The sequence below is a fragment of the Cryptomeria japonica genome, chromosome 11 (assembly GCF_030272615.1).
Source record: "Cryptomeria japonica chromosome 11, Sugi_1.0, whole genome shotgun sequence".
Lineage (NCBI taxonomy): Eukaryota > Viridiplantae > Streptophyta > Pinopsida > Cupressales > Cupressaceae > Cryptomeria > Cryptomeria japonica.
Window position 1 is genome coordinate 396,463,908 of NC_081415.1, and position 72,089 is coordinate 396,535,996.

At 37.1% G+C, this 72,089-nt stretch overlaps 1 protein-coding gene across 1 annotated transcript; it reads right to left on the reverse strand.

The window, feature by feature from the left end:
* Window positions 1–20,565: 20,565 nt before the first annotated feature.
* Window positions 20,566–49,893, reverse strand: LOC131071593 (zinc finger CCCH domain-containing protein 11). The gene is made up of 8 exons (XM_058007497.2): window positions 49,362–49,893; window positions 49,155–49,239; window positions 47,731–47,871; window positions 46,865–46,953; window positions 36,832–37,020; window positions 36,580–36,710; window positions 36,392–36,491; window positions 20,566–21,162 (listed from the first exon to the last, which is right to left on the reverse strand). The coding sequence occupies exons 1-8, from the start codon at window positions 49,524–49,526 to the stop codon at window positions 20,980–20,982; spliced, it is 1,083 nt and encodes a 360-aa protein (XP_057863480.1). The 5' UTR covers window positions 49,527–49,893; the 3' UTR covers window positions 20,566–20,979.
* Window positions 49,894–72,089: the final 22,196 nt, after the last annotated feature.

Consider the following 72,089-nt stretch of genomic DNA (forward strand, 5'->3'; position numbering starts at 1 on the left):
TTGAAGATGAGATTCTCATGAAATGTCATGACATTATAGCTAAAAAAGAAACATTCTGGAAACAGAGGTCGAGAAATATTTGGTTGAAGGAAGGGGATAGAAACACCAAATAATTTCATATGTCCACTTTGAAACACAAGGCCATCAATAGGATATCTCAGCTTAAAGTCAATGGTATAACTATTGAAGATGAAGATTCTATGAGGAAGACTGCCCTGGAGTTCTTCTCCAACCTCTTGACTAAGGATCAGAACCTAGACCTTTAGGCTCAAAAGGACCTTACGGACTGTATCCCCTCTATCTTGGATGCTGATCAGAATTCCTATCTTACTGCTATACCATCTAACGATGAGATTCTGAAAGTTGTCAACTCTTTTGAAGGTAACAAGGCCCCGGGCCCGGATGGTTTCCCTGTGTTCTTTTTTCAAATGTATTGGCATATTGTTGGAAGTGATGTATCTAGTGCTATGAAAGAATTGTTTGGTGCGAGGAGAATTTTGAAAGAACTAAATGGTACTTTCATTTCTCTTATTCCCAAAAAGATGGGTGCTAATACTATGGATCTTTGTAGACCTATCGGCCTATGCAATTCTTTGTACAAGATCATCTCAAAGGTTTTGACCTCTAGAATCTTGACTCTACTCCCCTCTATCATTTCTCCCTAACAAAGTGGCTTTGTCCCTGGGAGGAAAATTTTGGATTCGATAATCATGATCCATGAAAACATTCACTCTCTTTCTAGTGCTAAAAAAGAAGGCTTCCTTTTGAAGCTTGATTTATCTAAAGCCTATGATAGAGTTGACTGGGGCTTTATGATGAATGTTCTCTTTGCTTTTGGTTTCTTCTCTATAAGTATCTGTCTTATTATGCAATTGGTTTCCTCTGCTTCTTTTTTGTTTTGATCAATGGGTCTCCTTCCCCCTTTTTCAAATCCTCAAGGGGTCTTAGAAAGGGGGATCCTCTATCCCCTGTTCTTTTCATTATCATGCCAAAATGTTTGGGAAGATTTATTGGTAAACTTGTTGAGAAGGGAGAGTTTTGTGGGTTGAAACCTTCATCGGCGGACCAAGTTTTCTCCCATCAGCAATTTGTGGATGACTCTATTATTATGGGGAACTCTTCAGTGAAAGATACTAGGAGCTTAAAGAAAGCTTTAGACAGATATGGGATAGCTACTGGTCAATTGATAAATTGGTCTAAAAGTTTTATCTATTTCATAATCACTCCAAACAGAAGATAGATAAAGATTAGTAACATTTTGGGATGCCAATTGGGGAATCTTCCTGCTTCCTATCTTGGGCTCCCTTTATGTCAAGTTCCTCCTGATACTTTCTGGGGTGCTCTTGTGGATAAATTTCAAAAGAAGTTAGCTGGATGGAAAGGCTCTCTACTTAGCCAAGCTGGTAAGGTCCATCTTTTGAAATCTACTCTTTAGAGTATTCCTCTTTATGTCATCAATCTTTTTAGAATCCCTGCCAAGTTTGTGGAGGCTATTGAAAAAATTCAAAGAACTTTTTTGTGGACAGGGGTTGAGGAGAAGAAGAGAATGAATCTGATTGAGTGGGATAAGGTTTGTAAACCTATAAGAAAGGGAGGTCTAGGCCTTAGAAGAATCAGAGACATGAATGAGTTTCTCGTGGCTAAGCAGATATGGAGAGGTTATAACACTTAGGGAGAATGGAAATTGATATGGAACAATAAGTCTAAAAGACAGTTCCCTACCCTTCAAAGTTTCCTCAATGCTGAAGATATCCCGATTGCTTCTAACATCTGGAAAAATGTAACAAGAACTAGAGATCTAATTGCTAAAGGTGTGAAATGGAAGGTGGGGAAGGGTAATCTAATTAAATTCGGGGAAGACACTTGGTTGTTTGACTCCCCATTAAGTGATAGTCCTGATTGGGGCAAGTTTTAGGATCAGTGTAAGGAAAAATATGGTACTATGGTGGGTGACTACTAGAATGTTGGACAGTGGAAGGAATTATCCTCAGTTGATCCTTCCCTTGATAATTTGACCAAAATTATGAATTCTATGGTGGTGGTGGATGATGATGACCAGCTAATCTGGAAACTTACCGCAGATGGTAAATTTTTTGTTTCCTCTCTCTATAATCAGCAGCTCTCTAATCTGGAGAGCCCTTGTTGGGCTAAGGCTTGGGTGAAAGGCCTTATTCCCAAAATTAATATTTTTTCTTTGACTATTGATAATCTCAAAACTAGAGGATTTTGTATGCCTAGTGTTTGTCATCTTTGTATGCAGAATGAGGAAACCATTAATCACTTGTTTTTCCATTGTCCCTTCTCTGCTAATATCTGGGCTAGATGTCTAGATAACTTCAATATCAGTTGGGTCTTTCCAGAATCTGTTCAAGATGTTTTTAATTCCTGGCATCACCCTTCAAGGAATAAGTCTATAATTTTGTTATGGAGATTGGCTTTACCTCATATTTGTTGGGGAATATGGAAAGAGAGAAATGAAAGAGTGTTTAGAGATAAGGATTCAAAAGCTCAAATAATTTTTAGAAAGTCAAACGACATATGGTGGAGAATATCTACATCATGGGTGGAATAGCCAACCCCAGAGATCAGGATGATCACATCATTTTCAAGAATTGGAGATTAAAGGGAAGTGACATCTTTCAGGCTAACCCTAGAGAAGATGTGAAATGGGAAAGTCCTCCTCATGGATGGATGAAAATTAACTTCGATGGCGCTTCCAAGGGTAACCCTAGCAATGCGGGGTGTGGTGTGGTTTTAAGGGATGAATGGGGAAAATGCAAAACCATTAAATGTATTCCTATTCGCAGTCAAACTAATCATGTTGTTGAAGCCATTGTTGCTTATCATGGATTGGTTCTAGCTAAGGAAGTCAATTGTACAAGAGTTTGGTGTGAAGGTGACTCTTTGAACATTATAAATTGTTTGAATAATGTTTTCCCACCCTCTTGGTCTATACACAATGCCATCAAAGTTGCGAAGGAAATTAGTGAAACCTTTGATATGTGTGTTTATACACATGTTTACAGGGAAGCCAACACATGTGCTGACTGGGCTGCCAATCTGGCTTGCTGTTTTGAGAAAATCATTACCATTTATGGTGAGAGTAATCTTGCATGTGAGGCGAAATCCTTGTTTGAACTAGACTGTATCTAGATGAAGCAATGTGGCATCATTAATCATAATTCTTAATGCCTTTTCCCCTTTTTTTGATGATTGATCACAGCAGCGGTATTGATTATTTATTTAATAGTCATATCATATTAACAGGGCACGGATTCTAGGTTGTTTTTCAGAACAATAACAGATACCAGAGAGGAAATATCAGAGCCGAGATTAGGAATTCCAGTGATTTTGAGGGAAATATGGGAGGGAACAAAAAGAGGTCTTAACCAACTTCTTGCTCGGACTGGAAGAAAAACAATGAGGTATGGGAGATTCTTCAAGAGGGAGGCTTAAGTGTTTTCATGGAGAGGCTTTGCTGCAAAGACCCTACAGTTACCAAGCATTTCATAAAGAATTGGAAGAATGGCAAGGTTCTAGTTGGCACCTAGATGATGATGGTGGATGAAGATATCATTGCTGAAGCTACGGGGATGGTTAAAGATGGTATTAAGTTTTATAGAGATCGAAGTGTTTCTGATAAGGCGGCGGATATATTTCCTATCACGGATGGTGAAAAAGGGAAATTGGTGAAGGTGGATAACTCCTACCACTCCACTAAGCGTATTTGTAGGCCATGGAGGTTTGTGTTGTTTGCTACCATCAGCTACATTACTCTGGATGGAATATTCACGAGGGCTTATGGGCACCATTTCATGTTGCTTAACCACTTCTGCCATGGTGAAAAGGTAAGCCTGCCTTATTATTTAGCTTGTTTTGTGGATCATACCATTAAAGAAATGCAGAAAGACCCTCAAGGTGACCATGCTCTTCATCAGGGTCTTATGGTTTTAGTTTACAAATTGTTGAAAGAGAAATCCATTGAGAAACCCATTAGAGGTAAAAATACCATGGATGATGACATGGAAAGTGAGTATAGTGGTTTCAACCTCGACTCTGAAACTGAAGGTGAGTCTGAGGATCTCAGCAAAAAGGGGAAGACTAAGGGGAAAAGAAAGAGGATTGTTGTTGATTCTGACCTCTCGGACTCCGAGGATGAGTCATTTGATGAGAAATTCATCAAAAGAAAGAAAGGAAAGGGAATGGGAAAACAAACCCAGATGAACAAGAATACCTGTAGGGGGACTAACAAGGTAAAAAGGCAGATATTGATTGCTTCTGATGAGGATGTAGAGGAGGATAAAAATGACAATACAAAGGGTAAGGAGGAGGATCAGATTCTGGATGTGGATCATGGTGAGGACATGAGTACTCAAGGATTGCAGAATGAGGGCCAAGAGAATAAAATGGGAAATCCTAGCGACTGTCATGGGGCTAATGATAGCATTAAGGGATTTTGTGAAACTATCAACAAAATTGCGAAAGATATCAGCAACCTGAAGAATGATATTAATGTTATCAAAAATGCTACGATAGGCAAGAAGCCTCTTTCTGAAAATGTTAAAGAATTAGTGGTTGCAATCAACAATGTTGAAACTATTGAGGCCATGGTCGGTAAAATTTTTGAAACAGAAAAGAAGGTTAAGGAAATGGAAGGGAATAGAGAGGCGAACGAGCTGGAAACTACCATGAACAACCTGGTCAATATAGTCGACAAGATGGAATTAACAGTGAAGAGGATTGTTGAACAAAATTTCCAGATTCTTAAGGCCTCTATGGATAATATGAATATTTTGAACAACGGAGCTAGGTTGGTTTGCAAAGGTTATACACAAGAGGAAGGAGAAGACTATGGTGAGACTTTTGCACCAGTGGCAAGACTGGAAGGTGTTAGAACTTTACTAGCATTTGCAACACATAAGAAATTCAAGGTATACCAGATGGATGTTAAGTCTGCAATTTTGAATGGGATACTAGAAGAAGAAGTATACATTGAGCAGCCAGATGGTTATGCTCTGACTGATAAGAAAGACATGGTATGTAGATTGCATAAAGCTCTATATGGATTAAAGCAGGCACCGAGAGCATGGTATGAAAGGCTTCATATGCATCTGATGAAGATAGGCTTTCTGAGAACCAGTGATGATAGTAACATTTATCTCAAATTTGAAGGAGATAAAATACTAGTCAGCGAAATATTTGTTGATGATATCATATTTGGAGGTAATGATGACTTGAGCAATAGTTTTGCAGATGAAATGAAAAATGAGTTTGAAATGTCTTTAGTGGGAGAAATAAAAAATTTCATAGGCTTGCAAATACAGCAAATGAAGAATGGTATTTTCATCACACAGTCTAAGTATGTGAAAGAGGTCTTGAAGACATTTGGCATCAATGACTATAAACTAGTTGGGACACCTATGGTTACAGGTTGTAAGTTTTCTAAGGAAGATAAGTCCAAATCTGTTGATGAGAAGGAATACAGGTCAATGATTGGGAAATTGTGCTATGTTGTTCACAGTAGACCAGACATAGCTCGTGCAGTTGGCATAGTTGCTAGATTCCATAAGAATCCTAAAGAAACACATTTGATAGCAACCAAAAGAATAATTAGATATCTGAAAGGTACTGTTGATTATGGGTTATGGTATCCATATGGAGGAAATTTTGACTTGAAGGTGTACACAGATGTAGATTGGGCAGGAAATGTTGATGATCGAAAAAGCACAACCGGTGGAACATTTTTTCTTGGAGGAAGACTTGTTTCATGGAGTAGTAAGAAGTAGAGTTGTACTTCACAATCTACTGTTGAAGTTGAGTATGTTGCAGCTTACATGAATTGTACACAAGCTATATGGATGAGGCACATTTTGGAAGGTTTTAAGATGAAGATTTCTGAACCTATAAAGATTTTATGTGATAATACAAGTGCCATAAATATTTCCAAGAACCCTGTTTTGCATGCATGAACCAAGCATATTGAATTGAAGTATCATTTCTTGAGGGAAAAAGTACAGAGTAAAGATGTGATCTTGGAGCATGTTTCTACCAAGGAGCAACTTGCAGATATTTTTACTAAACCTCTGTCTAAGACTACTTTTGAGTATATTAGAAGTCAGTTAAGGGTTGTCCCTCTTCATGAAATCAGTTAAGTATGATGTAGATTACATCAGTCCCAGAGCTACTTGCAGAATTTTACAGAAGGATTGGTGTAGAAGTGGATTTATTCCACAGGGAGAGCATCAAGTTGCAAATTGTTGATGATGCACAGTGATATTTGACATTACATGTTTTACTTTCAATTTGGCATTGTTGTTAAAGGGGGAGAAGAATTATGTGATTATGGGAAGGAGAAACAGTAACAAGCTGAAGACATGGAGAGCATGATGAATACTTGGTAATGTAAACTAGGATTCTTATTCACAATCAGACAGCAATCAATGGTATTGATATTTGTATTGCCATCAATGCCAAAGGGGGAGATTGTTGGCATTTGTGTGAAGGTTGCATTAATGATATGTTATATATGTTGTCATTGATGTCAATTAACCGGTAATGATATTGTTGATATTGTTGTAATATTGTTATTGTAACCGGTAGGAAGAATTTTTGGAGTGAACCGGTAATCGATGTAAACCTTATCTATTGATGTAACTGGTAAACCTTACCTGTTGTTTTTGATAAACCCTAACCGATTAAGTTTGGTGAATTGGTTATATTGGTTTATGATCTGATGATGAGCAATAATGATTATGACACATGATTATTGTATGAAGACAATTCCAAGAGATTTTGGCGAGTTGTTGTAATGGTTTTTGTCTAGGGAATGAGCAAATGTATTACATCTAATGCAAAGCGTGTGATGAGTTACTAAGTTTGATGAAGCGGTGATCAAGGAGCGATCAAGGTTTTCTTGATTGATGTGTAGAGATTGCTATGTAATCCAACGGTCATACTTGAATCGATTTGTTTGTAATCTCTATGAGAATTAGGTTTTTATTGTGTTACCGACCTGATTGATTTTTTTATAAGGTAGATGAATTTGTTTAGTTTAATGAGTTGGCGAAGAGTGAGCACAGATCAATTGAGTGTGTGGTTGCCAAATCGGATGATGTATCTGCAGTTTGAGTAAAGGCAGATAGGAGCATGAAATGGATCTGATCAAGCAAGTGTAGTGCTATTCAAACAGATCAACAAACTTCTATTGTTTTCTAACAATTACAGCAAAATTGAAATCCCCTAACCGGGTAAGCTCTAACAAGATTGGTGTTATTCAAATCTTCTAACAAGGTGATCCATTAGCTTGGATTCTCAAATCCTCTACCAAGGTTACTCCTTACAGGGTATTGCTTCTAACAATGCATTTGTAGTCAATCCCTTAACTGGGTGATTCCTAACAGGATTAGTTCTTAACAGGACTTTTTGTAAAGCTTTAACAGGCTAGGCTCCAAACAGGACGAACTTCAGAAGAGTTCAGATAGTTATCTTGTGAGTCTCATCTCACCGTGGTTTTTACCTATTTTGGTTTCCACGTCAAAAAATATTTGTGTCAAGTGGTGAATGTTTTTGTGGTTATGTTTTCATGGTTGATTTACTTAACTACTTAACTATTTTGATAAGTCATGATAACCAAAAGCATTGAGAAATGAAGAAGTTGTTTACTATTAATTTATTGTAACAGTCAACCGGTTTATCTTATGAGTTTTTATCTTGACAGAGGTATTACATTGTTACTTTTAAGTTTACTTTGAGAGATTGATTTTTGAGATTGGTGAAGGTTGTATCAGTTTTTCTATCTACTGATTCTCCCCCCCCCCCCCCATCTCAGTAGTTGACCGGATACTTATTCTTTCATTATACCATCAAAATCTATACCCTTTTTCTGTGCAAAGCCTTTTACTACGAGTCTAGCCTTATATCTTTTATGTCCTCCATCCTCCTCCTTCAGCCTATAAACTCATTTATTTGGTAAAGCTCTTTTACCTGCAAGTAATGGGACTAAGTCCCAAGTCTGATTCTTCATCAAGGAATCCATTTCCTCTCTCATGCCTAGCTCCCACTGTTGTTTGGCATCCACCTGCATTGCTTCTTCACATCCTTCTGGTTCACCAGAATCAGTTAATAAAATAGAATACAAAGAAGAATAAAATCTTTCAGGAGGTCTACTTAACCTCGTAGAACGTCTAACACTTGCAAGATTTTGTGGGATATTTTGTTGTTGTTGAGCATCAAGTACCAATGGCATTTTATTTTTTCAGGAATCTCATCCAGCACCACATATTCCTTTTTGACCTGTTCATGCATCTTTTCTTGCAAATTTTCTTTATACATGACCTTCTCATTGAATATAACATCTCTACTTCTAATTATTTTTTGATTTTCAAAATCACATAACCGATAACCAAATTCATCCATTCCATATCTAATGAAGGTACATTTTTTAGATTTAGCATCAAGCTTGGTTTTGTTTTCTTTATCAACATGGACAAAAGCTTCAAAACCAAAGATTTTAAGAAAAGAATAATTTACCTTTTTACCAGTCCATGCCTCCTCTGGAATGCCACCATCCAAAAGATTTGAAGGTCCTTTGTTTATCAAATAAACAACAGTATGTACAGCGTCTGCCTAGAAATGTAGGGGCAATCCAGCATGCAATCTCATGCTCCTTGCACGCTCCATGATAGTCCCATTCATTCTCTCATACACACCATTTTCTTGTGGGGTTCCTAGAATCGATTTCTGCCTTCAGATTCCATTGAAAGAATAGTAGTCTTCAAATTATTTGTTGCAATACTCACCTCCATTATCAGATTTGAGACACTTCAACTTTTTTTTTAAACTCATTCTCAACCAAAGCTTTCAATTTCTTATAAGTTTCAAAAACATCTTATTTTTGTTTTAGGAAATATACCCATGTTTTCCTGGTTGCATCATCTATTAAAATAACATAATAACAAGAGCCACCAAGAGATGATACCTGAGTCGCTCCCCATACATCTAAATTTCACAAGCTCTAATTTCTCACTCTTCTCTTTCCCAACCTTGAGAAATCTAACTCTTATGTTTACTATAAACACAATTTTCACAAAATTCTAAATCAATTTGCTTCAATCTTGGCAACAAATTTTTAGAGTGAAGGATTTTCATCCCTTTCTCACTCATGTGTCCAAGTCTATGGTGCCATGGATTTGAATCTATCCTTGCAATATCTATTGTAATTGTCCCTGCAGCAACTTTTTATGTAGAAGTTAAGGTAGAATAAGTATTACCAGTACGCAAATACAATGTGCCTACCTTTGCACTTTTATCTACTACTAATGCACCTTTAGTGACCTTCCAGACATTGTCTGTAAAGATAACTATGCAGCCTTCACTGCCCAGTTGTCCTACAGAATTTAAATTTCTTCTTAAAATTAGGAACATGCCTTACCTCCTGCAACAACTTGTCATTTCCATTCTACAACTTGATTTTGATCTTGCCTTTTTCCAACAATCTGATAGGGCTCATCATCACCCAAATATACCTATCCAAAATCACCTTGAACATAATCTAGAAAATATTTTTTATGGTGCGGCATGAAATGAAGCTCCTGAATCTATTACCCAAGAATCATTAACATTATCTAAACCCAAAATCAAGGCATCTTGTAAAGTATTACTTGCAACATTAGCTTTCTTACTACCATTTTCATTTTTGTCTACTTGTTTGTTTTTTTCAAAACCAACAATCTTTTTTTAAATGTCATGTCTTTCCGCAATACCAGCAATCCTTTCTTCCTCTAGATTAAGAGCGTCATTTCTTTGACTTCCCTCGTGACTTATCACACCCAGGGCCTTTTCCTCTTTCCTTTGATCTTCCCATGTTCTCTACATTCAAAATAGATCCTGATAATGTTGAAGTCTCACCTGTGCGTTTTCGTCGTATTTCCTCGCTTAGGATAACACCAACAACATCATCAAATTTCAAAGTGTTTGTACTAGAGACAAAGTTACTTACAGCCATAACCAAGCTATTCCAACTTTCTGGCAAAGAACATAAAATTAAGAGATCCCTAACCTCTTCATCAAAGTTAACTTTTACATAAGTCAGTTGGTTGGTAACTGTATTAAATTCATTTAAATGATCTGCTATAGATCCTCCCTCACTCATTTTCATATTAAACGAACGCTTCATAAGAAATAGCTTATTCAAAGCTGAGGTTTTCTCATACAGTTTTGCCAGTGTCAACATCAAATCTGTAGTCGTTATTGCTTTTGATATATTGAATGCTATAGGCGATGCAAGGCACAACTGAATGGTTCCCAGTGCCTTTCTGTCCAGAATATCCCAATTTTCATCTGACATCGTGATCAGTTTCTTTGTCCTTCCTTTCAATGGTCGTCATAGATCCTTTTGATACAAGTAATCCTCCATCTACATTTTCCATAACTGATAATTCTGGTCGTTGAACTTCTCGACCTTGAATTTGGTTTCTTCCATTGCTTCCACTCAAATCTGAAAGTCCCTGCCAATATATAGAAATACACAGCTCTGATACCAATTGTTAGGGTTTATTCAAATATGGAGCAAATACAAATTAACAATTATATGCAGAGAAAAGCACAAAAGATGAAGAAAAATGCATAAGCATAGATAACACAGAGATTTAACGTGGTTCACCCAAGATGGGCTACATCCACAGAATACAACCATCCAATCTTTTCTTATTATCTACTAAATCAATACAACACCATTACAATGCATTTTTTCATTCCAACTACTTATAACAAACAATTTTAGGGCAAAACTGGTTTCTTTTAGGGTTTTTTTTCAATGTTGGTTTTTCAATAAAAAAATTGGCAAAAAAATAATGTGTACAATACTTGCATGATTAGTTGTCACGTATCAACAAATCGACATAAGTTGTATGCTAATCAAAATCATATTGAGCAAGAATTTGAGGTGGGGGACATGGTTTATCTCAAATTGCAGCCCTACATGCATTCTACTCTACGAAGAGTGGGTCAAAGAAGCTTAAGCCTCGCTTCTATGGATTGTTCCGAGCTATTAGGAGAATTGGAGAAGTGGTTTATGAGCTTGAGCTACCTAAAAACAATAAGGTACACAATGTCTTCCACGTATCTCACCTTAAAAGGGCACTTGAGCGTAATGTGGTTCCTTCTACAGAATTGCCTCCTTTGGATGAGGAAGGCAAGTTGATACCAGAGGCATTAATTGATTTCAGAGAATGTACTATAGGAAGAAGATTGTCTAGGAGTACCTAGTGAAGTGGAAGAATTTACCAGTGGAAGATGTTACATAAGAGAATGTGCAGATTTTACATCATCCTAAGTTGCAATTGCTTGAAGACAAGCAATCTTAGGGAGGGAGGACTATCATGTACCCTTCTTGCACCTAGCTCACCATGAGTTTACATTAGCCTATTCCAAGGTTTCCGTAGGCTAAATGGATGTGGTTAGGGGACTCAGTGTGCTAAAGTGGACTCTTTAAGAGATTATCAATGTTTCTAGCAAGTATACTATTTTTACCATATTGTTGTTTTTAGTGACTGCTATTTTTAACACTTGGTCATGGTCTCAATTCCTTCCCCAGTTAAGTGCAATGGGTTGTAGTTGGACGGTGAATGTTTATTATCTTCAGAAGTGTTGTATATCATTTCATTCAATACGTCTTATAAAGTGTTTTTTTAAATATCTCCCCTTGACCTAGTAGCACAAAGTTGTTTTTAAAAGAGGGGTCATTTTATCATCTTAAAGGGACACCTAAGTGAAGGAAATGTGTCTTTATTTTGATTTTAGATTGCATGCCTAATGGGAAGTCTAGGTGTAGTGTCCTCCTTGGCATGCTCTCGACATACTTTTATTTTGATACTTTAATAGGCATTCATGTACTTGCTGAGATAGAGTTATGATACTCTTGGTAGATGTTATGGTTTTGGTTTATGTTTTGATGATACTAGTAGATGACAATTGTTACATGTTGACAGATAATACATTATGCTCTATATGGATGATGATACATTGTGGACTATGTTGATGTTGAGATTTAGGATTGGTTATTTATGCATATTTTGTGGTTTATGTTTACTTATGATGTGATATGTTATGAGCTAACATTTCCTCATGATTATAGTGGGTGTGATGATGATCTTGATTTTATTGGTGATGTGTCTTCATTATGATGTATCTGTGTTTGTGGAAGGGACGTTGTCATACCACTCATTGTGAGTGGGGTGTGGCGTTGTGATTTACTTTCCACCAACGTGTATACTATGTGACTATATTATATTTATGTTGTGCATAGACGTTTGGTGTTATGCAGGATTGCAGGTACCAGACATTCAACCTGGCTTCACATGTTTGAGCATGTCTTTATCCTAATGGCAACTTGATAACAAAGAATGATATAATGTCCTATCGCATTCTAAGCTTAGTTGATACCTTGTTAGTTCTAGCATTTTGGTTAAATCGTCATGTGATGTTTATTTAATCATTATGTGGGTTGATTTTATTGTGGTAATTAATTAATTAATAATGTTAAGAGTTCTAATGTGTAATTAATAAATAATATCCATTGCGAGTTTGATATTTATTAAATAATTTTTTTAATTGAAAATTATTGGAGTCTTTTTGGAAATTTAATTTATTGGATTATTTATTTATTTTATTTAGAGGTTTTATATTTAATTGATTATTTTATTTGGAGATTTTATATATTTAAAGTTGCTAATTTATTATTTATTCTTTTATTTTATTTTAACTTGTTTTATTGATTAATTGGGAGACTTTATTTAGTAATTATTATTTTTAATTATTTTATCTTTGTTTTCGAAGGTGGAATTGGAGTGAGCCTTATGCTTTGCATTGAATTTCTAATTAAGTTTTTATGCATGCGAGATTTTTGGTGAATTACAACTATTATTTTTTTTATTTTTGCTTTAAGTTTGATTTATGGCTTTTTTAGAATTTTTAAGAAAGTTTTTGCATTATTATTAGATTGGCTAAATTTTTGGAGGTGCGAAATTTTGGGAAGAGGTTTTTGCATTATTGTTTCTTTGGAAAAATTTTGATCAATTTGGGAGGAGAATTGCTTTTGGTTTTTGAAGAGATTTTTTGTATGGTTGCTTGTTGTGATTTGTGTATTGAAAGGTTTTTTGGTTCGTGTGGATTTGCTTGGCGTATTTGGATTGTGGTTGCATCTTCAATTTCTTCTCTCAGATTTAGACCTTTCTTCTATATTCTAGGTTGGAGATTTTCTAATACCTTTGAATTTGATTTTTATTTTATTTTCGGAAGGAAAAGTTGTATTCTTCGTATTTTGATATTGTTTTTTGGAATTTGGGGAGATTCTGAGAAAATTCTATAATTAGGAATTATATTTATTATGTATGGGTGTTTTCAGAACTATGGTTGTGATTTACTTGTGAAAGAATTTTTGGTGCATCATAAATTGTTTCTTTGGAAATTTATTTCTAGATATTATGTTTTTCGGGTTATAAAAATATTGGTTGATTTTGTGGAGAGTCTATCTCTGTGTATTTGTTATGGAAATCATGTCTTTTAGTATGAAGTTGGATTTCTTTTGGTTAGAGTTGTCAGGAATTGTTTTCTATGGTTGTGATCTTTGTTTTGTTAAATTCTTGTTGTGAATTCATTTCTCTTGATTTGAATTCTCTTGTTTTGACTTCTAGAGCTTAAACGCTTTCCTGCAGGTCGATTTTGGGTTTCGGATTTTGTCTAAGAATCTTCCTTGGTCTGAATAATCTTTATTTTGCTTTCGAAATCGCAAATTTTATAATCCATGGATGCGCTAAAAGATGCACCGTATGCACTAAAATGTGAAATTAATATGTCAGGTTGTGTTGTGAAAGCGCTAAAGAATTGGACAGATGCGCTAATCTACTTATTTTGATATTTTGGGTCTTTTTAGAATTTATGGGTTGTTTTCGCCAGTCTGAATCAAACTAGAGACTTGTTTCTAAACTTGAGATTATTGAGATATTTTCCAGAATCGGCTTATTGGACTTTTGATGGATATATTATGATGTTTTCTGATATGGCATAAGTTGTGATCAGTTGGAATTATGATCATGAATTAGTTTTATTATGATGATTCAGATTGTTCAATGAGAACCTTTGATTATGCATATCATGGTTGTTATGAGATATATTGGAGATTTTTTATTTGTATGTTATCCCTAGATCATAGAAACATATTAGGGGAAGTGGCTTCCAATGAGTGTCGGAGTCACTGCTAAGAGGCTTCCTTGTAAGGATGCTTGGAGGACTATCAGAAGACCTCATGGGAGTTATTTGTAAATAAGTGATAACCTTAATTAATTTGTTTAGGGGCTCGATAGTTTTCATAATAATAAATAAATTATTTTGGATGCCCCACTCATGACTTAGAGTGCTAGTATAGGCTCAAGATGAGATTGGCAAGGCCTTGATGGCATGACTATACTCCCTTGTCCTCATGAGAGGTTGAGTTGGTTCCGCATGAGTACCACCTACTTAGAGGTTCCATGTAAGAATGCTTGGAGGTCTAGACTACTGAGAGATTCCCAGTAAGGATGCTTGGAGTTCTAGTTGTCAACATGCGATGACACTTCTCCCTACATATGTGACCTTAGTCTTAACCTTGTTTCATGGAAGTCTCTGGCATATATCTTTGTTTTATTTGAGCCTGTCTTATGGGACAGATCTTTGTTATGTAATTTAGTTGTGTTCTTTGGGAGATAGATGTCAATCTAAGTTTAGTGTGTGTGGGACCTTATATCAATCTCCAAGCATAGGGGATGTTTCCTTTTGGTTCCACATGATTGAGTGGTTGATGTTTTTTCTTCCATTGGGATATTTCTCTGTGTTGGATGTTCATGAACTTGTTGGATATACCTATTTCTATAGATCTTGTTCTATAGAGCAAATGTATTTTATGATTACTTATTTGCAGCAGATGATGTATATTTGTGATAGGATATTTGCACATGATATGTAACTTAATGATGTAATATGTAATGTAATGATGAGACATGGATATACTTTGTATATGTACATTGATCAGTTATGGATGTTGTATATACATCCTATTGGTAATTCAGTAATGACATCATGATACCCTAGGGAAATTTGAAATTGGAAATTGAAAGATTGGAAAAATGTAATTAAGTTAAGAATGTTATCTATTAATATAGTTATTCCCATTTATGCGCTTCATTGATATGGTCAATTTATGCATGTGATTCATTATATAATTATGGAATTAGTGTAGTGTAATGTGGCGTTATCTTCTTCTTTTTTTAAATTATCTCTACTTTTTTAGATTGTGTTAGTTTCTCTAGGGTTTCGTGGCGGGCATTACACTAGGGGTTATAAGGAGACAAATTAAATTATAATGTTTTATGAGGGCTCTCAAAAAGGTTTGACCCTCTTATGGGTAAATGGCATCTCTTGAATTCAATTTTGGAGGGAAAAGGTTTCAACTTAGAAAGATGGCCTATATATATACATGTTTTGAGCTCTTATTCCTACAAGCTTGATTTGATAACTTACTATTATGCTACTAGATTTCTTGCAGAGTTCACTTCTACTGGTTGGAGAATGAAACCCTCTACTGGTTATAGCTGGTTTCAGTGTTGAAAGACCCACCCTAGCTACAATTATCAATTCTTACAATGATTTTGGCTTAAAATATTATTTTGTACTTGAAATAATGAAGATATCCTCAGTGTTTTGATGTGGGTTTGAGGTTTTTGGGTGTGATGGGGTTTTGTTAGTGTGGTGTGAGTTTTGAGCAGATTAGTTCCTTTTTTTGAGTGTTGGAGTTGATTTCCAGAAATCTGGTTGTTGCTTTTTCTGAGTGGCTAAAGCAAACTTTGGTTCATAACTCCTGGAGACTGAAGAATAACATTTTGGGTACTTAAAATATGGGTTCCTCTATGTTGGTTGCCAACTTTTGAGCTATTATTTTAAGTGTTTGGTGAAGATTTGATCTATTTATGCAAATCACCCTACTCTTGAGGATCATAATCTTCTAGCTTTGGCACGTGGGGCTTTGTGACTGTTAAATCTGCAAGTATTGGTGGGTGGAATCACTTAACTTGGGCATTTATCTCTGCTGTTGGTCATAAATTGGAGCTGGAGCAGATTTCTGAGGAGTTACGTGACTAGAAGGTTCCGTACAAGTCACCCCTGACCGATAGTAACTAGTTCTAAAGCTGAAACCAATTTCTGAGCAATCTTATCATGTACTTGAAGTCATTAACAGGTCTGATCAGGACTCAAATCTGACTTATAATGCCTTGTAAGTGTTTAATGAAATAATGAAATAAAGATATTTATGTACAGCACTAATCTCTATGCATTGTTGCAAGTTTTCTCACGTTCTATGCCTTTTCATACATTGAACATTATCTGAAAGTGAAACAACAAACTCCTTTATTTTGTAACAATCTTGCAAGAACAAACATCACTCTTTTCAAAACAAAACAAAAAAACAGTCAGGAGTGGAACATTACAAGGGCACAGCAATTCACATTGCAACTCTTTTCAACATTAGCAGTCCTACCAATTTTTATTTTTGAAACCCTAACTGCAAACAAGGGCAAACATCAAATAAATGTACAAGGATGGCAATTCCAGCCATGTACTAGACAAGCACATTATCTTATCTGATTATTTTTTGAACTTTCATATGCATTAACTTATAAAAAAATAAAACTCAAGACAGATTTGCTGATATTTGTTTTTCAAGGTTGCTATGTATTGTCAAACACATCAACCAGGGTAGACTTAGCAGTGTTTTGAAATTTCTGCTCACTCTGATGATGGGCCATGGCGTGATCCAAAATGTTATTAAAAAAATTGACACCCAGTTTTCTAACAGAATCTTTAGTTGCAGTGCCCATATTGTCTGATTAAATTTAAAACTTTCACTTCAGATGCATTAACTTTTAACAAAATGTAACTCGAGACTGATCCACCTGTACTTTTCTTTCAAGATTGCTAAACATTATCAAGCACATCAGTCAGTTGAAACTTGAGATGTTTCTCTGAGTTACTGCAAAGGGATGGCTATATACATTACATATAAGAGGGGGACAGAGATCGCACAAAAAAGTACAAAATTGAGAACAGGGTTTTCGATTGACAATTCAATGTCAATTGTCAAATCATAAATGCTACAAGACAAATCAAAACGAATTATATCACAGATGATCAGAATTAAATCAGCAAACCAAAAGTAAGAAATGATATTCAATTATTCAGGACATAAATTGGAAAACTCCCCAAAAAAGTGCTGATTTCCCGTTCAGTCCACAACTCTCTCCATAAATTGCAAAATTCCCCAAAAAAGTGCTGATTTCCCATTCAGTCCACATCTCTCTCCATAAATTGGAAAATTCCCCAAAAAAGTGCTGATTTCCCATTCAGTCCACATCTCTCTCTCTCTCTCTCTCTCTCTCTCACACACACACACACACACACAGCTCAGGGATGGCAACTCTCAGCAAGGTTGAAAACTAGCAACCCTCACGGGATGCAAGAGTGGTACACACCAAGTATATATATTTTTATTAAAATTCAGAGTGAGGCTCAGGAGTGGCAGCTCCCAGCAAGGATGAAAAGCAGCAACCCTCGTATGATGCAGGAGTGGTACACACCACAAATTAAGGCCTTCAAAACCACATGAGCCTTCATAGCGCATGTCATTTTTGGGTGTCAAATGACAATTCTGTAGGTTGGGTGGCTGCCTTAACCCCACATTAGGTGTAGGGCTTTTTATACTATTTTAAGCCTTCCTTTTATTACTTTTCATGCTGTGACAAGCAGCACAAGACATCAGGTACAGCAGTCTATCCTCAAAACTCTATATCACAGGGAAAATGTCCCAGGAAGAGCCCCCAAATATTTTGCAGAAAGGGGACACAGAGGAAACATTCTGTTGACTATCTGTATAATGCTTCTGGATTCGATTGTGTGAGTTTTTTTTTTTCAACATTTCGGATCACACTCTGTGATCCATCATCAGGATGATAGAGAGCACCAGGAGAAAATAGATAATATTGCAGACGTGGCCACAATAAAAAGAGTGAGAATTGTGGGGAGAGAGAGAGAGAGGGTATGAAGATAGGACAAACTTTGTGGGGAGAGGGAGAGAGAAGGTATGAGGATAGGACAAACTTTGTGGGGAGAGGGAGAGAGAGGGTATGAGGATAGAGGGTATGAAGATAGGACAAGTCTCACTCTTTTTATTGTGGCCAGGTCTGCAATATTATCTATTTTCTCCTGGTGCTCTCTATCATCCTGATGATGGATCACAGAGTGTGATCTGAAACGTTGATGCAAAAAAAAACCTCACACAATCGAATCCAGAAGCATTATACAGATAGACTAATGGATTTTGGAAATCTAATGACATTGATTCTGTTGACTCTCATCCCCACCCCTAAAACATCTCCAAATGTGAGTTATCTTGAAATCCCATAGGATGCATCCCAGGGTACATTGGAATGTTGTGAATCATTAATTCAATCACATTTGCCATGTCCGTTCTTATAACAAAAGGGGTGTGTCTTGCAATGCCGCAATTTCACAGAACGTCATTTAATGGGCAAGATGTGCACTAAACTCGGTTCTTAATATCTAACGTGCAAGCAAAAACTGAAAAAGACAAGCATCATTGTTCTTCAGATCCATTTCACCAGGGGCATGAATGGGGCAGCCTACCAATTTAAAAATGCTTGAAAATCAAGACAGCGACAAAATCATTACATTTGGTTGTTTGTCCGCTTTTATAACATACAAAAGCATTTCTCTAGAAATAGAAATGAATATGAACACCAACTTTAGCTTTCTGAACTTCCATTTCACGTATCCATAAGCATCTACAGCATAAAGACATCAAACACATTTCTTCGGTTTGAAAGATATCATTGAGTGGGTTAACTGCTGGCTATTCAACCTTGATTATTATTGCAATCTATGCCTTTGACATTATATTCTAGGATCATCGATAAAAAAGCTCTTTGCTACCAATATTTCATGGCATTTACAAGAAAACACTTCTGTTTATGTAATCATCTTTTTATTCAATGTCATAGACACTGTACATAAAGACATCCTGGGCTCCACAATAAAACAGGTTTTTTATCCCCTTTCATGGAGTTGGCAGGATAGTAACAGCTGTGAACAACTCATATTGAAAAGCATCACTAGTTGTTCCAAGGTTGTGGTGGCAAACTCAGTAGACTAATGGTTAAATAGTGACACTGAGCGAAGGGAACCAGTCTTCTAAAAAATCAAAAAACAACAATTGCAGGTTAAAAGCAAATTATGATTGCAAACTTCCCTTCATTTGATATCATCATCTGTAGCGATTGGCTTCTATGGTTTTTCTTAAGGTTCTCAAGAAGCTTGTTCAAGTTTCTTGCCTTTTTTTTTAATGTTTGCATTAAAACTTTGACAAGCTTTAGTGGACCCATGTTTTGTCAATTGCAACAGGTAGTTTTGTAACATAAAGCTTCCCCAAGTTTTATTTCAATTGAATATTTATTTTAAAAAGAGAACATGTTAATATAAGTTTCTTGATCCAACCATAATCCCTTTCAAGCTTTTTGCCATTTATTTGACTGTAGTAATTCACTCTTTCAATACCGTCTAAAGTGTATGTCTATGGTAGCTACACTTGACTGCTTTTCTAGAGAGAGATTATGTTTCTCAATGCTGAAAATACTATTACTTTTCTTATTTCCGAAAGCATTAGTTATATTTTCATCTTGACCCCATTTCACATTTCAATCCCACCTCCCATTCCTCAAAATATATCTTAAGACCTGTCTGCACCATGACAATCATCCCTGATCAATTTAATACTCTCTAGCCTTCAAAGGAGGACAAGGACGAAGGAAAGAAACACGTAAGAAGATCCCAAAAGTTCCATGACATAACAAGCTGGCATAACCAGTAGCACAACCGTAAGGCCCAAAATTAAAACTTCCAGCACAGTACACCAAGAGATCATATCCCAGAGGTTGACAGTAATTCAATCCAGAGGTGAACATATGGTTAAGTATAGCAGATAATAGACTGACAGACATTCTAATGAGAACAAACATATGTCAATATAATAAAATATAATTTACGATTCCCTTTCCATGATTAAGTCTTAAAAAAACACATAATAATAAATAACATGCTCACACAAAATTTTATTGAATCATAGCCCTAATCTCAAAACATGAAGCAACATTGAAGATGCACAGGTACAATCACCGTACTCACTTATTAACATGATCATTTTTCACTTGTTTGAAGCTGCCAGTTTGAGTGTTCTGACCAAAACAAATGAACTAAACATAAGTTGAGCACCATCTGACCCGTTGTATGAGACAACCAATGCTAGCTTGAAAGTTCCATTGGTAAAGAACAGAACATTCAATGGGAAGCATTATAATGCCACAACAAAGTTCAAAATATGTCTGACATTCAGCATGCATAATGGAATAATAAGATTATTTGTTATGTTGTTGATAAATTGACCATGACTCATGTGTAGGATAAAGATTCTCAGAAACTGTGAATTGCATATATAGAAAATAGATATGTTATCCTGGAGGACAAAATTATAATTAAATAGCAAAATGTGCAGACAGTATATGTGATAAATCTCTCAAGAACAGAGTATCCACCCTCATATAACATGGTACCAGGAACACTGAAGCTTTTTCATGCCTAACTGATCAGATATAACAGCAAACCTAGGAAACAAAATTCGAAACAACTTCTGTTGCATTGCCAGCAGGAACAAGTGGTAGTTTTCACCATAATAGCTGGAGATCAAATCAACCTGCTTTCCATCTATGCAATGATATTGACTCATGCAAGGTCTAACCTCTTGGAGAACTTGCGTAGGTGCACTATTTGACAGACCATTCCCATTTCTCACGAGGACTAAAGAAAGAACAATCTGATGATCACTTAAGAAATTCTAAGAGAACTTGCACCATTTTCCCGTGGCTCAAGTGAGGCATTTGCTATGCTGGCTTCTAACTCATCCAATTCCTCAGGATCCAATTCATCCTCTTCAGCTAATATCAGTTCTTCTTCCTCAGCTGTAACTCCAGATGTCGAGGGCTGTTCTGAAGGAATATTTGGGTTCACCTGCAGGCCATTGAACCAAAGTAGTAAAATTACTACATACAACTAATCATTTGAACAAATATAACAACAATTCAATTCAATTTGCACGAGTCTAGAAAAGCTTTCACAAAGTAGATCTTGACATATAATAGATCAAGGGGTTGTCAGTAATTAATTTGACTGCACTAATAAGATTGAACATCTGCATTAATCAAAAATAAGATCATAACATCTTAATATGCAAGAGGAATCTATACAGATTATGTAGAAGTTCAAAACAATTCTTTATTATAATTTATTATCCGCAGCTTAAATGGCAAGCCTAACAATAAAACAATCATAGCTGAAATGAATTGTAATCTAAGCGTGTTTTCTATTAAGTATGTAAAATAACCAGCATCACTATGAAGAGGAACATCTCATAGCCAAATTTTAGATGCCTACTACTTCAACTAGATTTCCTTAGCAATATAAGAGGCATAAACAGCAAAATGGATCCATTCCTTATCTGATAATAACCTATTTCTCAATGCACATTACCTAATCATCAAACATTACCTGTTGGTTGTGAACCTCACAAATGAAATTCTTGCATACAAAAAATGTCTTATTCCAGCCAAAACGATTTAACACATCTGGAAACATGTTTAATATAGTGATTTCAATCCTATATGAAATTGAAAATATTCTTCTTTTGCATTCTGTTATTAACTTATCCTTGTAAAATAAGAGTGCAAACAAAAAACACAACCTATATTAGAAATACATGTAAACTGTAACCATGTTTCTCCTCTAAACGAGTACACAGACTCACCAATGAGGAGAGCCATTAGTATAGTCCCATTCAAATCCTTTCGCAGGCCACAAAATCAGAGACTAGAAGCTATAATTCATGGCCCATCCACCTCCCTCAATTTATATTTAATAATACAATGGAGCATTTTTCCACAGTTTACTAAATTTCATGTTGCCTACAAGCATGATTACTCCAGGGTCCTAAAATGCTTGACTTATTATTATTCTCCCTCTTCTTTATCTTCAATTGGGCCATTTATGATCATTTTTTCTTCCTCACATTCCAGACCCTCCACTTCAAATTCATGGTGTAGATACTCCCAAGTTTTCTCAAACATTCATGATTAGAGTTATCCTGCCTGATAGGCTGATACCTATGTCTGTTGTTCCAAAAAAGTGATCTACCTGTTGCATTCCTGTCTCTTCGAGTTACTTGGCCAATGTCAAAGAAGAAGACACTTCCAGAGAGATGTGAGTCTTAGAACTCAATTCATGCAGCTTGAACCTTATTTTGCGGGGATTAGTCACTATTAAATACAAATCTTGTTTATTACACTGATGCTTGTGATTCTCCACAGTTGTTTCTGAATTCTCAGATTCTTTAATCTATTTGAACCTATGTTACCCCAAGTTTCTGGGGCGGGGACAGGGATGGCAGGGGACGGTGGGACGCGTTTCCGGGACAGCAAATTTTTTTGCCAAATTTGGAGACGGTGGGGGACGGCAAAGGGGACGGCTATATAAAATATAGGGAAAATTTAAAATATATGGGAAAATTCTAAATGTTCATATGAAAACATGGATAAAGCATGCATATATACATTATATTCATATGAAAAAATGGATATAGCATGTGTCTGATACTATGAAAACATTTTAGAATGTAAATTCTGAACATACAACATTGTCAATACTCGATATGCAATTATGCATTCAGAATTCAGAATTTCAATTCATTCACATTGTCAATATGCATATCATAATAGATATTAAAGAAATAACATACAAAATGTCAAAATGCCCAAAGACTACACTGCTGCCATATAGTTTCATTGTCAATTACAATATGAAAATCAAAATAGTACTAATGAATTAATATTTTATTATTTTGATTTCTTATTTATAATTCATTATTTATTAATTTTAAATTTTTAAATATTTAACAGTTAATTTAACAATTTAATATTTTCTATTTATAATATGAATTAAATTTAAACATTTGATATGAATTAAATTTTAATAAATTTAAAATTTAATTAATGTTGCCTTCTAATTTTTTTAATAATAATTTGAATTAATAGGGGCCCATATTAGAAAATTAAAAAAAAAAAAATTGAAAATTCCACATTTTTTATTTTTTTAATATTTTTTAATAGTCTTAGATGTGGGGGACGTCTCGCCGTCCCCAGGACGGATTGGGTATGTCCCAGCCGTCCCTGGGACGTACGGACGTCCCCCACAGCTAGGGCAGACATCCCCCCATTTCGGGGACGTCCCCTCTAAATTCTTGGCAATTTAAGGACGGGGGGAAACGTCCCCTGGCCGTCCCCAAGTCCCTGAAACGTCCCCGGGACTGGGACGGGGGTTTTCAGGCCAGGGACGCGTCTCTATCCTTTCTCAAAGCAAATAGATATTAGAGGAATAATCTCTTTTGTTTTTCTGCTTGAAACAATCTCGATTTTCAATTGAAAAAGTAACATGAACAAAGAGAGATAAGCCAACTAACCCAGCAGTGGTGCTTCAGGTGTTTCCAAATTCTTACAGTGGGCAAAGGTCACTCTAAACAAAGGGCCATGTGATGTGCTCCAAGCATTCAATACAGAATTGTCATTTGGAGTTGCACCCTATTGTCTCCTAGTGCTATGTTTCTATTATGTAATACTAATAATACTATGCTGCGGGTTTCCAAATGAATGGGAAACCACGACCATAATGTTGGTACATAAGAGGAGCTGATGAATGATATATAGGGGGTTTGGCTAAAAGTACCCTCTCAAATGTTTGCACTCCTGAACAATACCTGTTCCTACTTAGTGTATACGTTTTCTGATTTGTCTACAGTGAATGGAAAGTGCAATTTGCATAGCTATCCAGTTGTTTTGACTGATTGTGGTCGAAAAACCCCCATAGAGACCAGAGGGCCTGCAAGCTGAGACAAGCTCCCTACAAGATCATGTGCATGCTTGGTAGATTCAAGAAGCTAACTCACAATGTATAGGAGCAAGCAGGAACACGGTGTTAGGATATAATAGGGCATAATAAATGACATGATAGATCTGGCTGAAAGTAGCCTCTCAGATGCTTGCTCCTGAACAAGATCTGTTCTTAATTAGCCTTAGAATTTTTTATTATACTGTTGTGACCATTTCACACATCGCCCCATTAAAATGGGGACCCCCTCTTTTTGCTCGGTTTTGCCTGTTTCTCTCTCTGCTTTTAGGGTTTTGGGTTAGTGAGTCAGTCGTCTAGACTGGGGTTAAGCCTTAGGGTTTCCATTTTGATGATTTTTAGCCAGAGTCCAGTCCAATTTTGAGAGATTATTGAGCTTCCTCCCGCAGGATGCAATTTTGAAATAGGGTGAATTGTCAGGGGGTCAAGTTAGTCTGTCTAGGTTCAGTCGGAATTTTGAAAGCAAGTCCAAATTTTGCCTAAGTGTTGATGATGGAATTGTGAATTTTTGTTTGAGTGATTTTGACCAAATTTTGGAAATTTTGATAATTGATCCCAGGCATTGGAAATAGCTTAATTTTACCTTGTGAAGTGACTGAGGTCCTAAAACCTTGATATTTTAGCCTATAGAAGTAAAATCGCTCCTGTCCCTCAGTCAGGGACCAAGGCGAAAATGATATTTTATGCATCTTGGTTATTAATTTATTTCATTTTGTCTTGTGCAGGGTCGCTAGGAGATACAGTTGAACACTAATTGGAGGTTTTGAAGATTTTGAGACTCAAAATTGGCAAGTTTTTCAAAGTTTAAGGTCAAATCGCTCCTGTCCCTTAGTCAGGGACCAGGGCGAAATGACTTACTTAGACCATTTTGACCTCATTTTGATCAGATTGAAGCGTCAAGGACGTAATGGAAGGTGAAATCAACATGATAGAGCGCCAGGATTGAGTCGTTTGCAATAAAAAGTTGAACATTTGCCCTCAAGGACAAAAATCGCTCCTGTCCCTCACTGAAGGACCGGAGCTTGTTTCTTAAAAATTCAACTGTCCTTGCAGGACTAAGGCGATTTTTGGATTAGAAGAGGTAAAGGAAGACATCTTTTGTCCATCAAATATAATTTGAAGAAATTTGCAAACAAGGAAACTGGCCCTAGAAGCAAAATCGCTCCTGTCCCTCTGCCAGGGACCAGGGCGAATTTTAATGATAGCTCTCGTCCCTCTCTCAGGGACCAGAGCGATTCTTCCACAAGACAAGTTTTTGGCGAAGTGAAATGAGTTTTTAAGTCTGAGGCAAGTAAATGGAGGCGTAACGAATCCATTGAATATAATTTTGAAGAGTGCAAGACACCAAGTGAAGCCCATATTTGCCTAGGCGCTCCTGTCCCTCTCCAAGGGACCAGAGCGATTTCCTCCTAAGGCGAATTTCCCACAAAGTTGGAGCAAGTCTCATGTTGAAGATAAGTGAAGGGGAGCATAATGAATCCGTTGAAGATAAATTTGAAAGTTAGCAAAGTACGAATGAGCTTACAAGTGAAAATTCGCTCCTGTCCTTCAGTCAAGGACCAGGGCGAAATCAAGGCTATCTAGTATTCTCCTCCAAGTTTAAACCACTCCAAGCCAAAGTACAAGGTGGCAATGATGTTTGGAACGCCTCGAAGAAGAGCAAAGTTGCAAGGACCATGAAAAATGATGAAATTACCCAAGTTCGCTCCTGTCCCTCACTAAGGGACTAGAGCGAAATAGTCAAATATGCTTAAACTTTGAAGGCCACTTTCGTTTCAAACGTTCAAGAAGGAATAAAGGGCACCATTTTACGCCTTGAAGACAATTTGATATCGATATGATAGAGGATTTGCACCATAGACTAAAGTCCGCTCCTGTCCTTCAATCAAGGACCAGGGCGATATTCACTAGACTGGTCATTTCTTTCAAAAAACCACGTCAAAGCAAGGTTACACAAGATCCGAAATGTCATTTGAAAGGTGATGAACAAGGAGTTAAGGTTAAAAAATTGACTAACTTGAGCAAAGAGGCAAGTTCACTCCTGTCCTTCAGTCAAGGACCAGGGCGATATTCATAAAATCAATCATTTTTCTTCCTAGATCACATCAAAGCAAGGTTACACAAGATCCGAAATGTCATTTGAAAGGCGAAGACCAAGGAGTAAATGCAAAGTTCGCTCCTGTCCCTCACCAAGGGACCAGGGCGACAATGATCTTAAGAGGCATCCATCTACAACATTGAATCAATCAAGCTCAAGGTTCCTATTTAAAATGCCAGTTTCAACGTAGAGGAAGTGACTTTGAACATAAAAAGGGAGAAATTCAAGAGCAAAATGCTAGATCGCTCCTGTCCCTCTCCCAGGGACCAGAGCGATATGGTTTGTATCCTTTTCATCTCTCACGTGTTTGGCGCCAATAAATTTTGAATTGCATTAAATGCTAAATTTCGATAAACCTTGATATTTTTAATTAAAATTGGCATTTAATGGGTGCGCACAAGGCATTTAATAATTAATTTTGCCTTTTAAAAATCGAAGCTATTAAATACAAGGCATTTAATTAATTAATTATTAATTAAATAAATAAAATTGGAGCGCTTGGGTTTTATTTTCTATATTTTACAAAGTCAGCCTCTATTTTTATTTGAAATTTATTTATTATTTGCCTATTTTCAAAAGTCGGCCTATGGGGGATTGAAGAGGTAAGCGCTTATATAAAGGGGGTATGATATCTCATTTCAAATCATCATTCAATCATTGTTGCATGCGATTTTGGAGAGCAATAGGAGAAAGTGTGAAATATCATCAAGAAAGGAGTGTGAATTTTGTTGCAAGTGGAGCTAATTCTCTATCATCACGTTGGAGACCCCAAGGGTGGTGGAATTGACAAGAAAGGCGCCTTTGCTAGAGGAGGATCACGTTGAAGATTTCAAATTCGTTTTTGCCTAGGCGAATTTCATATTTTTGCATCTTTTTAGAGTTAGCTCTCAAAGTGAGGTATGGCGAAGTCTTCTTTTGTCTAAATTTTGAATGTTGATCGTCATAGTCTTAATCTAAATTTTGAATTTTGAAATTTTGAATTTTGAAATTTTGAATTTCCAGTAGCTCAATCGTATTTAGGAAATAATAACTCGAGGACTTATCATGAAGTTTCCTAAATTCAATCTTTAATCTAATTTATGTCTATACATTGCAAAATCTATTTCTTATTATGAAATGTTGTGTAGGTGTTAGAATGGCGACCCCAAAGGCAGGAGCATCCACCAGTCGTCCAGCTCTCATGAAGGAAGATCAGAAGAACGAAGAATTGGAGATCAAGATCGTGTCTAAGTGGAGCAACATTGGAGATACTAACTTGGGGAACTTCAGTACGAAGAAGTTTCGAGAGGTCCCTTACATTGGCAAGCCATCACCTGTCGCAAGGAGGATAATTGAAAGTGGCATCATTAAGGCGGCCGGCTTCCCTCCAGCAATCCAGTGCCATGAGTTGATGATCGAGTGTGCTCGCCATTATGATCCACAGTCCAGATCGATAGTGTCCAAGGAAGGAGACACTTTTGCTTATCTTTCAGAGGAAGCCATCAGTGAAGCTCTTCACTTGCCAGAACATAAAGATATGATTTATAAAAGCTTAGAAGGAGCCAGGTCCATGTACGAAGATGATCCAGACACTTGCCTAAGCATCATCAACAAGAATTGGTTACTCAAGAGTCGTCCTCGCCTGAGCAAGATTCCGAACACACCACATAGGATCGACTTCCAGGAGGAGTACAGAGATCTGATAACACTACTCAACCGAGTCACGGGAGCCCCTCAAGCCTTCTATTTTGAGAAGTGGATGTTTTACTTCATCCAAGTGATAGTTCAGGGAAAAGGAACAATCCATTGGGCTAGAATGATTAGCCATTGCTTGGACGTACAGTTAAGGAGATTGAAGGCTACCAAGTCTTTCCACATGAGTTCATACGTCATATATGCCTTGATCAGGAGCTTTGAGTATGCAGGACTACCTCACAGAGGAGTGATTGGAAGAGGACCTGGCGAGGTCAGAGTTTGTGATTCTTATGTTCACTTGCATCATCCGCCAGGAAGCAACTACAAGTTAGTCGATACATTCACGATGAACATCACCAGGATATTGCAAGGCGGGATTCACAATCGGCTATCTCAGGATGCACAAGAGCTTGTAAAGAGGTACGGTGCTTGGTTCATCCAATTCCAGAAATTTACATATATTAGAGTTCATGGATGTCCTTCACCTCCCTACATGTTGCCAAGATATCCGACAGACAGAATAGTGTTACTTGAGGTAACAAGACAGTTGGCAGCTTATGTGAAAGCATTCAGACACAGACATGGAAATGGAGTTCCTGTGCCTATCATATTAGGGAATTCAGTTGAGGTATGTCCTAATGCTCTAGCCATGGATGATGCAGAGAAAGAGTTAGCTTTATATTCATTTTCATTCTTTGCCTTGAGAGAGAGAACTTTGATCCATATGGGTATATAGAGGAGACAATCGAAAGAAAATATAAGCATGAGTTTCAGATAGAAGACTTTGTGATGAATCTCTTGGATGACCTTGAAGTGAAAAGAAAGATGCATTCTAGATTGCCTTTAGACTTCATCAGGAAATGCAAGATTTACAGAGTGGCTGACCAAGCTCAGGATGGTGGTAGACATCTCCAATCATCTTATGATCGAGAAAGCAAATCAGTGAGGCTAGATTGGAATGAACCCGAGGTTGTGGATCTAGATGCTTTGATGGCTCCAGTCTTGTCTTGTACTCGTAGATGGGTTGATGTGCAGCATCAGAAGTTGAGAGAGCAAGGCATATCTATGACTTTCACTTTGGAAGAGAAACCAGTTGAAGGAGGAGCAAGTGTAAGTGAGGGTAATCCTAATCCCAGAAATGCAAGCAAAGGCAACCTTCGAAGTGTAAGGGAGGGCAATCCCCATCCAAGAGGCTCGAAGAGGAAAGAGAGACCTGAGAAAAGAGAATCTTCCAAGAAGAAGCAAGAGGCCAACCGAGATCGTTCATCCGGCACATCTTCTCGACCTGAGAAGAGGACACTTGAGATAGAGGAGTCTATGGAATCAATGGTACAGAACGATAAAGAAGGACAGGCATCTCGAAGGTCACCAAGTGGGTCTCTCCAAGCTAATGAGCTACATGAAGATAAGGAAGATAATGAAGTAACATCTCCTCTCAGAGAAGAAGAAACATTGCCTAAGGAGATACAGGTTAAAGAGACAAGGTCGGCCATCCCAGATTGGTTAAAGGAAAGACTTACAAGGGTGATTGTGATCGAAGACGAGGATAGTGTGATTGATTTAGAGAGCCTTGTTGGAAATTCTCAAGAAATGACAGAAAAAAGGAAAGCTACTAAGATGTCCAAGATGATCAGAGATGAGACAAGATCCAGGAAATTGCAGATAGCTACACCGGCAGTAGACAAGTATGAAGGTGAGATCCTCCCAGAGGAATATGATGTAGAGACATTTGAGCTTGGTCCACTCACAGCCGAGCAGACGTTGGATGATGCCACTGATTCATTTGAGGCACTTAAGGACAAGCTTAGAGAAGAAATGGAAAAGAATAGGAAGCTTGAGCGAGAGGTCAGTGCTTGGAGGGGCTACTTTAGCCATCTCAATCAGCCTTTGAGACGTCAGGATCCAGCAGTATCTCCTACACAGGCACTTCCCCTTGAATCAGTTGGCGAGGCAGAGAGAGTCAGGAGTTTGGTTCAGCTTATGAGCTCATGGATTGACAAATCCCATACAGTTGCTATTGAATTTGCAACAAGGATGATGCAGACCATTCACCGAGCTATTCAGGTTCTTGAGGTCATCCACAACTTGATGATAACGGTAGCTGCCTTTTCTCATACTAAAGATGTTATCATTCCTGTCTTGCAAGTAATCAGACAAACATCAAGGAAGGTCCTAGTGCAAGAAAAGATAATGGATGGAGGACCTCATAGTTTACTTCAGTGGTCGACTTTACTCCAGATGAAGGAAGTTCTCTTCGAGGACATCAGTACTAGATGCAATCATGTTGAGGAGGTTATCCACCCGATCCAGGACAGAGTGTTTGAGGTACTACGTACTATTCTTGACAGGAGGATTGAAGTTGAGACAGATGTGGATTTGCAGAAATTGGAAGATAGAGTCAAGGTCATCTTTTGCAAAGATGAGAATGTTATTACAAATGAGCAACGAGATCAGATGTTTGCCACCATGCTCCTGATTGAGAAGACCAAGGAACTTGAACCTGGATGGGACGCTGCTCTTCTCAAGGCATTTGATCAGGTCATCCACTTAGAAGAACGAATGAAGAATCTTCCCGAGATTCCAATTGCTGAATCGTGTCTAGATTCATTGCATATGCTAAAAAGGAACATTGGAAAGGGAATAAGATTCTAGATGAGAGGTTGTTATAGACAATGTGGCACCTTAATTGTCATTGGTCTATGTCTCCTAGATTTTTGTGCCAAATTTAATATTTGGCTATGCATTTAATATTGTTTAGTAAAAAGGGGGCTATATGTAATAAACCCTAATTAGGGTTTAGGTGTCATAATCTTGGCCATTGATCTTCTTTTTGATCTGGACCGTTCATTGTAATTGAGGATGCTATATATACCCTCATTTCTTTTCATTTTGTAACTAGAAAACTAGAGATTAAGGAGAAATTAGAGAATTAGAGAGATATTAGAGATTAGCAATTTGATTTGTAGCAAGATTGAGCTTTGAGGAAGGAATTTCAAACAATTGTTGTTCATGGTGGCTTTGAGATCAATAGAATATTGAAGTTATGGTGTTTTATTGCAATTCTTATGGTTATCTTCATGGTTGTTCACTTTCTTGAATCATTCTCAATCAAGGTAGTATTTTAGTTTGAAGGATAAAGTGTTGGACTTGATCGTCGGTGAGATTCACTCTCCAAACCACTAGCTTCTTGCTGATTGTAGGAATGCCTTGCGTGGTCAACTGGATAAACTTGAATCGCTTAAACCTTCAATCATTGTTGTATCTTGGATATGTGCCTTTGTGGTAGTGTCTATGATCCTTGATGAATTGAGAAATCATTTGTTACCTTAGAAGATCGCATCAATTTCAATTGAGTTGTTATTTTATGGCAATATTGAAGTTGGTAGAATCTTGCCAAGTCTCGTCCACATTGAGTCATTCTCAGGGTTAGATTAGACTGGATCTCTTGCAAGCCCTACTCTTTTGATCTTTTTTGGAATTCATTAGTATTAGGAAATCTTGTTCCTGCATTTCGGAAACGTAAGGCCCCTTGATGACACAGCAATCACAATGACCACTGGTGCTTATCCACACGTAGAGACCCTACTTAAAAGAACATTGAAGTCACCCTAACTGATCCTTCTTGCGATATCTTCAGCAATTAGAGATTTTATTCAAGAGAGGATAAGGTACCCTTGGGTATTTTATTCTGTGTATGATTGTGTACAAAATACATGTCAACATATACTGAGATGGCTCTTACTCAATCTCCAGAACTCGAAAAGGATTCAAATCAAAAAAGAAAATAAGATGCTTTAATTTAAAATTCTGTTATGCTTTCTTTGAGGCATTGCCAATTACAGATTTCAAATCTTGTGTTCCCTCCTTAAAATGATGTGCCTTCAGTTGTGCTTCCCTTATCCTCCACCACTTTGAACTTCAGCAATGTTGATTCCAGTTTTAAGTCTTTTGGATATGAAAAGCCTAAAATCCATATCATCAAGAAAAAAGTTTCACAGTTAACAAAGTGACTTCACTATCTACTTCGTTGCCCCAACAAGGAGTCTAGCACTTAAAATCTTGATTGAGGAAGGCAACTGTTTGTTAACTGAAATCAACACAAAATCTAATGTAGCAATAACCAAATAACCACCACAAGCCCATGGCCTCTCAGCACATCAATTTAGAATTTATTTGTCCTCAAACTCAAAAGGTGAACCAAAATCTTAACTTATACTGGTGCAAAACAATGATTCAAAAGGGAGGTTCTCATATCTATTTGAATCCCAAATGTAATCAAGCAACTGATTTTCTGACTTAACCAAGACTAAGCATGAGTTTAGTAGTCTCCAATATGTCAGACTCAAAACAGATACCAACACCTATCCATCTGGCTTGAAAAATGATTAACCCTATAAATACAAAGATAAATCCGCAAGCCTTTCTCACATAGCAGCTATGGAACGATAAATAACAAGAAAATAAGAATCGAAGTTGCATCAGAGGGCCTTGGACCCACGACTGAGGTTGCTTGGCTCCCCTGCCAGGAATCTTTCCAGCTTATTGCAAGACCTGGGACCTAAAACAGATGAGGTCAGTCAAGTCCCAAACAAAGTTGGTGAATGTCAGCTATTAGACCTTGGTATTAAGCAAAAGAAGGATGGTTGTTCATGCGGCCAATATTGGGTTTGTTCCAAACATCCAAGAAATAAAGGTCAACATTTTCATTAGCAAGTTGGACCTACACATGATCAGCCACCAACCATTTTCAACAACCAATGCCTATCTCCCAGTCTTACAAAAATAAAGACCTCCAATTTTAACTCATCTATCTTTTTATAAGGTCTCAATTGTAAATTGGTACTTTCTTGTTCACTTAACATAGTATCAACCAAATAACAGGTTACAGAATACCAACCAGTAACTCATAACTCCGGAAAATATGAATACCAACTAGGCAAGGGGAATGCTTCCCCTTTCCCTTTTTCTTTACTTAAGATGTATATTTGTGTATGGTGCAAGGAGAGGATAAAGTCCCACCCTCCCCTCTAATAACCTTACCACCAAGTTACAAGATGCTACGCGTCTGATACAAGGACATGAAATGCAAACCAAAATGTGTACTGTAGCATACAACCTCTACAAGGAAATAGAGACAAATCAGAAAAACAAGTGAAACAAGCAGAGGCCACCACAGACCTGTACCTAAACTGAGAGATAAGCCGCAAGGACTTAGACATATTTTTTTCCATAGCTGTTCATCAGAGCTTGGAGTTTAACCTTGTTCACATTCTTTTAGCCATTCTCTCTTGAATAATAGGACCATCCTTACAGAAAGAAAGTTTATTGTGAAGAATCTTATTGCCAGCCAGAAGTGATGTTTATTGTGAAGAATCTAATTACCAGCTGCAAAGGAATGCTATGGGCAAAGCTTTACAGACCCAATTACAAAAACAAACATGTTACAAGCCCAACTAAATACCTACTATAGCTTATCCTAAATCTGCAAAATATGAAATGTGAAATTGAACAAAAATCTAAAATTAAACAGGGAATCTGAGACATTGTTACAAGCTCCGATTCCACTGTTATGGCCCCCACCTCAACCAGACAGCTGTTCTAGATCTTACAGTATATAAAACTGAAATAGAAGAAAAATTTGAGGCTAAACGGGGGAGTCTAAAGCAATGTTATAACCATTGATACCTGCCATGATTCCAAAACTGACGTTGATTAATTTAGAACTGAAAACTGAGAATATGAAATGACTACTACAAACCTAAATCTGAAACTTGTAAACCTAAACAACTTAAAAGTTTTAACATAAATACAATTGTACTGAACAAAAAGAGATTTGCATTCTAAGGGGCTGTAGATCCCAACTCAAGCCTTATCCAGGGCAGCATAGATGTTGCCTTGACCAAACAAGTATTTCACACTGTTACCAGATACAGCCAGATCCAGAATTTTTGACCAGCCAGATTTGTCTAATTCAATCCAGATTTTTCGATTAATAATAAAATTCTACAAAAGAAATTTCAAACTCCGCATTTCTAATTTTTCTTGGCCTCACAAACAAATTGCATTATCCGTAACTATGATCTTTCAGACTTGTGCACTAGAATTTCTTTCTTCCAAAATGTGCTTTTGTCCACTCTCTAAGAGTCTATTTATAATATTTTCCTTGATTTAGATCCTTTACCTTTTGAATATGGAATAATAACTAATAAGTTTTCTTCAATATAAGTACATCTAATTTACCTCTGGGCCTCACCGTCCGATGAGACAAAATCAAAAGAAACAGTTTCCAGTAGACCAATACAACTGATCCCATTGGACCTACATGGTGATAAATCGCTAACATTTTGAATTGAAGTTTATTATCTATGAGCATTGTAGCAAAATTACTCTTGTCAAAATGATACACTCCATAAAGAACTTTTTTAAATCATCAAATATGCTTCTACTATGATTAGTACCAAGCACTCCAAAAGCAACAGACAATTCCCTCATAAAGTCTCCAAAATGCAGCAACTCCAGCACATTAACTTCACATACTAAAAAATACCAGAATAAAATACGTCAAGTGATCTGTAAAAGTGGATTGAGTTGACATTGGGACCATCGGAGTCATGTCATTCTAGTTTACAAGGATCTTTATGGATAGCTCCTACTTCTTTGATGTTTCCGAAAGATTAGGGATGATATATAACATCTTGGAATCTTCGTTGGCAGATAAGACATCTTCCAGATTTGTTTCTGCTTACAATGGGCCTTTGTAAATGCTGTTATCAGTTATGTAACAAAGGCAAAATCAATGCAAAGATGGAATCCAATGTAGAATATAGTTGCACATTTGGATTTCTCCCGAAAATTTGTGCAATTTCAAAAAAAGAACTAGATCATAGTGCACTGGTAAAGTGGTGAACTTGAAGATTCAACATGGCAAACTGTGTATGCCCCAGAGAAGTATCACTCATAAAGAGGTTAACTCTTCAAAAAAGTGACAAATTTGTCACCAGTAAAGAAGCGAACACTTACCTGTGTGGACAAAGTTGTGTTTTGGAACACCAAACATTTCTCTTCCATTTTGACTGTTGATCTTCCATCCTCGGATGTCTAGGAAGCAACAGTGAATTGTTATGAACCTTCTCCGCGTCTTGGAAAGGGTTAGAGCTTATGAAGAGAGGAGAGCTAGTTGAGGTAGTTCAGAGCCCTTTAGTGTATGGTTGGTGCTTGATTGGATCTGAATAGTCATTGTAACCTCTGTACTTCCTTTTTGCATAGTGCAACAGTAAGTATTCGCTTCCTAGACTGGAATTTTGGACCTGATTGGTTCTCCAAAATAAATGTTCTTTCCAGACCTTGAGCACATTTGTCATGTTTAATTTCAAATTTGTTGGCATTCAGATCTCTGCTTTAAGATGTTATGCATGCCTCTTGAATATTGAAGTTCACTGCATGAGGTGTACTATTTTGTGAGGTTAACAGGTATTAAGAGGTCAAGATAATTGAATCCATACATTGATGACTGAGAATGTGGAATATCCACCCCAGTTTACAGATCATCCAGGAACTGAATATGTCCTCAAAGCAGCGGACATTCAAGTATTGCTGCCTGGCTTCCTTAATGATAACTCAGTATCTATATATATGTGATCAATTGTCCTGAAAAAGCTGAGGCCTACTTACAGCTTGGACATAACCACCATAAACAAAAGCATAGAATCTAGGACCTTTGCCCAAACACAATAGTCATGTTACCGTTCGCTGATTTATGAAGAGAATTAAATATTGAGAGTTGAGACTAGAAATACAAGAAAACAAAATAAACAAGAAATATGATGCAAGAGGAGAATCCATTGAAGCTAAAGAGAACGTTTATGAGAAAAAGAAATCTAATAAAGAACAAAAATACCTATATAAAATAATATATGAATATGAAAATGAAACAAAATGGGAAAATGAAATAAAGTCTAAAGATGATCAATGTAGCAAATATATTTTTTTATGTGAAGAGAAACAATTTAAGTGGTTAGAGAAACAGTAATGAAATTAAAAAGTTATCAAATAACTTTGTTCTTTCAACTGCTGTTGAGGACAGCATTAACAAACAATGCATGTTTGAAATATCATCTAATCTATACACATTTTAGCATGTCATTAAAGGATGACAACACACTGGCATACTATCTAACATGCTCCAATGGCAGATTACGAAGATCTACAAAAGTTGTTATTTAATATGGATAGTGTTTTATCAAAAAACATAGAAATTAGTTAAACTCTTTTAAAGTCTATTAAGCACACCACGTAACACTATATCCTAGAACCCCATTACAAGATCACACAACTAAATTTTTACTGATTCTAGCATGCATTAGCCTTGGATGGAGGAACAAGAAATTAATGCCCATATTTCTGAAGTATTTTTTAATGTCTTAAGACTTTCAAACTTCTGCAACTCCTTACTGTGGGTTAAAATATTCTGATCTCTATCTAAAGCTACAAGTGTTTGCATTATGAGAAACCAACCTCCTTCCGATCATATTCCTCATCCTCCCTGTTATACTTCTCATAAGCCTCTGCATCATCAACAAATAGACTTGCATCTAACAGGAACAATTCACGTCCACTGCAAAGATCCACGTTTAAAAAAAATTAATGTCTTCATTAGCCCCCACTAGGAATATGAATCAAAAACACAGAATCCAAATACTTACCTCATCCGATCATTTTTAGCCCGTTCTGCTATCTTTGCAGCATGTTCTGCTTCCTTTTGTTCCGTCTTTTTCTTCTTCCACTCATAAAACAAGTCGGTAGTAAGAGGAGTTGACACTTTTATTTGGTGCCGCTGGAATGTGTACGAGTAACAAAAAAAATTAGCATCAAACCAATTTCGTCAAAAAAATGTAATTAGAGCATCAATGAGTTAATCATCTCCATAAAATAGATCTGTTAGCATTCAAGCTTACCTGAGCTTCAATCTCCTCTTCAATTGGAACCTTATCGGCTTCTTCCTCTAACAAAGCCTTCATTTGCGACTTCAATACATAGCCAGGAGGAAGAGCATGTCTATAGTGGCAATCTTTTCCACCATTGGGGCAAACCCAAAACCAGCCATATTGTTTCTTCTCTACAGCTTCCAAAAAGTATTTACAGACCTGAAATCAAGTCATTATGAAGGATAGACAGGTAAAAAGCAAGTACAAACAAGTAGAAATAAGTAATGTCCACATGAGAACAATCTCTGCAACACAGGTTGAATGTCAAAACTCAAGACATGTGAATTGATCACAATGCTTTTTTGTCATGGCATGCATAAGATCCAAGTGGCATAGAGAAATATCATACAATCAACAAAAGATGAGATAGCAATGGACTAATAAAGCTAAGTAACAGCCCAAATAATTTTGTTTTATCGCATTGCTAAACATCAAAATAGATCCAAATTCCATACTCACTCCCACCATATTCTCAATATCTGAAAAGCTTCTTTAAATCAAGCAAGCAATCAATTAGATGAATAACTCATTCCCCATTATAATAAGGTTATTCAATCAGAAAAACTATGGTATCAATCAAGGAAGAAAATTTTGAGAAGTGTTTGAGAGGTAAAGTAAGTGCAGTGATCCAGCAGCAGCATCAGTGTTTGACATGCAAAGCTTACCAAGTGATTCATGAAAATGATGAGAACGGTGATAGGGGAAGAAACCCGGGTTAGTCTTCTCCTTCTTTGAAAGGTGGATCTGCAAAGAAAACATGTATTGTTCTTAGGCCGCTGGTGTTTGACAGGCTCTGTTCCCCATCCTCTCAGACTCCTGGTTCAATGTATGCCCATCTAGCCCCAAGGAGGGCTGAAATCATGTACCAAGGTGCTAAAGGGTGTGTTCAATGCCCGGCCTCTCTTTTTTGTCTTCTTGAACCTGATATAGACAATGACGGTATCTCTTTAACAGTCCCAGATTCAGTGGTGAAGAGACCTCCACCAAACTTGAAAATACCTTAATACGAAAGTTCTTTGGTTCTCATCCTAACAATGATGTTGTGAGAAGTTGGACTTTGAGAAGATGGAAGCCCTGTGGCCAAGCACAGATCTGCAGCGGCTAAAGGCTTTTTCCATATCTCCATTTCAAATCAGGAAAATTGTGTTAGGAGCCTTATTGATGGTCCCAGGTTTCTGGGCAAGTTATATTTCCAAGCAAAGAAGTAAACCAGGGTTTGATCCAGATGAAAATATTAATGTGGCACCAGCATGAGTTTGACTGCCAGGTCTCCCACTGGAATATTGAAAGAAGGAAAAATTAATGGGTATCGCCAAATCTTCCAATCATCTAATAGCAACTCGTCCGAACTCCATACTCACTCCCACCATACTCTCAATATCTGAAAAGCTTCTTTAAATCAAGCAAGCAATCGATTAGGTGAATAAATCTTTACCCATTATGGTAGGTTATTCGATCAGAAAAATTATGGTATCAATCAAGGCAGAAAATTTTGCAAGGAGTTTGAGAGGGAAAGTAAGTGCAATGATCCAGCAGCAGCATCAGGGTTGCACATGCAAAGCTTACCAGATGATTCATGCAAAAATGATGAGAACAGTGATAGGAGAAGAGACCCGGGTGATTCTTCTCCTTCAAAAGGTGGTTCTACAAAGAAAAAATGTATTGTTCTTAGGCTGCCGGTGGTTGACAGGCTCTGTTCCCCATCCTCTCAGACTCCTGGTTCAATGTATGCCCATCTAGCCCCAAGGAGGAGCTGAAATCATGAACCAAGGTGCTAAAGGGTGAGTTCAATGCCCAGCCTCTCTCTTTGTCCTCTTGAACCTGATATAGACAATGATGGTATCTCTTTAACAGTCCCTGATTCAGGGGTGAAGAGACCTCCACCATACTTGAAAATACCTTAATAGGGAAGTTCTTTGGTTCTCATCCTAAGGTTGATGTTGTAAGAAGTTGGCCTTTGAGAAGATGGAAGCCCTATGGCCCAGCAAAGATCTCCAACAGCTAAAGGCTTTTTCCATATCTCCATCTCAAATCAGGAAAACTGTGTTAGGAGCCTTATTGATGATCCCTGGTTTCTGGGCAAATTAGGTTTCTGAGCACAGAAGTAAACCAGGTTTTGATCCAGATGAGAAGATTACTGTGACACCTGTATGAGTTTGACTGCCAGGTCTCCCACTGGAATATTGGAAGAAGGGAAAATTAATCGGTATTGCCAAATCTTTCAATCATCTAATAGCAACTGATCCAGTAACAATGGACTAAAAGGCGGCTAGTGAATTCTAGATTCTACATAAATGCTAAAAGTGAAAAGGATCTACTGTCCTCTCTCAAGCCGTCTTCCAAGTTTGGTGAAAGCGTTCAGTAAATTCTACACAAAAACATTTCCACTTTCTGCCTGTCCAAATTAGACACTTATCTAGGCTGTATCCAATGAAAAAGCAAAATAGCATTAAGGTTTGGAAAAAGGAGAGCACCACTGGAAGTTTCCCTGAAAATGACAAGTCTCAATGATTCCAAGAGCCAAAAAAGAATGAGATTCATAGAAAGGTTGTAGAACCTGGATAATTTGTTGGTGAAACAGAACTCTGAAGAGAAGGCATGCCCTTCAAAGGTTGAAGTAAAGATCCAGAGGAAGACTTGAATGATAAGTGCGTTCCCTGGTTTTTGTCCTGCAAGGTTCCGGACATCACAACTTCTCTAGGTTGCTTGGATGTCTCAAAAAGACCTGCCTATCTTGCCAAATCCTTCCCTTTCTTTTGAGACTTCCAGCTCCTTGAATGAGATTCAACCTAAGGTAGATTTTACTCTGGAGGGACTAACCAGAAAAAAGGACCTTCTGATTCAAATAAGGATGAGGAGATTGTTCCCTGCTCCATGTCTCTTGAGGACAGGGCAAAGTCCCCTCCTCTTTTGACCTTGAAGCATATTAAAGGTTCCTCCAGTAAAAAGATCTCCAAATTCCAAGAAAAAGGTAGATGTTGCTGAAAAGGGTAGATGTTGTTCTAGAAGTGACAAGGAGGAGGCCAAGTACTAGAGACGCTTTAAAGAGGACGCAAAAGAAGTAGCGAACAGGAGCCAAAACCTTGCAAATAAAAATTATCTCTTGGAATATGTGAGAGCTTAATGGACCAAAAAATAAGGAATTTCAGATTGGACCTAAAGCCCTCTATTCTCCTCCTCCATAAATTCAAGATGTTGGGCACCAATTTTGTTGATATCAAAAAACGGAATATGCGACTGTTGATTTTATAAGTGTCAGGTCTGGTGGCACTCCTAGTGGTCTTGTGAACCTTTGTAACCCTTTAGCGGCTAAGGGAGCTTCTCTTGAAGAGTTGACATAACCTGACTATATCTAACATGTATGCCCCTAATTCAAGAGTTAACAGGAGAAGACTTTGAAAAGTAGTAAAGACTTAAAATGGATGAAAGCTCAGGATTTCAACACTCTCTTACTCCGAGTGAAAAGAAAGGTGGCAACCAGGTTTTCTCCAGCAGTAGTAAGATTTAGTGAACTTCGCATCAAAAAATGGACACATCGATGTTCAACTAAGAGGGTCCAATTTCACATGGTCAAATAGATTCAAATGGGTAACAAACTTATTCAGGTCAAGCTAGATAGATTTTTGGTTTCAACCAATTGGATTATCTCCCAAAACTGTTGTCTTTCCTCCCTTCCGTGAACTGGCTTAGACATAAAATCCACTATTACTAAGACTTGAGAGGGATAGGAGAAAAGGAAGATGCCTCTTCAAGTTTGAGAATATGTGGATCCTCCATCCAAGGCTAAAGGACATGACTAAAAAGTGATGGAAGATAGAAGTTAAAAGTCCAGCCATGTTCATTATCTCTAAGGAAACTAGAAAATGTTAGAGCTAACCTCAATAAGTGGAATATGGCAACCTTTGGGAAAAAAAATTGCACACAAAACAAATCCGTAAAGGAAGAGCTTGTGAAGCTTGACAAGGGAAATTCAGATTAAAGGTATGGAAAGGAACTCTTGATCTCATATTACTCAATAGTTGCCAAAGAGGAAGCCTTTTTAAGGCAAAAACCTCGAATGCTATCGCTTTGGCTGAGGAAGGAATGAATATGAAATTCTTTTATCTTGCCATGCTCAAGCATAGAAGAAACAATAGGATCAAGGAGATTGTATGAGAAGATGGGAATAATATGACAAATGATATGAAGATTAGTAGTGAAGCTATTGTTTTCTTTAAATCGCTTCTCTCAGGTCCAAATGTTGGTAAATCTTGATTTGGAAGTTGGATTCTTGAGACTATCCCTTCTATCCTCTCCCCTAAGGGCAACGAGGACTTGTTGTGATAGGTTTCTAAGGAGGAGGTCAAGGGAGCTATCTTCTCTTTCAATGCTAGGAAAGCTTTGAGATCAAATGTTTTTCCTCCAACTTTCTTTCAATATTTCTAGGAGATTGTTTACAAGAAGGTAACCAAAGTTGCTCAAGAATTCCTTTATGTCGGAAAGATATTGAAAGAAATTAACAACACCTTTCTTGTCTTGGTTCCCAAAAAGTTTACAGCTTTGGAGATCAATGACATCCATCCAATAAGTCTTTGTAATATTCTTTATAAGGCTTTACTCAAATCTTCGTTTTAAAGATTTGACCTCTTACGTTATCTATCATCTCATCCCACAAAATAGGTATGTTTTTGATAGAAAATCCTTGACTCAATCATCATGGTCCACAAAGACACCACTCAATGGATATAAGTAAAAAAGTTGGGGTGATTCTCAAACTAGATATAAACAAGGCTTACAACAAGGTTTCTTGGTCCTTCCCAAGCAAAGTGTTCAAGAAATTTGGCTTTTAGAAGAAAAAAATCGAGACCTCGTCTCTTCTCCTATGTTCTCTATCATTGTCAATGGTAGTTTAGCAGGTTATTCTCCAACGAAAGAATGTTGAGATAAGGGAACCCTTATCCCCCTACCTCTTTTATAATTATGGCGAAGGCCTTAGGTATAAGCAATTCCATGGCTTTGAAAGAAGAAAAAATCAAAGGCTTTACACCTTCCTCAGTCAATCTTGTTCCTCACCAATAATTTGTTGATGACAGCATCAATCTAGGAGAAGCTTCGATCAATGCACATCAAGGTCCTATTGAACGATTATGAGGATTTTTCAAGCCAATGAATCAACTTTGACATAGGTGTTCTCTTCTTCCTTGACACACCTTCAAAGACCAGGGATAAAATTGCCAAAATCCTAAGTTGTCAAGTGAAGGAGCTCCTATTTGTTTAACTTGGTATGCCTTTGTTTAGAGCTAAAACACCATTATGCTTGTCAAATTCCCTCATGAATAGATTCATAGTAAATCAGAAAGGTTGTTTGTTGAGTAAAGCCAAGTAGCTGCAACTACTAAAAAGCTCGCTCTAGAGTCCCCCAATTTATCTCGTCCCTATTTAAGATATTGTGTAAAGTGCCTAAAAATGTGAAGCAAATTTTGAGGAGGTTTCTTTGGTCGACAGTTGAGGATAAACAAAGAATCTTTGGGCTGAAATTATCAAGTTGAAGTACCCATCAAATAGTGAAACTAATGATTTCCTAACCAATGATTCACTTACTCTTAACTCTACATTCTAGAACAATTTGACATAGTGTAGATCCCTCCTGAAGAAAGGCCCCATGTGGAATGTTCACATAGGGCTTCATGTCTGCTTCTAGAATGATACTTGGCTCCTCAAGGATCCTTTGAACTTTTCAACTCCATAGCAATCACTAAGTCCCCCTTTCAAGTTAGTTGTTGGTAATAAGGTGGCTGACTATGTCAAAGTTCATAACTCTTTGCGAACCTAGAAGCCCTTCCTTAGTCTTCCTCTAACCCTATTGTTTTCCACCATGCTTCTAACTTGGTCAACCTTCTACCCAATCTTTAATCTATCAATTGAAGTTATCATGTCCTTATGGATCTCACTCTAGATGGCTTGCCTTGGTCAAAGGTGTGGTTTAAATATCTTATCCCTAAGGTCAACCTCTTTTGTTGGTATGCCTACCAAAATAAGGTTCTCACTCTAGATAATTTGACAAAAAAGGGTTTTACACTTCCCAATAGACTTCCTCTTTGCAAAAGGGACTTGAGTTTATGTTCAGTTTGTTAATGGACTGCCCATTTGAATAAGAAACCTTTAACCTTCTATTAGGTAAATTCAAGCTTAATTGTCCTCCACCAGGTTCTATCTTAAATTTGACTCTCCAATGGTCCCCTCTCTTTTCCAACCCTATCTAAAGGATCTTTAAAACCTTGCTTTCTTCCCCCAATTTTGTTGTGGCATTTGGTTGGAATGGAACACTAGAATGAATTTGGTTAGAACAGAACACTAGAATCTTAAAAGGTAAGAAGATGAACCACATGACGGCAAGCTTGAAAATTCGTAATACCATAGTCCAAAAGATTTGATGATTAAAAAACAAAGTTGAGCTCAGCCCCCCTTTTCACCTTGGCACAAAGACTTGCAATCAATCGGGAACTAAATCTTACACTTAAAGATTTGATAAACAAGAAATTTAAAAGGAATAAGACCAAATGGGTTAGCCCTAATCCCAATTGGTTGAAATTGAACTTCGGTGAAGCATTAAAAGAGGAACCCAAGTTTGGTTGGAGATGGGGTTAAGTTTAGAAATAACAAAGGAAATCTAGTGGATGCTTAAGTGGGAGGTATGGGAGTGCAAACCATCCATGTTGCAAAAGCTAAGGCTGTCTACTAAGGAATTCAATATGATAAGGAGCATAATGTATCTCATCTTATCATAGAGGTGGGTTCTCTTAATGTTATCAAATGTCTTAAATGAGAGTCGCACCCCTCTTGGACTATCACAACTGTAGTAAATGAGGCTTTGCAGTCTTAAGGAAGAATTGTCACACCTTTAAAGAAGGTAATGGGATAGTTGACAGAAAGGCCAACATTGGTGTTGTCGGTTTTAGGCTTGAGAAATGGGAAAAATTGGACTTCCTTCCAAATGAAGCTATTCAAAACTTAATTGATGAGACTCCTTTGTAACCTTAATTGCCTTATGCTCTTTAGTATTTCAATGTTATTACAATTAAGGATTCCTTTGATCACCTATGTTGGCATGTGTGACATGTTGATTCAGCCAAGTCACCACCAAAGTAAGCTAATTATGACTCTTCATCCCAAGGATCTTTGGAATCTTGTGATTATTATTTTTAAGAAACACAAGCATTTGGAATGTCTTGTCATTGTTAAGTTCATCCAGGTTCCCTAGGTTTTAGACCCTATTAAGGATTTTCTTAGGTCGAGGATGAGGGTTTTACATAGGGTCTTAAGGCTCCTAATCTTCTTCAAGGGTGGTCTACCAGGAAGAAATATTTTTAAAGGCTTAGATGTTACTCTAACAACATAGGCAAAGAGATGCTCTAAATTGAACCCTCCTCCTACAAAGGAATCGTGAAAAATTCCAACATTTAGCATATTTTGAGAAGGGGTAGGCTAACTCATTTCTGGAAGGGGTTAATGGCTAGGAGCTAATTCAATTCATGGAAAGGATTAATGGCTATTACCTAGTTTTGTTGATAAAGTTTGTCGAATCTTCGAAGGGTCAAAAAGTAAATGCTCAAGGTATTCACTTCAAGATGAGAAAGGAATGTATAGTGAAGGCTACAAAGCTGTCTACAGAAGGTTTGAAGGTTTTCAAAGCAGGGAAAACCAAAAAGAAAGAAGAGATAGAGTCTTTACTAAGAGACAAAGAGAAGATTGTGAAATTTCAAGCAGGTTATTTCAGAGTCCATTGAAGAAGAATGAATGACAGATAATAGACTACTTGGATGGATGATGGTACTACAAATTGATGTTTCCAATTTAATTATTGGCTTGCCAACAATATTTAGCCCTTGTATGCCAACCAAATTTCACTGCAATCCTTTAATTAATTCCTCCCATATGATTTCCAAAAATTAGGCAGATAGACTATTAAAATGATAATTATGTGATAATGATGAGACAAAACACAGAATTTAAGATGAATATTTTCCATAATTAGCAACAAACCTCTTCCATGTGTATTTTATTCTAAATTCAAAATGCAATTACAGGAAATATGGACCATTTACAATTACGATTGTCCTATTATTTTGTCACAGATTGCTGGTACGTTTTGAAAAAGGGAGTAAAGAAAGATATTCATATAGAGTATAAGCAACATCCAATTTTTATTAGTTAAACCCATGGGAGGGACTTCACCTTTGTTTTAGTTGAAATTATATTCAAAGAGAAACCCTTGTACAAGAATAAAGTGGAAATTCAAGGTCTTCTGGAAACAAAGAAATGTATGAATTAATGAATTGGAAGGAAGTTGTAAGCAAAAGGATTGAAAAAAAAAATCCATCAAATTTTTGAAGGTGCTAAGCTACTTAATCGATAAAAAGAACACAGTAATTAAGACAAAGTGAAGCAGAAAGCAATCATTACCTGGCCAGCAGGCATCCTAATAATCAATATGGCTAAACAGTAAAGCTGTTTCCACAATTCTTTCAAGGTATGGAGCTCAAAATAACACAGCACCTACATGGATACAGGATAAACTTCAAAAGGATCTGCCAAATAATGACTTCAGGTATTTTTCCCAGTGCAGATCATGAATATTTATCCTTCCCCTTAGTTTTGGGTTCTATCAACCCAGATGCTAGATGTCGGCACTCAATTCAATTAACTAATTTAGATTCTGCCTAAAATGAGGTATTACAATAGATTACACAAAGGCCATGGACTTGTTTAATTGAGTGAAGAAGAGATTCTAATTACTTGCTATTAAGATGGTGATATCTCCATATCCTAACAGAAATCCCGAAACTAGATGTTTGGATTCAATTTGATAAGCAGTTTAAAATGCCAGAGTTCAAGCATTAATGCTATTTAATAACAGTTAGAATACCATATTTAAGCACAGATGAAATTTGTTTATTGGCTACTAAGTTAATAGTAATTCCATATCACAATGGTAAGGAAAGAAAAAACATCTACTTAGTAGGCTCACCCCAGAGAGAAATGGAAACTAGCCAATGACAAATAAACCGGGAATATACATTATAATGTCCTTCCTTCTGCCAAAAAGCATGTGATCATAGAAAAAATAGAGAAAACAAGCAAGTGCATGCGATCCAGAATTACAGCAAGTGCAAATTGCCAAATAAAATGGAGAGTCTTGAGATGTTAACCAAATCAAATCTAAGAACTGAAACAAAAACACAGAGAACAGTTACAGAATTGCTCCTGATTCATGCCAGGGAAATTAAATGAAGAATAGAGATATGACCACAAATGGTGTCCCTCCATTAATTGGATTTTGAGATGGTGAAGCTCAAGGCTCAAACCCTGAGCTGCATTTACTAGGACACCAAAGTTCAACCTTGGCTAAAGAGAAACTCTATGAAAGGATTGATACCACTCATAAAAGATAAGCACATAATTATGAGATGAACAACATAGCACTGGAAACAGTAAAAACATATTAGTGTCACCTTCAAGTATCCCGGTGATGGTGTGGGGGGGGCGCAGAGGGGAGGGTGTATTGAACTACCCAATTGAGAATCTCACCTTAGATTATATGCAATTGACAACAATAACAAAAATAGATGACTAATTCAAAACAATGCTTTTAAATGCATAGTCTAACTCTAGACATAATCGATTGACTTGTTTAGAAATGTTTTGTTAAACTACAATAAACCAATAACACAAACTGCAACCAATCTTAGTACAAACATTAACAACCTCCCCAATACAAATGAAATTAGCATGAATTCCAGTATTGTATCATATCATATGGAAACACCCATGAAAGCATTATAATATGTAAAAATTAAAAAAGAGAAATAGGTCAACCAACTATGTAATATGTACAAAAGAGCACAGTTTCAAGCTACATACTACAGCAATATAGCTTTCTCTAAATCAAATTTGCACCTAAAGACTGCTTATTCCAGCACACGTGGAAGTTAGAATTAAATTTGATCATTAGAATATAACATACAATGTCAGTTGGCTTGTTCTGGCTATACTCTTTGTTCTTGGATTCCACCACCTTTTCAAGTGTTTCTTGGTCCCAATCCTCCATAGTTTCTACATGTAACACAACTGACAATGTCAGCACTCAACAAACAAAAGAAAATAATCCTTACAAATTTATCATGATCTACATATAATACCATTAAGAAAAGAAGAGCATATGACAACTTTACAAATCTGAAATATAAAACACAATATGAGAAGTATCCCATCCATTTGTCCTAAACATTGCCCATCGGGGGTCAAGGTCTCAAGCAGGCAATCAGGCCAATAAAGTTACTGGATCTTTTCATGGTGACAAATAATCAAATACCCTCAACCTAACACAGACAGAAGAACGGTGCTAAACTTCATTTGATAAGTATTGCCATTTTCATACAAATAGCAGGCAGGTATTTGACCAAACTGTAAAAAGCTTCCTTTCCAAAATGCCCAATGATCAAAAGATATGTGAAACAAGCAGAAGAAATGTGAAACAAGCAGAAGAATGGTCTTAAACTTTTATCACAAGAATTATCATTTTGACATGGATAACAGACTGGCATTCAACCAAACTGTGAAAAAATTCCCTTCCAAGATGGGAAATGTCACAAGGTATAAATCGAACTCTAACTTCTATCATCTGTGGAAGTAAAGGAAAAAAGTGAACTGCAAATCAATCAACTCGATGAACAGCCACACTTCTGGATTCCTCAAAGATGTTCCCAGATGCAGATAAATGACTGCCTTGATCATAAAACCAAACTTTTATACCAAGCAACAACGTAAGAGCAATATTAATAAAAGATTCACATCAAAGAGACAAAGTAAATTGACAATTGTAGACTGCACCTTCATCTCGCTTGTCACTGTACAGATCAATCTTTTCACCCTTCCGTTGAACATTCAAATCATGTGAAAATTTGCACTTAAAACCCTTCACACATTGTCCAGCCTTAAAGAATTCACATAAGATAGATTTAGGATCAACACCTGCATTTAAGATAAAAAATTATTCTAAATATGCAAGGATTCTAAGTTAGAAGAATACAGGCTCCTTGAATTGGAAAAATAAACTACCAAATTAAAACAGGCAAATAAACACATGGGATAACCATGACAAATTACAATAATAATGTTACCACCATTGTTATTGTGTGGATTGCAATATCCTAGTTTAAATTTCCCACCACTTCAAGCCCTCCTTCCAAACCGATTGTGGGGGATGAAATGGTTAAGAGATTTGCATTTCTTTACCCAAGGATGGAATGAGGACTTGAAACAATCGAAAGACAATGGGAATGGAAGAGGTACATGAAATGATGGATCGTCAAGTATGAATTTCCAAAAGTTTCCAACTTTCCAGACTCCTTGAATTGGAAAAATAAACTACCAAATTAAAACAGGCAAATAAACACATAGCATAACCATGACAAATTACAATAATAATGTTACCACCATTGTTATTGTGTGGATTGCAATATCCTAGTTTAAATTTCCCACCACTTCAAGCCCTCCTTCCAAACCGATTGTGGGGGATGAAATGGTTAAGAGATTTACATTTATTTACCCAAGGACGGAAGGAGGACTCAAAACAATGGAAAGACAATGGGAGTGGAAGAGGTACATGAAATGATGGATCGTCAAGTATGAATTTCCAAAAGTTTCCAACTTTCCTTTCGGGCCAATTAATGAGGATGATATTTAATCAGTTCAGTTCAGAGACGTTAATCACTGTGATGAGGTTAGTCAGTGTTGGAGTCTAAAGTTGTTAAATTTCAATATTAAGGTTGAAGTGCTCAAACAAATAAATGATGATAATAATTAATTTTCTCAGATGTAATGCTCCTTCCAATTATACCACTGGGGGAGAGAAGCTCAATTTTAAAGTCTACACATCTCTGAAACTTTCAAGCATATTTCTCTCTTAATGACGGGACTGTAAGAAGGCCTGAATAATCTGGAAACGTAAACTCCAAAATTGACAATGCTAGAAGCACGCCATCAAAATAGTGCAAGTCTCTGAAACAATTTAATTATGGCCATCTTCAACTATCGGCAATTTTATTTAGTTCAAATCCCTCCTGAGGTAAGCTCGATCTAATCGACACTACATACAACCTTGATTTTTTTTTTTTAAAACCTTTTTTTGAACAACTTTATTGCCCTCGCAGATTAAAAAGAGGAATTTACAATCAGAAACTAACAAACTAATAACCTTGGTGACAATAAAAATAATAATAAATCAAAAGATGATATTAGATTGAAATTGGCACCAGGTGGAACTTTGGGTTGACTGACGGCAACTTTAAAGAGATCGTTCAACTCCTTCTCCCGCTGTTTTTCATCTTCCTTCTTCTTCTGCATCCACCTCAAAACAAAATTTTAGCACGGAAACAAATCACTTAACAACCCTCACAACGCTTTGCAATTTTTCTCATCACCAAAAACTAATACGACTAAAATCCAAAAAGGGCTGTTACCTTGCTTGTATCCTTTGCGTTATTCTTGGGCTGCGCAGCTTGCTGTATACTCTGAACATATTTCTGAACATTTTTGCTCTTGTTCTTGTTTTTCAAGCCGAAGGTTTTGTCCTCCACAACCTTCTGTTTTTTTGCCAAATCAGCCTTCGATGCTTTAGGAGGCATAATGAATCACAGAAGCACACCCTGCAGCCTACTCTAATATCCGCATCCAAAAAAACCCTCGTTGATTCGCAAATTTAGCTTAGATTATGGATAGATAACACGGAGGGTTTGGATTTGATGACCCACACCCCAAAAAAACATGCAAATGCCGCCCTGCTTCTGCTGCTTTATTTCTCTCTCACAAAACCTTAGCTTTTGCTAAATCCAATCTCATTAGTAAAACTTGTATCGTGTTTTTGTCACGGACAAAGCCTTCACCATTTCAGCTTAGTGAGAAAGGTTTCCCTTTTTTAACTCTGTATTTTTCAAAGATCTTCCAATGTGGATGGATGATGAAACAAGCACTAGTCCAGTTATGCCCACTAGGAAAAAAGGTTTTTGCTATGAAATGTTTATAGGACCTCTTTCACTATAATTGGAATAAATTGCTAGAGTATTATTGTTGATTATCTTATAAAGTTGTTTCAGTTTTTTCCCTTATTTATATTTAGTGAAGTAGTATAATTCAATGTAATATGGGATGATGTTGAGAATCTAAATTGTGTTATGGATAATATGAATGGAGTGGATATTTTTTTATTTTTCTATTTTTCAAACTAGTATATTTATCTTTAGAGGAATCTAGGTAAATTATGTCAAAAGATATCTTTGATTGAAACCTAACTTTTACATATTGTCGTATCAAAGAGAAGGTAAATGTTCTCTCAAAAAATATGAAAAATATGAAATTTAAATTTAAATTAATTGTCTTTAATGGAAAACTTCACAAATCAATTTTTTATGGTATTTAATCACGTTCATATCAAATTTAAAATTAAATACTCTTAATTTTTTTTTGTAAACTCATATATTTATTTATTAATTTATCTTTCATCATTGTTTTGAAGCTTCCAACAAATCACCCTAAATAAACGACCTACTCAAATACAAGTGGAGAGTAAAATTACAAATAATTAGTCATTTTAGTCATTATTATTATCTATTGGAAGAGCAGCAAGAATGATCTTCATCCAGTTTTTTATATTGGCACCTAGATGATTTTTGGTTTCATGGTCATTGATTAAATCTCCAGGTTTTTGTGTGGCTGACATAATATCTACATGGATTAAATATGCATACCAAACATTACAACAATAATACATAATAGTCCTTTGTCATCACCTAATGGCATGCACACCTGATCCAATATTGAGATGTGAAATGCCTCTTCGCTCTTACGTTGGGATGACAAACAATTGCAATGAGATGCAAAAAGAGATGAATCAAGTTTCCATATATAATGTGCATTTATAGTGAATTTAAAATTTGCGAGCTTTGAAGGAAAGAAAAAAGCTTGTTTTGTGTAATGTCCCCAATTTTAGCCTTTAGGCTAATAGGCATTATAAGGAGAAATTAATTAAATTAATTTCTTATAAAGTCACTAAAATAAATTATTTATTAAAAAATGACTTTATATTTAATTAATTTAATTAAAAAGTAACTTAAGTATAAAAATTAAAAATAATTAAAAGTCACTTAAATAATATTAAATAATAAAGTGTACCTACCCTCTTCTAGAAGGAACCTCGTGAAGGGTGATGAAAAAGGATAAATAGAAGAGGATGTTAGAGGATCGGGAGGTTGGAGATTGATTTGATGAAATGACTAATGTGTTGCATTAGTGAAATCTCTGAGGACACAAACCTTCAGCAGATTGGAAAGAAGGGTTGGACAAAACCCTAGTTCTTCAAAAACCCTAGTTCTTCATTAGGAATAGGTTCGTGACGGAATCTACATTAGTACCTAATTTATGAAGTCTTCTCTCAAAGAAAATTTGCATTAGAGTGGGAGACATTTTCAGTCTTCCCATTTTGACCTCATGGAAGTTATTATTGTTGCCCTGGCGGAATGAATTCATGACATTTCAATCTATCAGATGTAGGGCCCATGGTGTATCGATTTGCATGAGTGGATTAAGGCAATTTGATTTGAAGATCATTGGAGGACAAATCTGGGAGTGTGTTGGTCTGTATTGCAGGTCTGAAGTAAATTCGGGGTTCAACCCTACACCCATGATTTAGCTTCTTCCTCATCTTTTGGGCATCAAAACCCACAAAGGAAAATAGCGATAATCTTGGAAGGATGGGCGATTCCTTTGAGACATTTTCAAGGGAGCATTGTGGAAGATTCAGCTTTATATCTGACTGAAGCAAAAATTCGCAGTGGGCAGCCTTCACCATCGATCTTGTTCATAACCTCTCATTTGAGCATTGACAGGTCACCTTGGAAGGCTAGTTATCTTTGGAAGCATGAGGCATCTCTTTGGGAAGGGAATTGAAGGAGTTATAAGCAGAAATTGGCATTCTTTTCAGATCTGAGGCCATTCACATCAGACACAATTCTCCACAATTTAGTACATAGCTGATTACTTGGGCATTGGAATCAATCATGGTGAGAAACATTATGTACTTAAGAGGTAAAGGCAAACAATTTTGGGGTTAGCAGTAGTCATTGCATTTATTATCAAACCTTAATCATTTGCAATAGGGACAACATCTAAAGACAAGCTGATTGGGAAGATTGGAGCCCTCAAAACTCACAACATTGCTTGCTCTTTCAGTCATAAGACAAGGCGATCTATATCAAGTTCTTTGGCAACATAACTCATTGTAATTTTTCAGATGTACTCAGACTTTAATAGGCTGACAAGTGTCTTAGATATTCAGAAATTTCTATGCTTAAGTTTTGGATACTTCATTGGTCATTATAATGAGACAAATATTCTTGAAAGTAAGAAGTAATTAAGTTGTATTCAAATTTCATGTGTTGTCTAGACATGTGGTTGCAAGCCAATTGTTTGACATAATGTCAACTAGTTGCAAGAGTCTGATTTGAGCCTAGAATTTGATTGCATATGCATGATTGGCTATCAAACTCCCATAAGGAATCATTAATAGTGCTCTCACTTGAAGATTCATGTGGTTATTAACCTCATATCATTCTGCAAAACTCTATGACTACATATCAGCGAGACCTTAATTTGGTAACAGCAAGTTGAACAGTCAAGTATTCGTAAATATTCCTTGTGTTTTCATTCATACCAGTACAGGGGATATTACATTTTGTTGATCAACATTACCAAATAGACAATTCAACAAATAATTTTCAATAATGATAATTGATTAAAAAATAATTAAAAACAAGGTCTTGTTGTAGCATAGTTCCTATTGGTAGAGTTGTTTTGCTCTTTGGAAAGTAGAGAACTTGAGAGGAGCATTGGCCCACTCGAATTGTAGCATGCCATTGTTTTATTGAGGATTTTTTATACCTAATATATTTTACTTAAACCAATGAAGACAACTTTAAAATTGAAATTGATTTAAATCTTAATATTTTTTTATTGTATTATACAATGCTTCTCTTTTTTTTGTTTATTTTAAGAATTGATTATAAATAATAAATAACTAAAATCATGTATTAATTGAATTATTATAGATAAAAAGTTTCATTTATTTATTTTTATTTAGTTAAAGTTTTTTTAAAAAATTAATAGATAAGTACTGCCAGTAGGGGGCAATTCCTTTATATTAATACCAAAAAAGGATTACATAGACAAAGGGGAATTAATGGTAAAGATACCCTATCCCCATTCCACTTTCTTTTAGCCTTTCTACAATTTCTACTAGGACCAAATCCACATCATTCATGAAGGCCTCGAAATCATCCAGCCTATATTTATAGCCTACTCCGTATTTGAAGAGCTTCCAAGCTTTGATCATCTTGGTCTTTTTATTTTCTACATTTAGGTCAAAGAATCACAACATGATTCCTGATTTTGGCACAGGCTTAAGAGTATCCAACACTGCCTTAACTCCCTCTGCATTCTCCTCTTGGACAGTGCGATCAACAATCCCATAGGCACTAATGGCATAGCCCAGAATCTACACAATGGGATCAAATAGGCACTCGTAGATGGTACCGTCATGAACATGACCATCCACCCAAAAATCAGCTCCCAAAATTTTGATCACAGTCATTATTTTCCTCATCGTCCCCCTTCTGGAATAGATGGGCGATCTGTTCCTCAAGGTACTCCTTTACCTCTATACGTAACACAAATGCATTTGATGTTAAAAGTATTTGGCATTGCATTTAATGCAGATGATCGAAGGAAAGTAGAAATTAAATAGCCCCTTTAGCATCATCATCGATGGAAACGTATCTCTAAATATTCTTGTGTCCCTACCATAGTTAGATTTTGTGATCTCTCTCTAGGAATCACTCCCATATTTTCTTCTTTCCAAACCATGTATATGTCTATTACGACCATTGACGCATCAGAATGAAGAAGACAATTCAAAGGAATCATGCAGTTTTATTTTCCTCAACCTTTGGCATGAGATGAAAGCAGTCCTTATCGTCATCGACTGAGTATTCAGGACCATTCCTTATATCTTTTCATCATCTGTTCTTATCGATTCGGAGGCACTTGTTATATTAGTTTCCCTAAGAATTAATGAACTTGTGCCACGAGTGCCTGCCACCCTTCAATCAGTCATTTCAATTTCTTACATAATCATGTCCTTGAGATTAGGGGAAATGATATCCTTATCTTTGTATGTTACCATTTTGAGCCCTGGCCAACTATCCTCATTTCCAATTTTAATTTCTCCATCCAACATCTTGGTACCACAATTGGCAAGGAAGCCTACGACTTTGTTAGCCTCTATGTAAACATGGGAAATGCGAATGTTTCTAAACTCCTCAATTTTACAAATAATTTAAGACACTAGAGATTTCAATTTCCAATTATGAATAAATCCTTTACAAACCGCATTTATGCTCAATTGAGAGTCCCCTTCGATTTCAATATCTTTTAACTTTAATTTTGCGCATAGCTCAAGCCTTTTCAAAAAGGCCATTAGTTTGGCCTCATTAGTTGAATCCTAGCCAATGTTCATTGCTAGAGATTTGATACAGTCCCCCTTATTGTTTCTTATAATGCTTCTTATCCATTCTCTGTTGTTCCCTTTTGTGGCAGCATCAAAATTTAACTTGTGTCGATTGTTCTCCGATATTGTCCATTTCACCATAGCTTTGTTTTTTGTATTAGTCGAGATGTTATTGTTTGTAGGCTTCAATCCTTCCCATTTTTTTCTGGAGATTGTTATCCCAAGTTGTCAAATTTAGAATTCTCGTGTTCTTTGTGTTGGCAACAACAATACAAGAAAACTGAGAGGGGGAGGGGGTGAATCAGTTTTCACCAAACATAAAAAAAATTAACCTCAACTTTAGATATGATCAAGAACAACAATAACAAAGATAAACACCACTTCAATAACACACATAACACACAAATTTTTGATGTGGAAAACCGGTTAAGGGAAAAACCACAGTGGGAACCTACCCACAATATGATGATACTCTGCAGTAGTATGTGTGAATATTATAATGGGGAATGCACATGTATTCAGGCACGCTGCCTAGATCTCACTACTCAAAAACAACAAAGGGTAACCCTGGGAAGGCTCACTGCCTTACAAAGATCAGACACCAATCTGGATTACATGAACTGAAAGAATAACATCTCCAAATGCATGATCACAGTTTTGGTTAAGCACAATGTCTGCTTTGCAACACTTCTCTGCTCTTCAACACTCTTATGAAAGATCAATTCGCTTGTTTGCACATACAACACTTTCCAAGATCACAGACACAACGTAGAAACACAACTTACATGATTATTACAATTATTTATACGAATCATCAATCTTACTCTCAAGGTCGGCTCGACTCATAAGACCTAATTACAAAATTACATCACACGATACATAAATCCATATGCAGACCAATACAATGTCGGCAAGGACATAGCATGGACCCAAATCAAAACCTTGAACATGCAACACCACTGAATATCTCACCAAGATCATCCACAACGCACAAGAACCATCATGTCGGCCAGAATGTCATATAACATGAAGAATACAATTGGATCAATAAAATCTTCAATAACACGCACATTGATCAATGCAGACCAACAATACGCATAACACACGATCTAGAAACACCAACAAACAACATGAATTCCTCCACAAAAACTCAGATTACAAGAATCATCAACAACTCCCTTCTGGAGCTCAAGAACACCAACTGACAAACTGAAATATACGCTTGTGAAGTTTCAAATCATGAACATCTCGAACTGAGGACACACATGAATGTCCTAAACACTCTCCAAAATCCGCACAACATAATGAATCAACTCCAGAGCAACACAAACTAGAAATCACAACTCTACAATACAGATTTAACAAAACAACCAATCACCACACCAGATCACTCAACTTGATCAAATCACCTTCTGGAACACTGAAACTCATACTGAAACAACTGAAGATACTAATCTTTGAATCCTTAAATCTACATCAACATATCTGCAATAAATCAACCAAACCAACTCTCTACAACACAAAAGCATAAGAATATAGGAATATGTTGACATCATGACAACAACACATTCCAACAACTCTAATATCCAACACTTTGTCATTGAGTTTGCCATTTCGCATATACCCCTTTCTATTTCCTTAATAATTTATTTTACCTTAGTATCTTTGTTAGTAAATATCTGTCTATTTATTCCTTCCATATTTTTCATACAACCATTGAAGGGGTGATGATCCAAATGTTGCCCCACAAAGACTTGTTATTCAAACTAGGCCAACTGATAAGAAATGATTATAATGATGATTAAGCAGTAGTATTTCAATCCAAATATGAAAACAACCATTTCCAACACTACTTAGATAAGGGACATCAAAGTAATAGATGGTCAATACTTTCACCATCTTAATAACATAACGGACAACAACTCAGACCTCCAATCTTGATCAATCTTCGTATATCCCCAGTTAGTATCCTACCATGAAGAGTGGTCCACATAAAGGCTTCTACCTTAGGAAGAAAAAAAATGTGCCAACATAAAATAGATGACCAATCTTTTCGCTCCCTCACAACCACGTGTAATTCATATGCAAGCCTAATAGAGTAGTCCCCAGACTTTGAACCACTCCATATAATGTTATCTTCATTTGAGAAAAGGGTGATTCTTCTCTACCTTAGTAACCTTGTCAAAACGGATTTCTTTGTAGTTGGTATTAAAAGGCGGTTAGTCAGGTCCCAGTCCTAGTCAACTCCCTAACCATCCATGCATTGTTTAACATATTCTGTCACATATATTTAATTTTCTTTAGCAACCCTTTCTATCCAAACTGGATCATTCATTATTGTAACCAGAGATGCTTCTCCATTCAAAGAATCATGCCAAAATTTGGCCTTCCTTCCATTCCCAATTCTCCAAAATAAATGCTCCACAATGAGCTTCCTACACTCCCAAATAAATTTCCAAGTTGCGGAGCCCCCAACATTCTTAGTTGTAGTTAGGATACAACTAGGATCCATGCAGTCCAGATATTTCTTCTGCATAATTTTGCACCACACTTTCTTTGGCTTGTTATACATTTTCCATACTAATTTAGCCCCCAAAGCAATATTTTACCACACAAGTTTCCTAATCCTAGCACCACCATTAGCTTTTGTAATGCATACAATATCCCTATGTAGGGGAAAAAGTGAGACTAAGTATGGAAACCCTAATCCCACTCTCATACACACTCATGGAATATGAAAGAGCCTAGGGAGGTAACGCACTTCGACTACTTCTTATGAGAAAGAGAGTCGTGGATTACCTCTTAGGTTTTCTATTCCTTTGTTGTAAATGAGAGAGAGGAATGATGCAAAATGCAATCTAACCTGGAATGCAAGTAAGCAAGCAAACCCTAATCTAAGAATGCAGATCAAAGAAGAACTGATACACTGTTGCAAAGTACAGATAAGAAGGAAAAATTAGAGGTGCACCTATGTCTAAAATCTAAGTAGAAATGTCCAAGACCAGGGTGCCACGTCACTGTCCTAATTCTACAATTCTGGAGCTGCAACTAACAGGAGAGATTCTAAAGCCTGCAAAGTGTTGTTCTGCCAAGTCCTGCTAACAGAGGGTAGGACCATGGCGCCACACCACTATCCTAGGCAGGACTAGGGTGTCATGCCCCTATCCTTGGGGTTTCTGCCAAGATCTGCAACCCAGAACTGTCCTTGTGTGCTCTTCTGGTCCCGAAACTTTTAGCGATGCTCGGATCTAAACTTGTACTTGAAGCTAAAAAAGAGGGTTTGGGGTGGCTATATAGGGTTTTGCCTTAGTAAAACCCCCATGTTGGTGATTTCCACCTCCACGAATAGCCGATAATGTATTGAAAATGTGTGTGCAAGAACCTTGTGTGTGTGCAAGATCCTAAGAATGAATGTAAACAACCTAGAGCAAACCTAAAGAGTAAACCCTAATTGCTTATAATTGACAAAGTAAATGCTCTAAATCTACAATGCAAAGGTATCTAAAGCATGAATGTGAATAAAAATTAAGCTTATGCAAAGACATAAAAACAACATGAAACCATACCCAACCCCAAGGGAGAGGTACAAGCCAATCGTCAATCGGTGATCTCCTATTGTTCTTCTACATCTTCAAAAGCCCCCAATTGATAAAATGATGCTTGATTAATGTTTGATGGATTAATGTTGAATGTTGTTGAAGACTTCAAAGATCTACTCTTTCACTGCAACGAAGGCTCCAATGCTCCAAAAACCTATTCTTAGATTCTTAGAAGAAGACCCTTTCAAATGAAGAAAGGGAGATCTTAAGTATGAAACCCTAGATCTTAATTTCATGTTTAGGTCGACCTAGGATTTGAATTTCCCGTTGATATTTTGGGGTTAAGCATTATTATATCATAGGATTGTGCTCTTGAAATTTCGGGGAAAAAGTCGCGGACTATGTGCATTCCCACCACGGTCCGACCAACTTTTCACCAAATTTTTAGGATCGTTAGATATGATGATATTAGAGTGCATCCCAAAGTTACAACTAATTTCGAGATGTTTTGATATGTGAAATAGGGCCTAAACAGTCAAAATAAGACATAATTAGGGTTTATGATTAAATGATTCATTGGAGGAATAAGATGAAAAGGGGCACACTCAGGGTCAAGGGACCAACTTTATAATATGTAAAGTGATGAGACATGGCCTTAGATTTAATTAAATTAATTAATTAAATACTGATGCTCTGCAAAAAGGATTAGAAAATCTGTTTGATGGCAACACACACAAGAGCACAAGAAACAAACGTTAGTGTTAGCAACAAAAGATTATCCTAAACAGGCATATCAAGAGAGATATTAAGCATGAAATAGAAAGCATATAAACATAGAATAAAATAGCTAATCAAGATGCTCATAGTTGCTCCTCCCTTGTTCCTCTCCTCTCCAAGTTCCACATAAGTGTAGCTCTCAGCTTTTAGCACTAGCCATGGATGCCATATGGAGATTCAAAATGGTTGAATATGATAAGCAAATGCTATGCAAGTGTAGATAGTGATGCTATGAGAAAGCTCTATGCTAATGCCAGTATAACAACAATACTCTAATGCTTCCCCCTTTGCTTGAGGAGAAGGGTTCTATTTATAGAAGAAATGAGGAAATGAAGGGTTAAGATTGAGCAATTTTAACAAGGGTTAGGATTGAAAGATATTCAATCCATGTGAGACTTTCAATCAAATCCCATGTTGACAAGTGTCACCATGAGGAGGCTTGAGAGGAGAGATAAGGAGCATTAAATGCTTGAGGGGACATGATGGTTACCCTAGTCAAAGAAATAAATGCTTTGAAGAGACACATGGGTTACATGAGGGTTAAGTTAGGGGTCAAAGTTCTTAACCATGGGTGCAAGTGGAATTAACTATTAATGGTCATGTAAGAGCCATAAGTGGTTTGGAAGACTTTAGAGGTTATTTTGTTGAACACACAAAGCATTAATTGCTTTTCAAAGACTTTGGAGTCTTTGAGAAGTGACTCCAATTTGCTTAGGAATGTGACAATATTTAGGGAATGGATTAGGTTAATTAGGAAAGGTTTAGAAGAATCTAGAAAGGGTTTAGGCATGCAAGTGGATTTTGTAGGAAAATGCAAGTGGGAGGAATTTTGGTATTTTCAATTAAAATAAAATCATTTATTTCAATTAAATGGTGTAATTTGCATTTGGATAAATATTCAAATAAATATTAATTTATTTAAATGAGAAAAAGGAAGATAAAGCATTAAAATGCTTGGAGACTTTGAGGGAAACCATTAAAGGTTTGAGAAGACTCTAGAAGGAAGCCATTAAATTTGAAGACTTCAAGGGAAACCATTAAAGTTTTAAGAAGACTTTAAGGGAAGCCATTAAGTTTGAAGACTTTAAGGGAAACCATTAAAGGTTTGAGAAGACTCTAGAAGGAAGCCATTAAGTTTGAAGACTTTAAGGGAAACCATTAAAGGTTTCAAGTGGGTGGGGATAAATAGGATTTTAAATAAATAATTTATTTAAAATAGTTGTGCAATTTGCATTTGTAGGAAAATGCAAGTGGGTGGAGGATAAAGGTGATTTAAATAAATGATTTATTTAAAATAGTTGTGCAACTTGCATTTGTAGGAAAATGCAAGTGGGTAGAGGATAAAGGTGATTTATTTAAATGTGAGAGGTGCGATTTTGGGGGAATTTAAATAAATATTAATTTATTTAAATATGAGAGAAAATTTAATTAAATAAATATGATTTATTTATTTAATTAATGGTCTGAATTTGGTTAAGTGAATTAAATCAAATAAATTGAATAATTTATTTAATTAATAGGAGAAAAGGGTTAAGATGAATTAATTAAATATTAATTTAATTAATTATTAATTGATGGTTAAATAATCAAATAAATATTAAATATTCATTTAATTAAGTGGACAGATTTATGTGACTACATTTGCCCCTCTTTGAGATGGTGCGGTTTATCGCGTCGTTTCAAAGAAAGAAAGATAGGTATGAGAAATATGCCCCAGAAATGTTAATTTAGTGGGTTGTATGCCCCCTCGAGAGATGGGCCGAAAATTTTTAAAAAAATCGGGCGATCTCTAGAAAAAGAACGAGAAGTGGAGGGGAGGTAGAATAGAAGAAATTAGCAACAACAGTGAAAGAATGGAAGAAAAATAGAGTGAATACGGAGAAACAACAAGCCAGCGAGTACCCTGAGGTCATGCAAGAGATACATAGCAGATGTAGTGTGGGGTTTGGATTGATGCTATACAATTGATCAAAATTGGTTGGACAATCTGGTGCAATCAATTTAATTGCCCCGGTCAAGTCAAAGCGTGACAGTTGATGTCAGTTGGTCACTTGGACATGATAAAGTCTGAGTAAGTGAATCAAAGTGACCTGATGTGACTTAGACAATTGATGTAATTGCCCGATGAAGTCAAGGTATATGAAGCAAAATACTTGTTGAGACGTAGACAATTGATGTAATTGTCCATTGGATTGTGTTTGATTGGTTGATCAATTGATAATATGTGTGTGTGATGGATGGTTGTGGGGAATCATGGCAGCCCCGTTGAGACTAGGTCATTATGATAAATGCCTGATGTAGTCTAGGATTACCATGATCGATTACCTGTTGAGACCCGAAGATACTTGATCAGAGTATCTGTTGATAGTCTAGGTGTGTGGGAGTCGATGTATCTGTGTAGACAGAGTAACTAGCTTAATTTTGTGGATAAGTGAGGATGGGAAGCGATGAAGGGATTAGGATGATGTTGATGATCAAGATAGGGAGGGTGAGGGGGGATTTGATGTTAGATAGAAGATATGGAGGACAAGGACCGAGTCTTATGGAAGAAGATGAGTAAAATAGAGTATGCATTATTATGACTATGTATGCATGATATGCAGCTATTATGAATGTATGGATGGGTGGAAGGCAACGAAATGCAATATATACAGATGAGATGAGATGACGATCCATAGGGCTCTATTTTCATCAATGAGCTTTAAAATGTTGTAAGAAAATACAAGCAACTTGACATAAAGATTCAAGATGACCAGAGTATTTCTTACATGGATTTGATATAGCAAGTTAATACAAGCAACTTGATATAATGGATCAAGTTGACCTGAGTATTGCTTGCGGAACAGACAAGGATTATCTCCTTTCATGCATGACTTGGAACGTCCTTCTTGATCTTAGGCTGATCATATCCTGAGACAAGTGCATACCGTAATAAGAGATAAAACCTTTATCCAGTTTGGATGAGGTAGGAGGAACCAAAGAAAGAGCATTGTACCTGCAAACAAACAATATATACATAAAGAATAAATAATATGGATCGTTGGTAATGGTTCATGCTCATATGGTCGAGGTATACGCTGTAGTCAGCAAGTTGTAGTGATCTATGACTGTATTTTTGCCTGTGATCACATAGCTTAGTGAACTTCCCACATAGACACCATTAGTACATGCCCCAGAACTTCATCGGAATAATGCGCCGAAGATACACAAACAATGTTGTAGGAACCTGATATAAATTACTAGACCATAAATCAACCAAGTATTTGATAGCGTAAACAGAATTTTCTTGTCAAAGAAAATGTCATCTTGTCTTTGTTTTGGTAAGGAAGGATGCATCCTTGTTGAAGACAGTTTTGAGTGTTGATGTTGATTGTGTGGTCGATTGATAAGTGGTCATTTTGTGGAGTATATCACAATGTTTGTTTGGTATCTGTGCGGATGAGTATGTACAATGTGTTTCCATGTTTTTGTTTGATTTTCGATGGTTTTTCATTGTTTTTTGGATTTTGAATTTGTTTTGAATGGTTTTGGATTTGGTGAGATAGTTTTAAATGAAGAACTTTAACGAATCACAAGACAATGTAGAATCCACTTCCATCAATAGGTTAAGGGCATTGCCCCCAGTTTAGACATGACTATAAAAAAAAGCGGGATGCAGGATGCATGCAGTACTTTCTTAGATTTGTAGATTTATAACAAGCCATGGTTGATGGATGGATGGATGTATGTATGAAGTAGATGTGATCGCAACAAGTTTGAAAGACAATGAAGCCATAGCCTTTTACGAGTGGTGTCTGTTTGCCAGGTTTTCACCATCGCACTTACCCAAGGTGCCACCGGAGTGGTTGTTCACCGTTTGGATGCATGATTTTTCTTTACTCTTTTGTTGTTTTTGTGTTTTCTTCAGGACATTTTTCCAAATGTTTTTGGTATTTTTTGGTATGTAGGGGAGCCTGATGCTCTGTTCAGCTTAGGTATAAAACCGTTTGAGGTGCAGGTTGTTGATTGGATCTGCAAGCGATTCTCCTTCTGAATTAGCCAATTGATATGCCCCAGACCCAAATACAGCAGTGACAACGTATGGGCCCAGCCAGTTTGATTCAAACTTGCCCTGATGTTCTTTGTTTGGTTGGTTGCGAGGATTCTCTCAAAGAATAAGATCACCTACCTCAAATGTACGAGGTCTAACTCGGTGATTGTAGCTTCTGCTCATGCGCTGCTGATAGGCTTTGAGATGGTTGTATGCAGCTTGTCGCTTCTCATCAAGTAACTCTAAGTCCTGAAGATGGGATACTCTATATGCTTCATCATCTATCAAATTATGCAAGGAAACCTGTAATGATGGTATCTCGACCTCAATAGGCAAGATAGCTTATGCACCATAGACCAATGAATAAGGAGTTGCACCTGTAGGGGTTTGAATGCTAGTTCGATATGCCCATAGCGCTGGATTTAGTTGAACATGCCAATCACGACCGGCATCATTGACTGTCTTCTTGAGGATTCTTAATATGTTCTTATTTGATGCTTCGGCCTGACCATTGCCTTGTGGGTAATAGGGGTGGAAAAGCGGTGTTGGATGTGAAATTTCTCACAAAGTTCACGAACATCCTGATTTTTGAAAGGAAAACCGTTATCTGTGATGATGGACATGGGTACACCATACCGGCAGATGATGTAGTTGAGGATGAATGAGGTGATCTGCTTGTCGGTGACTTGGGTAAGTGGAACAGCTTCGATCCACTTTGTGAAATATTCGGTGGCGGTAATAATGAATTTATGGCCATTAGATGAAGATGGATGAATCTTACCCACAAGGTCAAGGCCCCATTGACAAAAAGGCCATGGTGTTGTGATTGGTTGCAGTTCCTGTGCTGGTGCATGTATCAGGTTGCCATGAACTTGGCATTTCTTGCACTTCCTGACAAAGTAGTAGGAGTCTTTTTCCATAGATGGCCAATAGTATCCATTGCGCAGGAGTTTCTTGGCTAGTGATGGATCACTTGCATGGGTTCCACAAATTCCTTCATGTACCTCTTCCATGGCCTTTGTTATCTCATCCTGTTCCAGACATCGAAGGAGAGTACCATCAAGATTGCGTCGGTATAGGGTCTCGACGATAATGGTATATCGAGCAGTTTGGCGAATGAAGGTTTTATGTTGGTTATTCGATTGGTTGGGAGGAAGGGTGTGATCGCGAAGATAGGTGTAGAATTCACCATACCATGGGGATTCATAACCGACAAGGTGACATATTATTTTGGATTCGGGGATATCATAAGCAAGAATCCAAAGTTGTTCCACCAAGAACTCATAGCGTGTTGAATTCTGCGGAAGATCTAGGAGAGATGCAATGGTAGCCATAGCATCAGCAACTCAATTCTGATCTCTTGGCATCTGCTCAAAAGTGATAGTAGTAAATGATGTCTTTAGAGTGTCCACCATTTGCTTATATGGCATGAGTTTATCATCCTTGGTCTGATATTCGGCAGTTGCTTGTCGAATGACCAGTTGTGAGTAGCCATATACTTGCAGTTCTTGTAATTTCCATTGTATGGCTAGCCTGAGTCCTATGATCAAGGATTCATACTCTGCTATGTTGTTAGTGCATGGAAATGTGAGCCTGTAAGACTTTAGGATGCTATCACCTTGAGGTGTGATAAATAGGATGCCTGCCCCCGAGCCATGTCTAGTGTATGAACCATCAAAGTATAATTTCCATGGTTGTGTTGTTGTGATCATGAATATCTCTTCATCTGGAAAATTGGAAATGAGAGGATGATTACCTATGAGAGGTGCATTGGCCAACTAATCTACAATAACTTGACCTTTGATATCTTTACGGTCCACGTACTCGATGTCAAATTCACTTAGAGTCATTACCCATTTGGCCAAGCGACCTGTCAATGCTGCTTTGCTGAGTAAATACTTGAGTGGATCAATCTTTGCAATGAGTTGTACTTTGTGTGTTAACAGATAGTGCCTTAGTTTAGTGGCTGCTAAGATTACTGCTAGGCAAGCTCGCTCAATAGGTGTATAATTGAGTTCATAGCCCACCAGTGTGCGAGACATGTAGTAAACAACACACTCTTTTCCTTCTACATTATGTTGTGTCGGTAGTACACCCAATGCTGTACTTGTTATTGATATATAAAGTAACAATGGTCTACTTGGATTTGGTGGCATCAACAATGGTGGATTCATGAGATAGTCTTTAAGCATCTGAAATGCTTGCTGGCATCGGGCATCCCACTGAAAGCGGATGTTCTTGTGTAGCAGGTGTGTGAATGGGTGACACTTATCAGCCAATTGTGCAATGAATCTTTGGATGGATTGAAGTCGCCCTTGTAATGTCCTTAGCTGACTGATATTATTTGGAGGTGGCATGTCCATGATTGCCTTAACCTTTGCTGGATTGACCTCAATGCCTTTGCTTGAGATAATGTATCCTAGAAGTTTCCCGAAGGTTACTCCAAAGACACATTTCTTTGGGTTGAGTCGAACATGATATTGTTCCAGTCTATCAAAGATTCTCTCTAATATGTCCAAATGACCTTCTCTAGTGAGTGATTTTGCTAATAAGTCATCAACATAATCTTCCATTATGGTATGCATCATATCATGAAAGATAGTAGTCATTGCTCGTTGATAGGTCGCTCCTGCATTCTTTAGACCAAAAGGCATTACATTCCAGCAGTATGTGCCCCATGGACATGTGAAGGTTGTCTTATGTTGATCTTCTGGTGCGATCTTTATCTAATTGTATCCTGAAAAGCCATCCATGAGTGAAAGCATGGCATGTCCTACTGTTAGGTCTACTATGATGTCGATATTTGGTAGGGGGAAGTCATCCTTAGGACATGCCTTATTCAGATCTCTGAAGTCGGTACAAATGCGGATGCCCCCTTTTGGTTTGCCGACAGGCACAATGTTGGAGATCCAATCTGCATAATCAATTGGTCTAATGAAACCAACATCTAGGAGTTTCTTGAGTTCTGTTTTGACTAGCACTGCAATCTGAGGATGCATCTTGCGAAGCTTCTACTTGACAGGTTTGGCTCCTTTTGCTACGGTGAGGTGATGCATGACTAAATCAGGATCAAGCCCAGGCATGTCTGCATATGACCATGCAAAGTTGATCTGATGCTTCTGGAAGAACTCTATAAATTTAGGTTGTTCTTCTGGAGTGAGAAGAGATGCTAGATGTACGAGATGAGGATTTTCAGGAGTCCCCACATTGTATTCTTTGGTTTCCTCGATGAGAATCGTTGATCATTCCTGTTGTGTACTAGCAGGGAGAATGTCAAACCCTTCATCCTCAGGCACCTCAAAGAGGTTTTCACCATTGGATACGCTCTTTCATTTTACTTTTGTCGGATCAAACAGTGCCACAGTGTGGTTTTCACTGGAAGATCCATGTTTTATTGTTATATTTTTGCAGCTGAAAGGTTTGGCATCTGCCCCGAAGTATGTTGCGCTATTAAGTTCTATGGCGAATCCAGCTTTGTGATCCCTGCTTGGTAGGTTATCCCTTAATTCCAAAAAGTCAATGATGGCCTCATCATTTTGGAAGAAGTCAAGACATGGGGGATTTGGTTGGTTCCATTTGATGAGTTCAGGGTGGATAATGGGCATTACTTCATCAATTAGGTTAAGTGCATTAGATGTATCAGTGAGGGTTAAGACATTATGGTGAAGGTCGTTAATGGTACTCTCCCTGTCAGAATCAGGCATAGGATGAGACGTAGGGTCTGTGGAAGATGTTTCCAGTTCAGGAACCCAAGTGGTCTTTATCTATGCTTCTCCATAAACAGGGATATCTTTGCGTGGCGGAGGTAGTGATGCATCTTCCTCATCAGAAGTGTTAAGTTGTACAGAATCAAATTCCCACTCATGTGAGTCGGTCTCTGAGTCACTTTCTAGCATCCGATTACTATACCATACTGGGATGTCTTTTGAGTTAAATACTGCAGGTGTGATTGGTTGATGTACCTTTGTAGTGATTGGTGCTGCAGGAAGGTTGAAGGGGATAAAAGAATATGGTACAGGGAGTATCAGTAGTGTTGACTCAGTGGCTTCTGCTGGAACTGTTGGTACCATAGATGCTGTTGCGGGTTCTGATACAGTTGCTGCTGCTAATGGTGTTGCTGATGGGATTACGAGTTCGTTTGGTGGGATGAGTGGCATTGGTGATGGTTGTGTTGGGATTCTGAGCCTCAGTGGGGCAGTTGTGATGGTGCTCGATGTTGCTTTGATAATGAAAGGTGTCCTCTTTGCAATAGGCTGACATAATGGTTTGCTGGGTTTTCCTTTGAATTTGAGTTTAGGAAAGATCTCTTTTTCAAAGCCCAGGCCTGTATTACCTTTGGGCTTTAATTCCGGCGGCAGAGTTTCATGTCGTCCTTGTTTGCAACATGCCAAAGCACTCTGACCATCATACCCCATTCTTTGCATAATGAGGAGACCTTTGCCATACTGATCTGTAGGAAGTTTAACTTGCGGTATATCAGTGGTGATGGGATCTTTATAGATCCAATCCGCTAATTCCTCATCTTGGGTTTCTTCTTCTTGACTCTTTCCAAGGATGAAAGGCATCAAAGCACATGCTGGCGTGATTAGTGGTTGTTGGAGTAACTGTTGTGGTTTACCATGTGTTCTAGGAGAAGTGGGCATTTGTCCCACACAAAAGAGTTGACTCAAGTTGTATTCCCCATGGCCTTCCTCTGCTACTTTCATCTTAAGCTTTTCTTGCTTTGGTATAGTGGTGTTCGAACTGGCAAGAGAGGCGGGACTTATATATGATGTGGAGGAAATGGCTTCTCTATTATTAGGAATGGTAATCTCTGGTTGATGGCTGATATTATGGCAATACGCAAAGGGATTTGCATTGCCCAGGATTGTGATCTCTACACCGTTATGTGGGAACTTGATACATTGATGGTAGGTAGATGGAACGGCTTGCATGGCATGTATCCAAGGTCTTCCTAACAATAGATTGTATGGCAGAGGAAGGTCCAGAACCTGACAGATGATGTGCTTTACCACAGGGCCCACTCGGATTGGTAGTACCACAGCTCCTTTGGATGAACGCTCTGCATCGTCATAGGCTTTGATTGTGATCTTCTTATGGGGATCCACTGATTCTATGGCATATCCCAATGTTGTGACCAATTGTAGTGTACAAATATTTAAGCCTGCTCCATTATCGATCAAGACTCGCTTGATCCTGTGCTGGTTGATAAAGCCTTCAATGTGTAGTGAAGTGTTATGAGGTTGCTGGAAAGAAGAGTTGTCACTTTCGGAAAAAGTAAGACAAGGTGATGACTTTAGACTTCCAACCATGGCTTGAAATTGGTTTGTATTCAGGTTTGCAGGGACTGACGCCTCTTGGACTGCTTGATCCAAGATAGTTTTATGGGATGGTGATAGGCGCAATAGCTCTAAAATGGATATAAGCGCAGGGGTTTTGTCTAATTGTTCCACAAGATTGTATTGCTTTGGGATGGAGGTGGTGCCTTGTGGAGCTGCCTTTATGGTAACCTTACCGCGACGTGTAACAACATTGCAATTTGAGTTGGGATTTTTGAAGGTTATAGTTGCAACTTGTTCACTGGCATCATACAGATGATTTACAGTGTAATTATACGTAGCCTGTGTATAATTTGTGGTATCAGTGCCTCGTCTGGAAGTGGAAGGACCCCTTTGATCTTGTGATGGAAGTGGATTTTTGAACATCAGATGATCATTGTTTGTTGTTTTTGGGTCATGTCCTTCTATTTCAATTTCTCCTCGATCAATAAGGTCCTGAATAAGATCTTTCAATCGGTGACAATTACTTGTCTTGTGTCCTCTCCCTTGGTGGAAATCACAGTGTTCAGTATCTCACCACCATGCAGGTTTGACCTGAGGTTCATAGTTTGATGTTTTAGGGAGAGTCACCAAATTTTGAGAAATGAGTTGTCGCAATACTGTTTCAATGGGTTCCCCTAAGGGAGTGTATGTGCGTTTTTGTTTTTGCTGACGAGGTCTTGGTTCATCGTGAGATGTGATGCGACCTTGATTAGAAGGAACATTTGTGTTATTCTGAGGTGGAGGATTCTATCCTACAAACCGAACCATAGGTTGTGCACTTTGTATAGTCCTGGCATCCACAACCCCATCGTTGACGATATTCTTGTTTTTGTTCTAGAAGCTTGGTTTATCACTATTGAAGCGTGGGCGAGGACCATCCTTTGGTTCATTATAGATTTTGATGAGTCCTTTCTTGATGAGTGCCCGTTCACACTTCAAACCCTTGGTGATCATATCATTAAAAGAGTCTGTGTCTTTGACATCCAGGTGAAATTCCATTTCTTCGTTTAAGTTGGAAATGAATATTTCCACTAGTTCTCATTCAGGTAACTAAAGAGAACGCCTGCTAGACATTTGATGCCATCGTTGCAGGAATACTGAGAATAGTTCACCTGGTTTTTGTTTAGTGTTGCACAGATCAGCCATGGTGATGTCGCGTTCAATGTTATGAGAGTAATGAGCTAGGAACTTCTGGATGAGTTCCTCAAATGTTCTAATGCCACCTGGTAGTCGGGAAAACCATGATGTGGTTGTTCCTCCCAAGCTTTGGGGAAAAAGGTGCATTAGGTATGTGTCTTCGTATGCCACTTCAAGACAAGCAGAATGAAATTCTCTGACATGATCACGGGGATCTCCCTTTCCTCTATATTTTTCAAATTTGGGTGTTTCGAATCCTCGTGGAAAGGGTGGCATATAAAGATTCATATCAAAAGGATAGGGACAGATGTCATTGAGTGAGAATTGGTTAGTCTTGACACCACTATGAAGTTGTTGGGCGAGATTCTTGACTTGTTGCCGCAACATCTCCATTTAATTTGGAGGAGGAGGTGGTGGGTTACCTCGAGGAATGTTATATCTGATGGGATCTCTTCCTCTGTCCTCTTCATGGCGACTTTGTCATTCTGATGCTTGTCTTAATTGGACCAAATCAAAGTCAGAGGGGAGTTTTGCTCCTTCTTGAGTGAGCTTTAAAAAGTGAGTATCCACATTGCTCCTGAGTATTTCATCAAAAAGTCTGTTAAAGAGAGGGTTATGCTGGGCCCTTTCTATTGTTGCAGGAGTGGGAGTACTTGGGTTTTCATCATTTGCATTTCCTCCAAGTGCTTCTTGAAATTCATTGAGATTTTCCTCTTCTTCTCCTTCCATTTCTATTTCTCGTTGCCTTGACTGTGATTGGGTTTGGGCCATTTTGTTTACAAGCTTTTGTTGAAGTTGTGTGAAAATGATGATGAGTTTTTGATGAAATGAGAGATTGATGGTTGGATAATTGTGTTGCATGTGGATCTCTAGCACTTTTAAGGTAGATGTAACCAAAATTCCTTCTTTGAATTGCTTGTTTGTTTTGATAAGGTTGGATGTGATAAGGTGTAGAGAAATCTGAGATGTGTTACAGATTTAACTACCTAGTAATGAGAGGATTCACTCATGAACTAGTTTTAACCTGCGTAGATGTGTCTCTTAGGATGAGCTTATCCTAGATGTAGAAACAATCTAAAAATTGATGTGATGCATTTGATTCAAGCAATATCTAAAAAGAGAACTTGGAGCAAGAACCTCTTAATGTTTTGAGAGTTGGAACGGATTGATGATGAAGTGATGATGTATGAGTAAGATAATGGATGAAATTTTTTTTAACTTCAATAAAAGCTTTGTGTCACAAATGGGACAAACTCTACCTCTTCCCTTTCGGGTGTTGGTGGTATTTCTCGAGCTACGTTGTATGTGATACAGACGTTTGGGAAAAAGTTGGGATTAATCTTACCTCCTTGGTTTTTGTGATAACTCAGAGCTCTATATTGCATAAAAGCTCTGCGGTTCAATGTCTCTGAATCAAATTCGTAAACAGGCATATCAAAAGAGATATTAAGCATGAAATAGAAAGCATATAAACATAGAATAAAATAGCTAATCAAGATGCTCATAGTTGCTCCTCCCTTGTTCCTCTCCTCTCCAAGTTCCACATGAGTGTAGCTCTCAGCTTTTAGCACTAGCCATGGATGCTATATGGAGATTCAAGATGGTTGAATATGATAAGAAAATGCTATGCAAGTGTAGATAGTGATGCTATGAGAAAGCTCTATGCTAATGCCAGTATAACAACAATACTTTAATGCTTCCCCCTTTGCTTGAGGAGAAGGGTTCTATTTATAGAAGAAATGAGGAAATGAAGGGTTAAGATTGAGCAATCTTAACAAAGGTTAGGATTGAAAGATATTCAATCCATGTGAGACTTTCAACCAAATCCCATGTTGACAAGTGTCACCATGAGGAGGCTTGAGAGGAGAGATAAGGAGCATTAAATGCTTGAGGGGACATGATGGTTACCCTAGTCAAAGAAATAAATGCTTTGAAGAGACACATGGGTTACATGAGGGTTAAGTTAGGGGTCAAAGTCCTTAACCATGGGTGCAAGTGGAATTAACCATTAATGGTCATGTAAGAGCCATAAGTGGTTTGGAAGACTTTAGAGGTTATTTTGTTGAACACACAAAGCATTAATTGTTTTTCAAAGACTTTGGAGTCTTTGAGAAGTGACTCCAATTTGCTTAGGAATGTGACAATATTTAGAGAATGGATTAGGTTAATTAGGAAGGGTTTAGAAGAATCTAGAAAGGGTTTAGGCATGCAAGTGGATTTTGTAGGAAAATGCAAGTGGGAGGAATTTTGGTATTTTCAATTAAAATAAAATCATTTATTTCAATTAAATGGTGTAATTTGCATTTGGATAAATATTCAAATAAATATTAATTTATTTAAATGAGAAAAAGGAAGATAAAGCATTAAAATACTTGAAGACTTTGAGGGAAACCATTAAAGGTTTGAGAAGACTCTAGAAGGAAGCCATTAAATTTGAAGACTTCAAGGGAAACCATTAAAGTTTTAAGAAGACTTTAAGGGAAGCCATTAAGTTTGAAGACTTTAAGTGAAACCATTAAAGGTTTGAGAAGACTCTAGAAGGAAGCCATTAAGTTTGAAGACTTTAAGGGAAACCATTAAAGGTTTCAAGTGGGTGAGGATAAATAGGATTTTAAATAAATAATTTATTTAAAATAGTTGTGCAACTTGCATTTGTAGGAAAATGCAAGTGGGTGGAGGATAAAGGTGATTTAAATAAATTATTTATTTAAAATAGTTGTGCAACTTGCATTTGTAGGAAAATGCAAGTGGGTAGAGGATAAAGGTGATTTAAATAAATGTTAATTTATTTAAATGTGAGAGGTGAGATTTTGGAGGAATTTAAATAA

Excerpts from the sequence above, each read along its gene's own strand:
- LOC131071593 (XM_058007497.2), bottom strand. The coding sequence starts at position 49,526 with ATGCCTCCTAAAGCATCGAAGGCTGATTTGGCAAAAAAACAGAAGGTT. Across the intron at positions 46,954-47,730 it reads CAGTGACAAGCGAGATGAAG|AAACTATGGAGGATTGGGAC; the intron begins GTGCAGTCTACA and ends TGTTACATGTAG. Across the intron at positions 21,163-36,391 it reads AGGAATATGATCGGAAGGAG|GTGAACCCAAATATTCCTTC; the intron begins GTTGGTTTCTCA and ends AATGGCCTGCAG.